At 39.4% G+C, this 72,089-nt stretch overlaps 2 protein-coding genes and 1 long non-coding RNA gene across 3 annotated transcripts in view; 2 read left to right on the forward strand and 1 right to left on the reverse strand.

The window, feature by feature from the left end:
* Positions 1 to 17,413: 17,413 nt before the first annotated feature.
* On the forward strand, positions 17,414 to 20,305 carry LOC104110068 (uncharacterized). Its single transcript, XR_001971977.3, has 4 exons — positions 17,414 to 18,808; positions 19,192 to 19,584; positions 19,671 to 19,747; positions 19,843 to 20,305. It is a non-coding gene; the product is annotated as an uncharacterized lncRNA (long non-coding RNA).
* A 17,013-nt stretch (positions 20,306 to 37,318) lies between these two features.
* LOC138892310 (uncharacterized) lies at positions 37,319 to 37,735 on the reverse strand. Its single transcript, XM_070176017.1, has one exon. It carries the CDS (start codon positions 37,733 to 37,735, stop codon positions 37,319 to 37,321), a length of 417 nt encoding a protein of 138 aa, XP_070032118.1.
* A 33,286-nt stretch (positions 37,736 to 71,021) lies between these two features.
* The window catches only part of LOC138892311 (uncharacterized), a 4,154-nt gene continuing 3,086 nt past the window's right edge, over positions 71,022 to 72,089 (forward strand). Inside the window, exons 1-2 of the mRNA XM_070176018.1 lie at positions 71,022 to 71,169; positions 71,950 to 72,089. The exon at positions 71,950 to 72,089 is cut by the window's right edge and continues 37 nt beyond it. Coding sequence (XP_070032119.1) covers positions 71,022 to 71,169; positions 71,950 to 72,089 — 288 coding nt within the window. The remainder of the gene's footprint in view (positions 71,170 to 71,949) is intronic.

The following is a 72,089-nucleotide window of genomic DNA, read 5'->3' on the forward strand; positions in this document are numbered from 1 at the left end:
AACTCGGATTGGCTATTATATATGAATTCATCATTGTTTTTATCATTTAATTAGTGTTTCGAGTTAGAAAAATTAGGGAAAGTTATGAAAACTTCACAGACTATATTTGAGGATTTGAAAGGCGATTTGAGGTCGGATTTGAGTAATTTTTGTATGGTTTGATTCGTTATTGAATGGGTGTTCAGATTTTGTAAGTTTGGTCGGGTTCCGAGACGCGGTTCCGGGGTTGACGTTTTCAGTTGACCTTTTGATTTTCTTTAAAGATTGTAACTTTATTATTCAAAATAGTTTTCTATGGTTTGTATTTATGGTATAAAGTTATTTTGGCTAGATTCGAGCCGTTCGGAGTTGGATAATCACGGAAAAGGCTTACTAGTGGATTAAGTTAGCGTGTTTTGAGGTAAGTGTCTTGCCTAACTTTGTGTGAGGAAATTACCCCTTAGGATTGGTATTATTTTGTGTTAATTATGGTATGTGAAAGCCGTGTACGCAAGGTGACGAGTGGGTACACAGACTAAATATGGTAATTGATCGGTTTAAGATATGTAGACTCTTTTCATGCCTTTAATTGTTTTGTCATCACATGTGATACCCATCATCGTTAGTCTATCTTCACATGCTTTATTTGATATTGTTAATACTTATCTCATCCCTTAGTTGTTATTTGCCTTTACATGCTTAGTTGAAGTTATTGTTCTCTCATTTCCTTGTTAACTATTTAATTATTGAGTTACATTACTTAAAGTTATTATTTCTTGGAACATATTATTGTTGAATTTTGGTGTTAAAGTAATAAAGGCCGTGATTTACATTGAGGCAAAGTTGTAAATTGTTGAAATACCATTCTTGTTGAGATATTCACCGTTGGTTGCTATTGTTGAGACTCTTGTACAAATTGTGATTGAGCCATGGGCTATTTATTGTGGAAACATTATTGTTGTTGACTTCTTTGGCAAGTTGTGGTATTGGGCACTTGAGGTATATTTTTGTGATATGTTGTGATATTGATACTCATGCGGTGGTATAAGGATAAGGGGTTGATACACATGCGGTGAGATAAGGTGGCCTTGATGCACATTTTTCTAGTAGGGGAACTACTTGAAGCCACGCGGTAGGATAAGGTGGGCTAAAACACGGGTAGCTATTTCGAAAAAAATGATTTTCCAAAACTAAATGCAAGGCTCCTGCGGTGGTATAAGGAAAGACTATGAATTTTGATTGTGAAACGAGACTACGAGACGGTACCTCGGTAGTTATTCTTGTTGCTATCTTTCATATACATCACTTGTATTTGTCTGCATTGTTTCCTTGGCATTCTTATTAAGTGTTTCTTCCGTGATGCCTTAATTGCCTTAATTTCAGTGTAGTTATTCTTGTTATATTTCTTCATTGTATCATTTTCCTTGTTTTCATTATATATATACTTGTTCAATTTCTTTATTTATTCCAGTAGGTGTCTTCACTTGACTTCATCACCACTCTATCGAGGTTAGGCTTGGTACTTACTGGGTACCATTGTGGTGTACTTCATACCAGCCTAGGCATTCGTGAGTTCAGCTTGGATCAAAGACTTCAAGGTATACCTGCCGGTGTTTGTAGGCCTCGGAGTCACCCTCTATCTAGTTTCTGTTTCATTATCCTTTTACAGATACTGTTGTATATGGATGTTTCAGTATACCCACATAGAGCTTGTGACTCAGTCTCACCAGATTTTGGGAGTTATATATTCAGTTGTATTGTGGAGTCCTTTTTATGATAGTTGTTGGTTTAATTGGGACTTTTACTATTATTTTTGTCAGTTCTTCATGTATGTCAGGCTTACCTAGTCTTAGAGACTAGATTCCATCATAACATCCCGTGGAGGGAGATTGAGGTCGTATTATTCAGAAAGCGCACTATGTTTTGACTAGCGGATGCTTGGCTGGTACTATGGTAATCGCTAGGTTGTCGACTGCTGAAGTGCTGATTTTAGCTGTGTAACGCGGAAGGCTCATGAGAGTATCTCTCGTGAGATGATTAGGTACGAGCGATGTGTCAGTTATTTGAATGGTGGAGTTGGGATCTCATATGGTGATTCTTGTGTTCTTAGAATTTGGAGATTGGGAGTTCTCAGAGGCATTTTGTTCCTTGGTTGCGGACGGTGATGATATGTTAAGAGTTTGCCGGCTAATGGTATGTGTTACGGTTAGGAAACTATGGGCGTTTGGAGGGTTATTTGCCTATTTCTAGATGATCGGAATTGATTTAGAGGCCACAGGTAGGCCCAATAAAGATGTGTGTTCTACATCGGGTCGGATTTCTTACTCGGCACAACTATTGTTGAAGGGTGTGTCATCGATTAGAGTTGATCTTATTCGTGTTCTAATATGTTCCATGTGTTAGTCTTCTATGCTACGATAGGCTGGGAGACTGTTGACTATTTACACATGATGCGGTTCCATTTGGGTCTTTTGGAAAATTCGAGCGAGATAACTCTTGGGGTGTAGAATGGTTGATTGCGCCTTGGCTATGGTATTCTTGTTTGTGGTACATTATGCCATTTGTTTCTCCATTGATATGTTCTTGTGCTTCGCGTGTTTTCTGTTGATACACATGTGATTGTTGATTGTGAGCATCATGGCTCGAGGTATTCCATGTGGACTGGTGTTTGGATTAGGTTACGCATCGTAGCAGAGTTATGTTGGGATATGATCTTTGTGCTTATTTAGTGTGTTTTGTTTCTCCTTTGTGTGATGGGTTCATAGCATTGTGCTTGTGGTGGTATCTGTTGAGCTTGCAGGACGGTCCTCTTATTTGAATCTCTTTCCATCAGAGGGTACATTCAAGGTGTTGCTTATTTGGTGCACGGATTGCACGATATGTGATTTGAGGTGGTGCTGGTGTGGTTTGTCTTTCGGGCAGCTTGTACTGAATTAGATGAGGTTATTGAACCTAGGATGAGTACTATCGGAATTGATTAAGATATGTATGGAGATGAAATGATGTCACTAGTCAGCTTAGAATTTGGCGATGGGTCTTATCGGGCGGAAGAGTTCTGCGACTTCTTGGTTTGATGAGTAGTTATGAGTATCTGTATGTTTCTTTTATCATTGGCAAGGTACGAAGGATGCAGTCAAGGTTTTACTTGATATGAGGTTTGTTACCGGTACCAGATTTTTTTATGAGTGGCTATTGTGGTCGGGAGTCATTACTATAAGTATCTAAGTAATGTGGTATATCATGTGATTGTATCTTGGGTTATAGATATCGCTTGATACAACTTGATTTGACTTATATAGCATATAGATGCAAGAATCGGGTTTTATAATGAATTCCAAATGTGCGGGATTGAGTACTAAGGTTTAAGGACTAATATGAAGTAACGGTCTTCAGTTAAGGTGGTGTTGTCAGGATTATATGGATTGGGGTGCCATGGTATCACCCATGTGTATGGGGAGTTTATACAATGATTTGATGGCTTTGGAACAACTCTTTGCACGTTCGAGGATGAATGTATGTCTAAGTGGGGAGAATGTAACGACAAGACCGATCATTTTGAGAATTTTCATTTCGTTCGGTAGTTAAAGGTCTTGAGTAGCTTCATATGATATATTATGACTTGCGTGTATGGTCAGTTATAGTTTTCGAGCGGTTCGGGATTTGATTTGGAAGGATGATTCTCATTATAGAAGCTTTAAGTTGGAAGAGTTTATCAAGTTTGACTTTTTGCGTATTTGATCTCGGATCAAAGTTTTGATGGTTCCGTTAGTTCCGGATGATGATTTTGGACTTAGGCGTATGTCCTAATTTGGATTTGGAGGTTCCTAGGTTGATTTGGTTCTATTTGGCAAAAATTAGAAAGTTGAAGGTTGATAGGTTTGACCGAAAGCTACCTTTGATGATATCAGGTTCTAATTGTAGTTACGGGAGTTGGTATAGGTCCGTTGTGTCATTTGAGACTTGAATGTGAATTTTGAGATCATTCCGAGTTGATTTTAGATAGTTCAACATGAGTTTTAGAAATTGAAAGTTCATTATGTATGAATTTGAGGTGAGATTTGTAGTTTTGATGTTGTTTGGTGTGGTTTAAGGCGCCGAGTGAGTCCGTGTTATATTGTGAAACTTGTTGGCATGTTCGGACGAGATCCCAAGGGGCTCGGGTATGTTTTGGATTTGTTTTGGACCATTTTTGGGTGTGTGGAATTTGCTGGTTTTTCTGGTGCTTCAGCTGTTCTTTGCGATTGTGAAGGTGTTGCCGCGATCACGATGTGTTGTAGGAGCTGGGTGTGGTTCTTCTTCGTGTTCACAGATGTATGATTGCGTTCGTGATGCTTGAGTGGTTTGTCTGTCGTGTTCGCGATAAGAAGTCCGTGATCGTGTAGTGTTGCTGACAGGTAGCTGGTTCGTTGGCTTACGCATTCGCGATAGGGGGCTCGTATTCATGCTTCCTTGGTTCGCTGGCTTTTTCGATCGTGGGGTGCAGAAGCGATCACGTAGTGCATTCTTGGGCAGTACTGACTTCTTCTTCGCGAGCGCGATGGCATTTCTGCATTGCAATATGTTCTTGGAAGAATTATTAAAGTACTCTATTTCAAGGGTTTTGGTTATTTATCACATTTTTGGTTATAGAGCTCAGAATTGGGCGATTTTCACGATTTGGATTGGGGTAAGTATTTTTGACTTAGATTTAGTTATTATTCATGATTCCATCTTTGTTTTAACATTTAATTGATGAATCTAAGTGTGAAAAATTGGGGATTTTAGTAAAAACTTCTCTAAATGAAATTTGATGATTTGAAGGTCGATTTGAGGTCGGAATTGGATGCAATTGGTATGGTTGGACTTGTATTTGAATGGGTGTTCGGAATTTCTGAGTTTGGTCGTGTTCCGAGGACGAGCCCGAGGTTGAATTTTTGATTCTTGTTCAAGATCGAAGCTTTATTATTCAGAATCATTTTCTATGGCTTTTATTTATGATATTAAGTTATTTTGGCTAGATTCTAGCCGTCCGAAGGTTGATTCATGCGGTAAGGGCTTATTAGTGGATTGATTTAGCTCATTTGAGATAAGTATCTTGCCTAACTTTGTGTTGGGGAATTTCCCCCTAGGGTTTGACCTTAATTGCTTATTTGTGATATGTGTGAATGGCATGTACCCGAGGTGATGAGTGTGTACATGATCGTATGTGTGATTTGATCGGATATGGCCCGAGGTTGCTCTTTTGCCTTGTTTTGATTGTGAGATATCTACACTCTATGTTTCCTATTTGGATGATTACTTGAGTTCATGTTCCCTGCTAGAGATCATGTTTTTAGGACTTTCATTTCCTAAATTGGTCAAGTTGGGTGTTTCTGAAATTGTTGCTATATTGAGATAGATGAATTCATGCTTATATGTTGAACACCCCTCCGCACTTCTATATTATTGACATGTCCTTGTGCACTTTGTTGATAAGTTGTGAGCTTATATCATAATAAATCTCTGATACTACTGTCTTGTGATATTGTGGCATGTGTGGACATGTTGTGCAGAGCATAAGAGTGACATTTCACTGTTGTTGATTGTGCGGAGCGACACGAGTGGCTATTGATACACTGTTTAGGTGGAGCGATACAAGTGGCTATTGTGTTACTGTCTAGGCGGAGTGATACGGGAGCCTATGCTGTTACTGTCTGGGCGGAGCGATGCGAGTGGCTATTGTGCTACTGTCTGTGTGGAGTGATACGAGTGTCTATTGTGTTACTGTCTGGGCGGAGAGATACGGGTGGCTATTGATATATTATCTGGGCGGAGCGATACGAGTGACTATTATTATATTGTCAATGTAGTGAGAGAAGGGTGGCTTTGTGGGGATGATATATGATGGCCTAGGGGCATGTGTTGATGAAAAAGGGGTATTCTTGCCTGTGTTTATGACTTTCTTGTGTGTGTCATGCATCTTACGTGATTTGTTGTGTTGTTCCCAATGAGCTACTATGTGTCTCTGTTATTACTTGATGCTTTGGATGTCAAGATAGATTTACCTACATAGAATTATTATCTCATATTCTGTTGAGTTATTGGTAATTTAACGGATTGAAATAAAAGGGAGTTGTTATCATGCTTTACTTTATTTGATTCTTGATGAATTTATCTTGAACGTGTTATTTCTAATTGACATGAGGTCTTTGCCGTGCAGTTGTGGTATATGTTGAGGCACGAGGTCTTTTTCATGCAAATGTGACTTATATTGTGGGACGAGATCTTTGCCATGCGAGTGTGACTTATATTGTGGCAAGAGGTCTTTGACATGTGGGGCGTGACTTATGATGGGGAACGAGGTCTTTGCCGTGCGAGAGTGATTGATAATGTGGGCACAAGGTGCCATATATGTATGATTCTATTGGATGACATGTTGTTGAAACTGAGCTTTAAATGTATTAAATGGCTAACACTTGTTCTGATAAGATCTCAGCTATTGTTTCCTGTTATTCTCCCTGTTGCTCGTCTTTGATATTATTGCATAGGTTATTTGACTAGTGAGTTTCTCGACTTGAACCTCGTCACTACTCCACCGAGGTTAGTCTTGATACTTATTGGGTACCGACCGTGGCGCACTCATACTATACTTCTGCACATTTTCGTGCATATCCAGGTGTTGGAGGTAGTAGATCTCGAAAGTGAGACTTACTTGATCGCGAGGATTCAAGGTAAAGCTGTTTGATCGTCGCAGTTCCTTGGAGTCATTTCCTTACATTTATACTATCAATTCTCTATCCGAACAGAATGTTATTTAAGATAGTACTATTATTTCTGTTAGAGTTCATGACTCTGTACTATCTAGTCTTGGGAATTTGTTGTGATTATCGCCGTGTAGGCTTGTATCACCTATATTTTCGCATTTATATTAAAATCTACTTCATAATATCATGTTTAATTGGTTTAACTATTGTAAGTGATCGGCTTACCTATCACGACCCGGAATTTCCACCATCGGGATCGTGATGGCGCCTAAAATTTCACTTGCTAGGCAAGCCAACATTAGATGTAATTATTAACCATTTTCAACAAGTTTCAAATACGATGTCAATAAAGGAAAACTGAATAGTCTGAAACAAGGAAAATAAACTAATAAGTGACGAAATCTCAATACAAATCCCAGAACTGGTGTCGCGAATACATGAGCGATACTACAAATAATGGTCTGAAATAAACACAATTGTCTGAATCAAATGAACAACTAAAAGAAGTAGAAGGGGACTTCAGAGTTACGGACACTGTGTAGCTATACCTCAAGTTTCCTATAGGTAGCTAGATCTGAGCAAGTCTACGGTACGCCGCTGGGACCAACTCCGGTATCTGCACAAGAAGTGCAGAGTGTAGTATGAGTACAATCGACCCCATATACTCTGTAACTGTCGAGCCTAACCTCTACGAAGTAGTGACGAGGCTAAGATGGGTCACTTACACTAACCTGTATACAATAATAATAATAATAATAATAATAATAATAATAATAATAATAATAATAATAATAATAATAATAATAACAAAAAAGACAGGAATAGAAGTAAAGCAGGTAACTCATATCAACGAAACTCAAATCAACCAGCAGAGAGTCCCGAATAACCAGTCATATAACTCATCTCAACAACCGAGGCCAATCCAACAGTCATAAACAAATATAACTTTTATCAACATGTTGCGGCGTGCAACCCGATCCCACAATATAAACTTTAATCAATCTGTTGCGGCGCGCAACCCGATCCCAGAATATAATCATCTGCCAACATCATAGTACATCCTTATTTCGCCTTTTCAATTCATTTCCTTTCAATTTCCGTTGTGGTGTGCAACCCGTTCCCTAAACAAGTTCAGTTAACAATAACAATTCAAAAATCAAGATTTACGAGAAATCATACATCAAAAGAACAAATGTACGAGCAATGGTGAATAACATGATAATCAAAGAGACTCGAACTACTCGGATGTCTCAACTTTACCAACTCAACGCTATCTACTTTTAACAATTCATACAAGTGAAACTACATCAATGAAGGCAACAATTAATACGAAACTATAAGGCAACAAGGCATAAGACAATTTAGATATATGAGGGAAACAAATAGAGACAAGTAGTAAATAAGTATGGAATCAGGGAGGGGATAGACAATTTACTACAAGAAATGGTAAATGGCAAGTAGCAATTATGGCATGGAACTCAAGTAAGCATGTAGCAATTAAGGGATGAAACAAGATATACTATGAAGCAATGAAGATAGGGAAAGCAAGTAATGTAACAGTTAAGGCATGAAATAAAGTAATTAATGAAATACAGGAAAGCATGGAAACAAGTAATTTGACGGTAAATATACACTCGTCACCTCGCATATACACCGCTACACATGTAATTCACATAGCACATAGTTCAAGGGTTCCTAATTCCCTCAAATAAAGGTTAGACCCAGCACTTAGCTCACTCCGCAATCAACTCAAAGTTCAACCACGGACTTGCCTTTCGAACAGGCCTCCAAACCAACCAAATCTAGCAAATTTTTAACCGAACAATTCAAAATAAGCCTTAGAAATTACCCACAAATGAAATAGGTTCAATTTAGATCATTATTGAAAAAGTCAACAAAAGTCAACTCCGGGCTCGCTTGGTCAAAATCAAAATTTGGACCAAAACCCGAATACCCATTCATCCCCCGAGCCCGGTTATGTAATTTATTTCGAAATCGAACCTCAATTCGAGGTTTAAATCCCGAATTTATAAAAATCTCTAATTCTACTCAAATCCCTAATTTCTACCATGAAAATCTTAGATTTGATGTGGAAAACTTATAAAATGTAATGGGTAATTAAAAAGAAATAGATTAAAGTTGCTTACCAAAGAATTTAGGAAGAAAATCTCTTGGGAAAATCGCCTCTAGAGTGTTTAGGTTGAGAGTTTGAAAGAAATGAGCTAATTTCCGTTTTTCCCTCTTTTACCCAACTGCAGTTATCGTAATTGCGATATATAGTTTGCAATTGCGATGATCGCAAAAGCGATCAACCCTTTGCAAATGCGAAAAAGTCACTGAGCCTGTTGTCATCGCAAATGCGATAATTTTGTCGCAAATGCTAACCCAACCTGTCCGCAAATGCAAACAATACTTCGCAAAAGTGAAGCAGTAACAAGTCAGTCATTGGTAACAATTGCGACCAAATACTTTGCAAATACGAAGCCTTTCTCGTAAATGCAAACTGTCACGACCTAATTTTCCCTCTATTGGGTATCGTGATGGCACCTAGTCTTAGAGACTAGGTAAGCCTAACATTTACTGAATAACAACAATAAGAAATAACATCTAACAACTTTTGAAATAGAAATCTCTATAATATTTACAATTCCCAAAACCGGTAGTACAAGTCATAAGATCTACAGAGTGTTTGGTAGAAAACTTCTAAATACAACTATCCAGAAATAAGAATAAATAGTGCAAAATAAAAACTTGAAGGTGACTCCGAAGCCTGCGAACGCAGGAGCAGGTTTACCTTGAGTCTATACAGCAATGACCCGTACAGCTGCTAACGAACAAATACCTGGATCTGCACAAAAATATGCAGAAGTGTAGAATGAGCACACCACAACGGTGCCCAGAAAGTATCAAGACTAACCTCGTTGGAGTAGTGACGAGGAACAGTCAAGACACCCACTGGTCTAATAAACTGAACAAGTATAAGTATATGAACAACAGAAATATGCAATATGGCTCATAATACAGAAATGACAATAATAAAGGAAACAACAAGTATCAGCGAAATACCATAAAAATAACTCAAAAAAATGAATGGAACACAACCTAAATCCAGAATCACAAATACAGCAAGGACAAGTAATAACTCAGCAACTACAACCGCTTTTACATCAGGTTTTAGTCAACAAACTCCACGAGGTACAAAACCTCGGACAGATCATAATTCACAGGTCTCAATACCTGAACCTTAACACTTGGCATCATGTGCTCTCATAACACCTCATAACCGCACTGACGACTCATGTCCTAATAGAGCTATTCCCACGTAGAAGGCAAGTAAACAAGGGTGAGCATCTATGCCCAACAATATCAAGAAAACCTCTTATCCGATAAGAGTACTTAACTACGTGTATGCTTGTGCAAGTGTCCTAACATAGTCCATACCAGCAAATAAGCATAAGGAAAAAGAACGGACAACACGTAGAATATTTTCTCACAACTTTCACAAGATAAAGCTCACACAGGTAAGTGTACCACTATACAAATATCAACAACAAGAATGCCCCCAGGCCATCACAAATCATCACAAATCAATCCCTGACACAACCCACCTTGTCTCGCCACATGTGCAATAATAAAGTAAGTGCCCACTTTGTCTCGCCACACGTGCATAACAATTTTCCCACCTTGTCTCGCCACATTTGCAATAATAAACTAAGTGCCCGCCTTGTCTCGCCACACATGCATAACAATGTTCCCACCTTGTCTCGCCATATGCGCAACTCCCCCTACACACACACACACACACACACACACACACACACACACATACACACACACACACACACATATATATATATATATATATATATATATACCGCCTTGTCTCGCCGCATGTGCGAATATCAATAGTAACAATAGCACGGCCGAAACCTCGTGCAACCCCATAACAACAACCGCACGGCAGAAACTTGGTGCATCACCACTATAAGTACAACAGCAACAAATGACAATAATACAAGGATACGACAATTAGGTTAACTCAGAAATTCCAGAACTCAAGGAAACGGAGGAACTAATTCACAAGGAGTAGCCACAATAGAGAACGTTACTCATAATAAGAACAGCTCAACAAGAAAGGAAATATTATATAACAACGGTCCATAATGTACAGTTCGACAACGAGGGAGCTAACACAAGATGAATAATTCCAAATAAGGACAAGTCAACTAAAATATAAGATATCTAACTTCTTTTAAGATTGGGCAATTAAGAGAGAGATACAACAACTCCAATTAAGGATAAGCAGTATAAGGATAATCACTTGCCTCAATTAAGGATGAACAATTACAGAAGAGATAATTATAATTTCAGATAAAGATAAGCAGTTAGAAAAAAGACAACACGGCAATAGAAGAGATACAATTTCAGTTAAGGCACACATGAATCAAATGAACAACAAAAGTGTATCATGAAGCAATTACTTCCAATTAAAGTAGGTAGAAGTGAAACTGGAAATTAAGAAACATAATCATAACGAGAACAATTGCATATTCAGTGAATACAAGGACCTAAGAATCCCTAAAGGCCAATTTTTCACAAATAAGTCTGGGCACGTACTCGTCACCTCGCGTACACGGACTACAATTAGCATAGAAGACTCAAATCCTAAGGGGTAGTTCCCCCACACGAAGTTATGCAAGATACTTACCTCAAAGAAGACAGACCGATACTCAAAAATGAACTTCTCGGGTGAAATGACCTCCAGACGGCTCAAATCTAATCAAAATAACTTCAAATCACAAATAAAATTCACAAGAGACTATTCTGGATCATAAAGCTTCAATCTTTATCAAAATCTAAAAACCGGTCCAAAAGTCAACCCCCGAACTTGCACCTCGGAACCCGATAAATTTCACAAAACCCGAATACCCATTCCGGTATGAGTCAACCATACAAAAATTATCAAATTCCGATACCATTTCGTCCCTCAAATTATGATTTTTCATTTTGAAAATTTTCTTCAAAAACCATAATTTTTCCCAACTCAAAACACAAATTAAATGATAAAAATAAAGATAAAATCATAGAATATAATAAATTCTAGGTGAAGAACACTTACCCAATCGATTTGCTTGAAAAACCCGCAAGGAATCGCTCAAAACCGAGCTCTATAAGTGAAGATATGATAAAAATGGCCTAACCCTCGATTTGAAGATCTTATATTTTGCCCAGGTGTTTATGTATCGCGAACGCGGAAGAGCAATCGCGTTTGCGAAGAAGGAAAATGAAATCTGCCCAGTAATGCTTCGCGAATGCGACTACACGTTCGCGAATGCGGAGAGGAAAAGTCTGATGGCCCAATAACTGCTCTTCACGAACGCGTGAAGTAGTACGCAAACACGAAGAGTGGAATGGCATAGCTACGCGAACGCATGGGATGACGAACGCTAAGAAGGAGGTGGCTGAACTTCACGAATGGAAGAGGGTGACTGCGAATGCGAAGAGGAAATATTTTACCCTCCAAAATAACACTACGCGAACACGATGAAGGAAACCAGATGACAGATTCAGCAGTTCAAAAACAGAAGGAAATGACCCGTAGCCCATCCGAAACACACCCGAGGCCCCCAGGACCCTGTCCAAATATACCAACAAGTTCCATAACCTAACACGGACTCGCTTGAGGTCTCAAATCATATCACAACGTCGAAACTATGAATCACACAAAGAATCAAACTTATGAACTTTCAAATCTTCCAACTTCTAAAACTCGTGCCGAAACCTATCAAACCAACCTGGAATGACGTCAAATTTTGCAGGCAAGTCCCAAATAACATAACAGAGCTGTTCCAACTCTCGGAATCGCATTCCGACCCCGATATCAAAAAGTCCACTTCCGGTCCAAATCTCCAAAAATTCAACTTTTTGCCATTTCAAGCAAAAATCAGCTAGAGACCTCAGATTCACAGTCTGGACACACTCCTAAGTCCAAAATAACCCAACGGAGCTAACGGAACCGACGGAACTCCATTCTGGAGTCGTCTTCACACAGTTCCGACTACGGTAAAAAATCCTAAGATTTAAACTTCCGTTTTAGGGACTAAGTATCCCAAATCACTCCGAATCATTCGGTAACTAAATTCAACCACGCACACAAGTCAATACACATAATACGAAGCCGCTCAGGGCCTTATGCGACCGAACGAGACTTAAATTCTCAAAACGATCGACCGGGTCGTTACACAAAGTCTTCCCAACCCACCCCATGCTCACAAATGCGACTCATTACTCGCAAAAGCGAGGCTCGCATTTGCGGGACAGACCTCGCAAATGCGAGATCTGCAGGTAATACCAGAAGTAAAGATGCATCAGCTATCTCTCTAAGCATCACCCGAGCCCCTCGGGCTCCAAACTAAACATGCACACAAGTATAATAACATCATACGAACTCGCTCGCGTGATCAAAACACCAAAATAATACCTATAACTATAAATCGGACACCAAAACAAATGAATTTTTCAAAGAAACTTAAGAACTTTCAAATTTTCAACCGGACACCCGAATCACGTCAAATCAACTCCGTTTTGCACCAAATTTTGCAGACAAGTCATAAATACTAAAAATGAACCTATACAAGGTTCCGGAACCGTAATCCGAACCCAGTTTTAATAAAGTCAACATACGGTCAAACTTATGAATTCTTTAAACTTTTAAACTTTTAGTTTTCAACAAATTACGTTAAATCAAGCTAGGGACTTCTGAATTCGATTTCGGGCATATGCCCAAGTCCCAAATCACGATACGGACCCACCGAGACAGTCAAAATACTAATCTGGGTTTGTTTGCTCAAAATGTTGACCGAAGTCAACTCAAATAAGTTTTAATGTACGATTTTATATTTTCATCAATTGTTTACATAAAAACCTTCCGGTAGAAGACACAAACTACTCACGCAAATCAAGGAAGGCTAAAATAGAGCTAATCGAGGTTTCGAAACACAAAAATATGGGCTAAAACTGAAAATGACTTATCGGGTCATCATATTTACTAGTTTTAGAGACTAGGTGCCATCACGATCCTTAGGTGCTATCATGATCCACAAAGTGTCACAACCCAAAATTTCACCTTAAGGATCGTGATGGCACCTAATTCTTAGGACTAGGTAAGCCTAACACATAATGATATCAACATAAATAACAACCAAAATAGCAATGAAAACTAAGGAGTATCATAATATAACCAACAACGAAAAATAATAGTCATAAATCCCAAAACCCGGTAACACTGAGCCATAAGCTCTACAATAATACAAAATAAATCTCAATGTGTACATGAGTGTTTGGAATATGTAAACAGTATCAAAACAACTGGAGAGGGTGACTCCGAGGCATGCGAGCGGAATAGCCGGTGTACCTTGAAGTCTCCACAACTATCTCAAAATTAGCTCACTAGCGACTGTCACGCTTAGAGGCACCTGGATCTGCACAAAAATATGTAGAAACGTAGTATGAGTACACCACAATCAGTACCCAATAAGTACCAAGAATAATCTCGGTGGAGTAGTGACGAGGTTCAAGTCAAGGCACTCGCTAGACATAAAACCTCTGTGAAATATCAATATAAAGCTAACAACAGAAAACAAAATCAATAAATGGCAACAAAGAGTAGACATGTGATAATACAATAAATTAGCCCAAACACAGTTAAAATACAAGTAAATTAATTAAGAAAAACAATGATAGTTCACATCCTCAAGCCGTTTCAACACAAGATTTACAACAAAAATTACCCCGAGGTACCACACCTCATAATCACAAATCACAAATCACATTTTAAAGCATTTTTTCCAAAATTGCTTCACGTGCATAAGCCCCCTTATCTCGCCGCATGCGCGTCAATATATACACCACCCTTATTCCACCGCATGCGTATCTCAATCACAACAAAACAATAACAATCACCCGTACCTCACGTACACATGTACCACAACATCACCACAATAATAATACCAATGCCACAACAAGATATAGTCTATTGCTCAACAACAATATGTACAAGAATCATCACAATAATATAAGGGTGTAGAGAGTGAACAACAAATAAAAGCATGTTTCATATGTCAAACAACTCTAAATCAAGGCATATAAATAGCCTAAGAGCCTAACACGGTCAATTACCACACATAAGCCCGTGTACACACTCATCACCTCATGTACACGTCTTTCATATAGTATAATTAATTTAACTAGACCAAATCCTAAGGGGTAATTTTTCCCGCACAAAATTAGGCAATATACTTACCTCAAATAAGCTAAATCAAACCTCTAATAAGCCCTTCCCACGTGAAGCAACCTCTGAATGGCTTGAATCTAGCCAAAATAACTTAATATCATAAATAAAAGCCAAAGAAAACAATTCTGAATAATAACACTTCGATATTTAACTAAAATAAAAAAGTCAACCCTGGGATCACACTCCGGAACCCGAATACAAGTCTAACCATACTAATTTCACTCAAATCCGACTCTGAATCGATGTTCAAATATCAAATATTCAGTTTAGAAAAGTTTTGCCCAAATCCCCAAATTTCTCTTGCTAAACCCCATAATTTGATGTTAAATCTAGTGGTAGATTCATGCATAACCATCTCGGATCACAACCAAACTTTGCACACAAGTCTCAAATGACAAAATGAACATATTCTAACTTCTGAAATAATATTCCGAGCCCGATATCATCAAAGTCAAGCCTCGATCAATCCTATCAACCTTCCAAATCTTCAACTTTTGAACTTTCGCCAATTCGAGCCAAAACGACCTAGGAACCTCCAAATCCAAATCCGGATATAAGCCTAAGTCCAAAATTACCATGCGAAACTATTGAGACCATCAAAACACCATTCTAGAGTCATATATATAAAAGTCAAACTTCGATCAACTCTTACAACTTAAGCCTCCAACCAAGGGACTAAGTGTCCCAAATCAATCCAAAACTCTCCCGAAACGAAACCAATCACCCCGGAAAGTTACGTAACCACAAATAAACATATTTAAAGCATCAAATAGGGAAAATGAGGCTAAAATACTTAAAACGACCGATTGAATCGTTACACAAGGTGTGATTCCCGATTGGAATTGATTAACTAAATGAGAGAATTCTGTAATTAGCATTTACAAATATTGCAAAAGATTTGAACATAAAAGAATAATTAATATAGTAAGGAAAGCATATAAATATTTACATAAAATATGTGTGATCAAATAGATATGTAAAGTATATGAAAGAATTCATGTATATAAAGTATATGAAATTTATATTAACAAGTAAGGTGTCTCAAAAGTGACAAAAATAATTTGGTTAGAGTAGTGAATTTTAAACAAATGACTTTATAGGAAAGAACCGTTTTCAAATGAATATGGAGAGACTAAAATTGTTGGCTTCAAAAGAATTAATTAAGTAAATAAAGAATGAATAATACAGAAAAGGGTTACCAAAAATGAATGAGTATACTAAAGAATTATTCCCAGGCGAATAAAGATTAACAAATTGACTAGAAATTTAACCCTAGCGAATCAATTAGGTGAAGGGTATTTATCTAACAAATGAGTGGATAGAACTATTCTAAAATTTGTATATAATATGACTAGACTTTGATAAAAAAAAAATTATTGAAGAACATGTGAAAATAGTCGTTAAGAATGAAAAAGTATGACTAAAACTTATTTTTAAATAAATAAAAAATATTTGAATAAAGTGACTAACAATTAACTCAAAATATTTTACTGAGAAATGAATCGTGTATGAGAGAACTTTGTAAAAATGAATTAATACTTACAAAGAAAAATAATTCCCAAATAATTAAAGAATGATTAAAAGATATATAAATGAAGTAACTAGATATAATCCTAATGTCGTGAGATAAGCTAAGGACAAAATAAAGTGTGATGTAGGATTTTAGAAGATGTATATATTAATAAATAAAACGTGTAAAGACTAATTTTAAAGAATTGAATAGCTATAATCTATTACTAATCGAAATCACTCAAAGACCCTATTGTAGGAAATTATGTTAACATAACAAAATCATAAGTCCATATTCACTTGAAGCGAATTGACTAACTTCATTAGCTAAACATATACCAAATTCAAGTTAATTGTTTCAACTATAGAATTATACCAAAAGTCTAAGTATTTATGAACATGTGATTAATTAAACTAAAATATTAAGAGATACATTAATTATTAACTAAATACAATAATTCTAAATATTATTAGCAAGCAAATAGACGAACAAGCATGTCACGAGTAAGCGCTAATCCCTACTCAACATCCTAAAGTAATATTTTTCACCGTACTTGTGAGTTTCATGTACATCCTAGAATGGGAAGTACGAAGTGCGAGATTTGACGGGGATACGTATTTGATTTTCCTTCAAGCGTCGTCTTTTGGAAGCAACTTCGTGTAAGAATGCCTCACAAAAGTAAAAATAAAAGAGACTAGTAAGTTAATAAAATAATGAATTAAACGAAAAATGTTATACAAAGGTAATTCTCTTTGAAAATAATTCCTTTTTGAAAATGTTTTTGGAAAAGGGTTTTTAAAAGTAGTTTTGGAAAATAATTTTGGAGGCTCAGATTATATGTTTGTTCCGTCTAGAAATAACAAGGGGAATCGCCTTGGTTGCGACTACGATGTCTATCCGTGTCACCATCCAAAGATTTGGTTCATCACATTTCTATTCTTACTTTTTCGATGAGTTTATCGTCATCGCCTCTTTCATTTTGCGCCTGGTTCGGAGGGTCAATCGGAGGGACATGACCTCAATATCTCGGGGTTATTTTCATCGGCCTTAATTTAACATCGTAAGGTTCTGTTCTGCATCAGGCCATATCTTTAGGCAAAATAATATTTTAAACTCAAAAATATGCACATTTGTGGATCATAATCAGTAATAGCAATCAGATAGTGTAACGGCGTATCATAAACCAACAAGAATCAATGGTAAACAAATTAGTGCCGCCAACTGACGATCCAACGAGCAACAAACCCAAAATAATGAATAAGCTTCAGAGAAAATGGTGGAAATTAATAGCAAAAATGAAAGCAAAATTCTTGCATCAATAGCAAATCCGCGGAGCAGCGGTCAAAGGACCAAAGACAAAGTCGCCGGAATTGATTCCGGCCAGATCTTCACATTTTTCGGCGTTAAAATAATAAAATATACCAAACGATATCAAGATAGTGCTGCTTTGACGGCAAATAGTGCCGGAACAACGACCAAACAAAAGCCTAACGAGTCGCCGGTGTTAACTTCATTTCCGGCCAGATCTTGTTAGATTCGGCCTGATTCTGATGGGTTTGACACCTACAAAGTAGAAGAGAGTTAAAAGAAAATAGAGAGTGAGGAGCGACGAGGATGGGGAGTGAAGCAACAGTGGTGGGCGGCCGTTTTCCGACCAATGACCACCGGTAGTAGCGCGGGGAGAGGAGGAGGCAGCGAGAAATGGAGTAAGGGAGAGGGGAAGAAGATAGGGGAGCAGTTATGGTGTAAAGGTGGTTGCCAGTCGGTCGGTGACCAATTCCGGTGGCGGCAGTGGAGGCAAGGAGGGTTGAGAGAGGTGGGGGTAACGACTGCCAATGGAGTAGGGGTCGGCATAATACCGGTCGAACCGTGAATTTCGATTTTTCGATTTCGGTTTAAGCGGTTATTCGGTCGGTGCACGATTTTTAAATTATTAAATTTTGATTTTTCGATACGGTTTACGGTTTTGATATTTCGATTTTCGATTAAACCGAAAAATCAAAATTTTGAGTATTAGTTGAGAAAAATAGGTTTGAACATATGAGTTCTTTTGAGAGTCCAAAACTTAAGGCTGAAGCCCAATAGTCCAATACCCATTTGAAGCACACCCAATTTATCCAAACCTAAGACTTAATCACTTAGTGACTTACTCTTACCGACTTACGTTCCCACCTTAGAATTAGAAATCAAAAATTAGATTTAGGGTTCCTCTAGTCCTCTCACCTCAGTGCGACTGCTGCAGTGTTGCCGACGCCCGATTGTGACGCCTTCTTCCTCAGCTCGTCGCTCATCCTTCTTCCTCAGGTTAGTGTGACTTCTTCTGAGTTCCTTTTCAGTTTTCTTCCTCAACTCATTCGATTTTGGTGTAGATCTTGTACCTTTTGGTGTACCTTTTAGAGTTTGCTCATCAATTATTTGATATAAAATTTGGTTATGCCCTTCACTGGAAACATGTTCACTAGAAATTTGATGTAAAATTTTGGTGTACCTTTTAGAGTTCGCTCATCAATTTCGTGTTTTGTGCTCACTGGAAACATATTTTGGTTGGGTTTTGATTGAACTCTGGTTGGGCTTGAAACTTGGTTTGTAGTTAGGCTTTATCTGATTTATAAATTTTTACCTTATTAAAAAAAATATTTGTTATAGGTGTTCCGACCTTAATTCCGTTTTCATTCGATTTTTTATAGATGGCAGAATTTAAAAGTAGAGTAAGTGAGGTGGGTTCATCTAAAAGCGAACCTACTTCTTTACCTACAAATTCTGTTGAAACTAGTCAAGGCCTAAAAATAAGAAAATCCGTACAATATAGATCAACTGCTTGGGATCATTTTGAAAAGTTTAAAGATGATAATGGAGGTGATAGAGCAAAGTGTAAACATTGTGGTTGTGATTATAAGCTGATTCACGTGTTGCATCGGAATGTGCATTTAGCACCAGTGGCAGCATTCTTGATTCATTTAGGAGTTCATTGACTCCTCGGTTGGTGCAAAGTCATATTTGTGTTCAAGATTGGTTTAGATGTGAGGGTACTCCTATTAATGTTGAAGAAGGTTTGGAGTTTCTTGAGCAAATTGAACTTGGTAAGATTTTGCGTTTTATGAGTGTTTTAGTGAAAATTAGTTTACTTTGTAAGTTTAAATGACACACTTTATCAAATTATATTTAGATATGGCAACGAGCGAAAGAGAAACTTGCATTGTTGAAAGAGATACTAGCATTGTTGATGCATAGTTTGAACAAGTGGTAACTTTAAAGATTTGCTTGTTTTATGATATCCTTTTGTTATTTATAATTAAAAATATTTTATTAACTTGTGATCTTTTTTTTTTTTTTTGTAGGTTCAACTATGCCTCGTGGTCCTAAAGCTAGATCGCGTATTTGGGAATATTTTGAGCTAGTTGAAGTAAATAAAGAAGCCCGCAAAGCAAAGTGCCTTTATTGTGGTCGAGTTTATAATTGCCATCCAAAGTATTATGACACTTTTGGCTTAGTGAAGCACATTAAGAAGTGTCTCATGCCTCATCCAGTGATTCATATTTAAGACTTTAAGTATCCTTTTCTAGACTTACTTTGTGGCTTGTGGGTTGTGACTAGTTTGCCACTGTTTTGTTGTTTGGTGATGGTATTTCTAGACTTGTTTTAGACTTTGGTAGCTGCGAGATTTACCACAGTGTTTGCTGAACTGTGCGATATTTTACTACTTGGATGTTTGACGTTGTTAATTATTATATTGTGAAATCCTGTTGTGTTCTGTTTGGACTTGAAAGGTTAGCTTGTTTGTGAAATCCAGTGATTCGTATATTGCTAGCTTGTTTGGACTTGAAAGATTAATTGTTATATTGTAAAATCCTGCTATTGTTCATGTTTGGATGCTGCCAGAAGTTACAATGTTACATCCATAAAAGATAAAACGTTATGCCCACTGCCCAGTGGCTCAAGATGCAAAAATCACTGGACTGGAAGTTTATGACCACTGGAAGTAAATCCAAGATATAAAAATCTTGAACCGTTAATAACCGAAAAACTAAACCGAAAATAACCGAACCGAACTTTAAAAAAATCGCACTGAACAGTAAATACTTTGGTTTGATTTGGTTATTAATATTACAAAATCAAAAATCGATAAACCGAACCGAACTTTCATAATAACCGACCGAACTGACCGACGCCCACCCCTACTAGGGAGAGAAGAGGGAAGGAAATATAAAAAATGACTTAGGGTATTTTAATTTCATCCCTTCAAAAATTTGATGTCCCCCTATTAAAAGTAATTATTTTTTTAGAAAATATGGCTGGTAGTGCTTATTAAAAAATGCCAACGAATAAAATAATACTATAATAATTATTATTTTATTTTTTAAAGGATAATAAATTGATAGAAAATCCTAACATTTGAAAATAGGATAATTATCAATAAATTATTTTAAACTTAAAAACAAATGCACAAAAATGATAGTATTTTATTAATTGCAATAAAATGATAAAAATTCTTATATTTTGTAAAAACAGGAATAATTATCAATAAATTGTATTAAATTTAAAAATGTGCGAATAGACTACATTTTACCATTAATGACCAGGAAGTCTGCAGAAGTTAATCTTTAAAATATATAGGGCTAAACTTGAGTGTCAACAACTGCCTCTTTTTGACTGGAGACGATGTAAGAGTCTTCGGTTAAAGATATTAACACAACTCAATTTTGTTTTGACTTTAATTGAGTAGGACGGAGGACATGTAGTAGGGGAATAGTGGAGATTTTGAAGGTTATGGCCGAACTCTGATTCCGAGTTGCCTACATATCTCGGGCTTAACGAGAATCAGGTCGCGTGTAGTTCTGGAATGCAATTGACTGCTACTTCTAGGTTGTAGCCTCATAGAGCGGGAGATAAGGAACATAGATATTCAAGGACGAAAATGATTCGTGTGATCTCGACATTGCTTCCAAGATTGCCCTAGTGTCGAACTGTGGTGACACTAAGATGTGGATATTGGATGATGAATAGATTCGTTTGAATGGACTTTGATGTAGATATGGCTGAACTCTGTATCGAGTTTCCTACATATCTCGAGTGTAACGAGAATTAAGCCGAATATAGTTCCGAGAAAGTGATGGAGAATATTATGGAATGATTGGATTTTTGATTTTTTGATTTTAAAAATTATCCCAGCACTATGATGACACCATGGGTTTTGTTTTGATCAAGGATACATATTGGCTAACACCCCATGACAAATGGGATATAAACAGCATGATTCTTGGGAGCATACCGCCGACTGCTGTTGAGGAGTTCGACGTTCGCCCTCAAAACCTGCCCCTATTTATTTGCTAGAAGAAAATTTCACGTTGTGCCACGTATTTTCTATTGGTAGAGTTGACGTGGTTTGGGCTATGATCCTATTTGACTTGAAGGAAATGGATAGTAATGGTTTGAATAACGCTTGTGGATTTGATGCAAGAATGATATGATTTTTGAATGAAATGGGGTCTCAAGTTGGGGTGCAGGGACCCTGGTACGAACTATGATTTGAAAGACATCTAGACTGGATACCGGTCCGGAGTGATCAAAGTATTTAATTTGAAAGAAATTCGGGTTGAGCACCGGTCCGAAATAATTAGAGCATTTGATTTGAATGAAGTCCGGGCTAGGTACATGCATAAAGTTGTCGGAAAACTTTGATTTTGAAGGAAATCCGTGCTGGGTACAAGTCTGAAGTGATCGAAGCACTTTGATTTTAAAACTTAGACGGGCTATGTACCGTTCCGAAGTGGTTGGAGCTGTAAAATTTAAAATACCCGCATTAGAAGGTGAGTGGTTGTAAAATTTGTCTTTGACTTTGAAATTTCCATTAGAAGACTGGCGTCTGTAAAATTTGAGTTTGACTTTGAAATGCCCATTAGATGGTGGGCGCCTGTATAATTTGATTTTGAAATGACCATTAAAAGGCGGGCACCTGCAAAATTTGAGTTTGACTTTGAAATGCCCATTAGAAGGCTGGCGCCTGTAAAAGCGAATAAGCTATCTTTCCTATGCAAGAAATTTGTTGAAAAGGGGGTTCTAGTTGACACTTTTTTATTATTTTCTGCATTTTTTTTATATTGTTTTTGTGATTTTGTAGAATAGAGAAGACTATGATTTATTTACACTTTATTGGTATCAACAATTATTATTGTGCATAAGAATTTCCACCATATGCTGTCCAGCAAACAAAAATTGGCATATAGGTAATTCTTATAGCTTCGATTGGTACCTCCGGTATACCTAACTTTGACAAAATCTGTTTGTCTTGCTTCAATAAGAGGTTTTGAATTTTGCCTATCCTCATATTTCAAGTGCCCTTACCACAAAGAAATTTCTAATTTTCATACATTTTTGAAGTATTTTGAATTTTTTAGGATATTTGAAAAATAAACTCACATTCAGAAAGATGCTCAATGCATGCGATTGAGATACCATATGCTTGACCTTTATGTGAGTAGCCACTAATATGAGAACACTTGGAAATAGGATCATGTAAGGATTGTTATCGACTTATAATGTTGTCAAGACCCAAATTTTACCTAGTTGTGATGACACCTAACCCGACTCACTAGGTAAGCCAAACAATAGTTACACAATTCTAATGAAGATCATAAGTAATCAATAACTGAAATAGCTGAGTTTTCATACAATATCCCAATGATTGGTAGTAGAAGTCATGAGCCACTTAAGATTAGATATACAAAGTTGGTACGAAAATAAATACAATATCTGTTTAAAATATACATAAACAGAGTACAAATTCACAACTACCAAGGACAAGTGGTAGCTATATCCAGAAAATAGGTACATCATTAATGCCAACTTCCGTCATCCACAATAGCTCAGCTTCAAGATCTACACGCAGAGTGCAGAAGTGTAATATGAGTACAATCGACCCTATTTACTCAACAAGTATCATAACTAACCTTGGCGAGGTAATAGAGGCAAGCATTATTAATGATTCTCGCTAATAACCTGTTCAATTCTTGAATTTAGCAAATACACAACAATGGTGCCACGACCCATGTAGGGATTGTTATTGACTTATAATGTTGTCGCGACCCAAATTTTACCTAGTCGTGATGGCACCTAACCCGACTCGCTAGGTAAGCCAAACAATAGTTACACAATTCTAATGAAGATCATAAGTAATCAATAAAATAAACAATAGTTATTAGTAAGAACACTTGGAAATACGATCATGTAGGGATTGTTATCGACTTATAATGTTGTCACGACCCAAATTCCACCTAGTCGTGATGGCACCTAACCCGACTCGCTAGGTAAGCCAAATAATAGTTACACAATTCTAATAAAGATCATAAGTATTCAATAAATAAAATAGCTGAGTTTTCATACAATATCCCAAGGATTGGTAGTACAAGTCATGATCCACTAAGATAAGATACACAAATTTGGTACGAAAATAAATACAATATCTGTTTAAAATATACATAAACAGAGTACGAATTAACATATACCAAGGACAAGTGGTAGCTATATCCAGAAAATAGGTACATCTTTAATGCCAACTTCCATCATCCACAATAGCTCAGCTCCAAGATCTACACGCAAAGTGCAGAAGTGTAATATGAGTACAATCGACCCCATTTACTCAACAAGTATCATAACTAACTTTGGCAAGGTAATAGAGGCAAGCATTATTAATGATTCTCGCTAATAACCTGTTCAATTCCTGAATTTAGCAAATACACAACAATGGTGCCATCTAATCATATAACACAGATAAAACCATACCGGTGCACAAGAGATAATCCTTCATCAGTTTTATATAGAGAAGATATGCATGAAACATCAATTAATCCTTCAACAATTGCATATGGAGAAGATATGCATGATTAAACAAATCAAGTCACATGGAGTCACATATAGAGAAGATATGTACCGTGTCTCATCTCATCAAGTAATGTAGAATATAGAGAAAATATGCATAAAGACATGCATACATTCCGGATCTAGCAAATAGAGAAGTGATGCAGTAAAATCATGTATACATCCAGGGAATTTGCAAAAAGAGAAGAGATGCAAAGTCCAACTAATGATCAACTTTACCAAAATCCACATCAACCAAAAACCCATCAGTTTCTCACAACCGGCGTGTACACCACCAAGAGAGAAACATGAGAGGGTAGCCCCAGGGATATGAATCCTTATCCACATGCTGCACGGATACCTCACGTGCCAACAATATCAACCGCATGGAAAACTCACGTGCCAATAGTAACAATCGCACGGACAACTCGCGTGCCAATAGTAACTCGGATCCGCACGGACCATTCATGTGCTATCACACAGAAAGAATATATATAGGAATACATGTACATGAACAATGGATAACAAATTACATACCCATGGACTGATATAAGTGACATGCTAAGGTGTATGCCTATGCGGAATGTACTACCATAACTCAAATTGGGAAATTTCATCACAAAATAGCAGTTATCATGTTCAATCAGGGGACCGACCTATATGTAACCTCTAACATGATTCAAATAGTTCACTGTCACGACCCAAAATTTTAACCCGTCGTGATGGTGCCTAATACATTTGCTAGGCAAACCAGACATAACAATAAAAAACCAAAATAGCAAAATTTACAGAAATAATATAAGTATGAAACCTCAATATGATAAAATAAGGCTAATACATGATAAATCCCCAGAACTGGTAAATATGGAGTCATGAGCTCTAATATAGAAATACAAGTCTGAAATGACCAAGTACAACACTATCACACCCCGAACTCGGGGAGCGTGACCGGCGCTCAACCGAGTAAACCCGGTCAAGCAAGCCTGTCAGATACTTTCTAACCAAATTTACTTATGAATAAAGAGAATACATATTTTCATTAATTAGACAAGGAGATTATGTATACAATACCAATCCATTACTATTAGCTACTTCATTTATAAGTCCTTAAAATATTATATTACACACCTATAGTTTAGAACATTAGTCCAAAATCACCATCCAGACCTAACAGAATCATCAAAACTCCATTCCGAGGTCTAATACAAAAACAAAGTCAAACTTAGTCATAATGCATCATATGAAGCTACTCATGACTTCAAATAGTTGAAAGGAGCGTAAATGTTCAAAACGACAAGTCGGGTCGTTACATTCTCCCCAACTTAAGATCATTCATCCTCGAATGAGGGGTAGAATCCATCATTAGCATCCAATGTTGCCCAAATGCTAATTCACACTCACCAGCAGTTTCAAAATTTGGCTAACTCTCTAAATTTTCAAAACTTTTGGGAGAGTTTCCTCTATAACTTGGCCTATCCACATGTCATAGAATCCTAGAAATCGATCTTAACAACAAATAGATAACACCACATTATACCACAGACATGAAAACAACACCAACCGTGACATCCTAGGCATTATATTATCAATTGGGGCATTTGCATAAACTGTACAAGTCTGGACGTCACCAATAGAAAGTAAACTCCTAATATTCTTTAACACAATAATTCAGTGATGATATTGACTTTCTTTATAAATTAGTGAACGTGTTCTGGCCCCTTTCAACTCTGTCACACCAACTTTGGACCATCGATGGGCAAATTTCATCTCCCGCCACACGACACACCACACAGTGGAACAACAACCCAATACACGATAACCACGACCTTCATTTGCCCTATACTCAAAACACATTCCTGTAGCCACTCCTTGACCTAGTCATGATTTGACATACTAGAGTACATCATTGTGGGAACCTCACAACTTTTCTTGCTCTTACTGAATCTCTACTTTTAAGAGACAATACGAAACATGATCTTCAAATTTCTAGCACCGACCTTCAGCCTCATGCAACATTCGTGAAATATTCTGAACACGTTTGTCCACACCTGGTTATTGAAAGCTTATGCACATACGCCTAGTGACTAAAGGCATACACCTTCACCCATATCTTTCTCTTATATGAACAACCCCTTAGACATCCTTCCTAATCACTTAAGTCGCGTTATAAGCTTGGGATAACACCTCTAATCCCCCTACTAAAACCTATTGCCATCACACCCCATCATTCCCGTATGAGTTAAACTTACCGTGGTTGAAGGTCCAAACATGTAAGGAAGTACCATCGTATGGTCAAGCATACATGGCACGCAACTCTATGGTCATACTCATTTACACATATCATAAAACAAGGGGAAATGGGGTTGAGGGACTTACTTGCTGTTCCTTGGTTGTTGGGGCAGTGCCTTAGCTGATGACCCTTGACTCCACACTCGAAACATTCATCAGTGCCACGTCGGCACACCCCCAAATGATGCCTCCTACACTTGGGACATGGGGACCTCTACTGTAGCTGATCGTTCACGCTTGACTGGACCTACTGATTAGATCCATTGTTGCCTTGGTCTGGCATACTATGGCCCCATCGCTGCTGATCAGGCCCTGATGGTAGTGCTCTAGCTGAAGACTGAACAATTGACTGCGTGGGTCCGGATAACAATCTCCTATGTAATGCCTTTCCACCATAACCCCGACTGTAGGATCTACTAAAATTGCCCGCGGATCGGGTCTTTTGTTTGTTATCTTGCTCTGTCTTTCTTTTTAACTTTTGATCCTCCGGGCCGCCTTAGTTTTGGCAGGCAAGATATGATCAATGAAAGCATCAGTAAACTCACTCCACCTCGCCGGAGGACTTCCCTCCTCTCGGGACTCCTCCCATAGCTCAAACCAAGAATATGCCAGCTCTTTCAGGCGGTAGGAGGCCAACTCCACTCCCTCCGTCTCAGTGGCATGCATAACTCGGAGAGTTTTATGCATCTCATCAATGAATTCCTAGGGGTCCTCCTCGGGGTTAGTACCCGTGAACACCAGAGGATCTAACTGAGGAAACCTGTTCACTCTGGAACTAGCAGAATCCCCTTGCAGACTAGAAGAAGTAGGTGCAACATTCGATCTCTTGGCCTGGGAAGCCACTATCTGAGCCAACATTTGTATGGCTCCCTTAAGGTCCCTATAAGAAACACTGGGACCGGGAGTTGAGGCTGGAGGTTGAACTGGGATATCAGTCGGAGGAATCGTTGCACCCTCAGTAGGTACAGGAACATGTGCGGTCTGATTAGGTATAGTAGAATCAGGCAGTGTAGTAAACGGGGGAATGTTCTCACCCCTCGGGTGCTCACCCACATCATACAATATAGAATCAACTACCACTCCTGGGGTGACATTGGCTCTTTGGCAAGTTTTTCCTTTCTTCCTAGGCGCCATGTACTAAAAGTTAGAGCAAAGCATGAGTTAAAGGAGGAACAGTCTTACAATCAGCTTTATCGGACGATCGAGAACATCAAAGAAGGGTATTATTCCTAAATGCCCAAGTATTCTCCTAATTATAGATGTGGTCGACAACACACCGATAAGAAGGACTCTACTAGATATAGCTCCGAGACATTCTAGGACATTTTAAAACCTTAGGCCTTACGCTCAACCGAGTGAACCCGATGAAGCAAGTCTGTCAGATACTTTCTACCCAAACTCACTTATGAATAAAGAGAATACATATTTTCGTTAATTAGACAATAAGGAGATCATGTATACAATACCAATTCATTACTATTAGCTACTTCATTTATAAGTCCTCAAAATATTATATTACACATCCATAGTTTAGAAGTGGAACATGTGATACAATTACAACCTCATTTGTTTGACCTTCCCAATACTAACGTACAACCCACACCATGTCTATGGAGCCTCTAACGGTTACCAAAAGAGTACTAGGATAGTGCTGGCAACAAGGCCCCGGCTACACCTCAAAACACAATACATGAGAAACAAAAGGTACATGACCCCGATATGAAGTGGGGCTCACCAAGTCAGCTGAGAGGAGGATGTACTGCTATCACTGATCAATGCCACCTGCAATGGAATCACCTACATCTATTAAAAGATACAACGCCCCCGGCAAAAAGGACGTGAATACATGTGGAATAGTACTCGTATGTAAGGCAGACAAAACAACATATGAAAAATATGGAAACTCAAATAAGAGGCAAATAAAGTACATCAAGAAATTACGAAACCTCCCTTTGAAATCAAATTTCATGTCTTATTATATCTGTGTCATTCTAAACTTCTTTTAGGATCAACTGAGCCATATGAACTCTACGTGGAATACATAATATAACGTAAATGAAACAACATGTACAAATAAGGCCAATGAAAGTGGCACCTATTGTATGCATTAATAATGCGTCTCACTAGATCGTCCACAGTGTTCACATATCATATTATACACCTATGTGTCTCATAGACTGTCCATAGTGTTTATTCATACCGTACACCTATACATTTCATACACAATACACCTATGCATTTCATAGACCGTCCATAGGATTCCATACACAATATACCTATGCATTTCATAGACCGTCCATAGGATTCCATACACAATGTACCTATGCGTCTCATAGACCGTCCATTGGATTCCATACACAATGTACCTATGCGTTTTATAGACCGTCCATAGGATTCCATACACAATATGCCTATGCATTTCATAGACCGTCCATAGGATTCCATACACAATGTACCTATGCGTTTCATAGACCGTCCATAGGATTCCATACAAAATATACCTATGTATTTCATAGACCGTCCATAGGATTCCATAACACATCTTTATGCACATAACCATATATAAACTCAAGTGACATGACTAACGCTACTTTTCAGGTCATAAGTTATCAGATCATTGGAACACTTCATGTTCATGCTCATTATGGATAAACATAGCTCATTACATTAACACATGCATGGCAAATCACCAAGTAGGTTTCAATGGTACATAGACCCAATTTCTCTTCTTAAGGTTCATTATCATTTAGCATAGGACGTCTCTTTTCCAACTCATTATATACCTCTTTATCATCTTAAGGTCACTAGCTAAGTTCATGATTCTCGGTGAGTTAACATAGAAGTCATTTACATTCATTATTTCCGAACCATACACCCATAGTTGAAACCGCTGGAACATACAATGCCTCATGATTCTCATTTTGGCAAACGACCACAGTTCATGTTCATACTTTCACTTACTTGTACTAGCCACAGGTGATCATAGGACATTAATGACATTATTATATAAAGAGGTTAAAACTCATCTCATAATGTTCACACATTATTTTATTTCATTGGCACTATTGGCCACAAATGTAATTCTCATTCTTGGCATGATGGCCACATTTCTACATATCACATTCGCTTCTTTCACTTTCAAACATCATCATGGATCATCAACAGTAAAGCATTTCTATTCAAGACTTTAAGTCCACATGTGAGCAAATACGAATGTTAAGCACATTGAGATTACTTACACAATTTGGCATAATAGCTTTCATTTGGGCCACGACTTGAAGTAATAATAATTAGATACGCAACCCATGCTTCGAGCACATTTTCAAATAGCACCTAACATATTAGGAACATTTGGAATACATATTGAGTATATATCTTTTGGACACAAAGCTTATTCGGAATAGTCAATTTATAATGAATAACTAGGAACTTACAAGAACATCATGGGATTCAATTCTAGGAGAGAAGTTTAGCCAACATACCTCAAATTCGTCCCTTAATGATACTACAACGATCCACTACACTAAGCAACTTTAATCTACAATAACAACATCCAATGGGACCAATATTAGTAACAAATTCCATAATTTAGGCCATTTAGACATTTTATCAAACACCTAGTAGGCATGAATCTCTACACCTCTTAACCATAGAATTAGTTCATCCAACTACTACCATTTACAAACAATTTATCCCACCATCATTATTAAACAATTCATAACTTCCAACATCACATATATGACCATCCATCCACACCCAACCAACAAAATTTCATCAAATAATCACCTTTCAATCTATAAAATTGTTATGTATTTAAATTGGGAACTTATGGCTTCCAATCACTATACCATAAGTTCCAATACTTAATTTATACTCATTTTCCCATAATATATCCATACATATAAGTCTAAGGGTGTAGGATTACCTTTTGGAAGAAATCTTGCAAAACCCTCCTTTGAGTTCTTGAAGAAATTTCTTGAAGATCTATGTATTTTATGAAGGATTGACTTAGTTTTAGGGTGGAATTGATGGAACGAAATACGAAATTAGTAGGGATTACTCACCTTGAAGATAGGGGGAGTTGGAGGTCTTGAGAGAGTGGAGGAAAATCCCAAAATTCGGCCAAGAGAAATGGGGAAAAATGAACCCCGAAATGAGTATATAATGTTTCGGGCGCAACAAGTGGCATGGGGCGCTGCCTGTGGCACTGGTTCCAGAACCTCAAGATACTCAGCGCTAGGGATAGCTCCCTACGCTACCCTGGGCGATGGCGATGGAAAATCATTTATACTTCACCCGGAAATGGTCATAATTCTCTCATACGATGTCCGAATTCGATAATTCTTTTTGCTATGGCTCCGTAATTTCCATACAGATATAATGCTTTAATCAAAACTGAATTTGGAGCGTATTTGCTTAATGTGATACCACTTATACTTGAAGAAACAGTGTCGATACATCCTAGAAATATCCAATTAAATTTCGGGCATACGCCCGAGTCCAAAATCACCATCCGGATCTAACGGAATCATCAAAACTCCATTCCGATATCGAATACAAAAACAAACTTAAACGTGGTCATAATACATCATATGAAGTTACTCAAGACTTCAAATAGTTGAAAGGAGCGTAAATGTTCAAAACGACAAGTCGGGTCTTTATAAATACTGTCTTAAATAAAGACAACAGTACAAAAGAAAAGAGATGCCAAGACTGCGGTCAAGAATATAGTTCTACCTCGTCTCTCAGTAATCAATTCTACTACGAGCCCTTGTTATGGATGACTGGGTCTGACACCTGGATTTGTACAAGTAAGTGCAGTGTGTAACATGAGTACAACCGACCCAATGTACTCAGCAAGTATCAAAACTAACCTCGGCGAGGTAAAGGAAGAAAGAATTATGAATAATACTTGCTATAACTTGTATAGTTTCATAAATCCAACAAGTATAGAACAATAATGTGATCAAGTATAAAGCACAGAACGAACTATCTGTGTGTGTGTGGACAATTACTCAAGTACTCTTCTTTGTCAATGTTACAACATGTAAAGATGATCTGCAATTAAATCAGGTAGTTAACCATGAAAATTTCTAGTAAAGATAAAATGCAAAATCCAAAGCAAACACTGGCCAGATTTTTCCTCAGTAATTCCGTATCCGTACCAAACCACTGATCAGTTTCCTCAAATCAGCATGTACGCCATCAAGAGAGAAACATGAGAGGTGACCCTAGGGAGATGGATCCATATACACATGCCGCACGGACAACTCACGTGTTGCATGGACAACTCGCGTGCTAATTATATCAACAGCACGGATAACTCACGTGCTGCACAGACAACACACGTGCTAATAATATCAATATTTGGATCTGCACGGACAACTCACGTTCAAATAATATCAACTGCACAGACAACTCACGTGCCACAGTCACAATCCGCCCGGCATGGTCACAGGATACCAGTCCAGATCATAACACACAGAAAGCAGTATACTAGAATACATGTACATGATCAATGATTATCAAGTCTCATACTCCTGGATTGATATATATAATATGCTATATTGTAGTCATGTGCAATGTGTGCTATCACAGCTAGAACAGATAATTTCATCACAAAATAGCAATTTATCAGGTTCAATCGGGAGAATAACCTCAAACAAATCTCAAATGTGGTACAAATAGCTCACAGAGGGGTACAAATTGGAGAAACAACACAACGTGAATCTTAGCAATCAATTCAAGGCATGTCATAGCCTAAGCATTACCCCAAGCATGAAAATAGTACCTCGGTGCATGCATATGGGCTCAACCCCACACATATGCGCCAATCATAGCACATAGCTATCACAAATAATTCAGGCAACAAGTGCCTCAACCAAGTTTAGGTAAGATGCTTACATCAAGCAAGCCAAATCAGTTCTCTAACAAGCTTTTCTCACGCATATCAATCTCTGGACGACTTGAATCTAGCCAAAATAACTTACTACCTTCAATAATAGCAAAAAGAAACAATTCCAAAAGCTAAAGCTAAAGTCTTGATTCAATTATGCAAAGTTAACCCAAAATGTCAACCCAGAGGCCGCACTCCAGAATCCAACAAAATTTATAAATTTCGAACACCCATTTGATTACGAGTCCAACCATACTAATTTCGTCCAATTCCTTTAACAAATCGACCCTCAAATCACCAAATCTCACTCTCCAATCCCATGGTCTAAAATTCCCAAATTTCACTTCAAATCCACAAAAACTAGGTATAATAATCAATGGGTAATCAATATTTATCAACAAAAGTGATCTTCACTTACCTCTTCAATTGTATCAAAAACCCTCTCAAAACTCGCCTTTAGCCGAGTTCCAAATCTCCCAAAATGAGAAAAAACTCAAACCCTTCGAATATAAGAACATGCTAGTGAATTCGAACCTGCGGTCACTTAACCGCATCTGCGGAAAGTTGTCCGCATTTTCTACTCCCTCCCAAAATCTGGCCTTCCGCTTTTGCGGACAAAAACTCACACCTACGGTGTCGCATCTGCGGAAATTCCTTTGCAGATGCGGAAATCACTAAACTCCCTGCTCGTCTGCTTTTACGGGCTCCTAGCCGCTTCTGCAGCTCTGCGAACTCCTTGTGCACCTGCGCCCAGGTGTCCACATTTGTGGACTCCCTCAACAGCTTCTGTAAGGCCCCGTAAAGTTTTACCTAAAACCCGAGGTTTCATGGTGCCGGGGTAGACTTATGTGTTTATAATTGTACCGCGGTATAGACTTTTTGTGTTGAACAGTGCATTGGGAGTTGAAGAAATTTTTTGGAAGTGCAGGGTGTTTCTGCGGTCCATTCTGCAATTGCAAAACTAATCTGCGGACCGCAGATCTGCCACAGAATGAAGTAGAAACTGAAGCTGATTTTAGGACCATTATGCGGTCCATTAGGCGGCAACATAATCATTTTTCCGGTCACACAATTCATCGCAGATCCAATATAAAAATTTCCGAATGAGAGTTCTGTCTGCGGACCGCTGTCCTGTCACAGAGTGAAGAAGAAATGCCCAGTTCTGGAGGGCCATTATGCGGTCCATTTCGCAGACCGCTGAAGCATTATGCAGTCGCATATGCGGCTACAGATCTACATCGGGGCTCTATTTTTTCTAATTTTGTAACCCGACCCTATTTTGATATATAGTGGTTGACGACCTTTTGTAAGGTAAAAAAATGATATTTTGAGAGTGGGGAAGTGCTCTAGAGTGAAAGGGGGTTCTTAAACTCATTGTTTCTCAATTCGTGGTCAAGGCTTGTAGAATTTGCAAGGAAAACCTCACTAGGTTTCTATCCTAAAGGTAAGATTCTGCTCCCTAGGCCTTAATTTTGTGATTTAACTAAAAATAGATAATAAGGCAAGAAATTCTTGGGTATGAGAGTGTATCCATGCATGCTTGTACAATAATGAGTGTGGGAAGGTAGTTGAGCCCAAATGGGTAAACCTTGGGTTGTAGGGTGAGGGAAATCCACCATAGGAGAAGCTAGAAAACATAATGCCCACCTAGTATTTGATAAAATGCTCAAATAAGCGGGAACCGTAAACTCCTTCCTAATTTGTGTTCAATTTTGCTATATTTCTAAATAGATCGAAGTGGCTAAGTTACTACACGTGCCGGTGTAGGAGTGATTAAGAAGTAAATCCCCGTGTTAATGTGATGAGGTTGTTTTCCCTTATATGGGATGATATTGTTGTGTTCATATGTTTCCCCTTAAATGGGATGAGATTATTGCTAGAGAGATGTGATGTGATGTCAATCCACACGACATTGCAGTGAGACGACTTAGTCGATCGGGCTGAGATCGGATGCCATGCTGCGCACATGGTGGTATTGTGAGTGGATGTCTCGAGGTGAGATGGCTTAGCCGATCGGGCTGAGATCGGACTCCGTGCTAAAATACGCTGGTGTATCGGTGATAAAGATCTCCCAACTTAAAAAGATTGAAACTTACTTCAAATTTACTTTTCCCCTAATTCGACACCTTGAAATTGTTTGAGTCTCTTAATGATTTCATATTTCCTTCTCTGTTTACTTTTATTCGTTCTATTGAGACGGTGTTTAGTTTTACATACTAGTACTATTTCATATGTACTAACGTCCCTTTTGCCGGGGGCGCTGCATCTTTAGTGGATGTAGGTGGTTCCATAGCAGGTGGTATTGACCAGTGATAGCAGTACACCCTCTCCTCAACTGACTTGGTGAGCCCCACTTCATTTCGGGGTCATGTATCTCTTGTCCTTGTACATAGTATTTTGAGGTATGGCCGGGGCCTTATTGCCGGCACTGTTTTAACACTCTTTTGTTTCTGTTAGAGGCTCCGCAAACATAGTGTGAGTTGTATCCTGTTTTGAGAAGGCTAAACTTAAAATGTTGTAATCGTAACATCTGTTCCACTTTAACTATGATTGTATAGTGTACCATTTTGGAGACTTGTTAATGATGTAACCTATGGAAATGAACCGGTGTTGTACACATGATCTTTCACCATCTAATTAATGAAATGTATTCTTCTCTTTATTCATGGATGAGTTGGGTAGACGGCATTGTGCATTCTTGCTCGACCGGGGTAACCCTGTTGAGTGCCGGTCACGGTGCCCAAAGTCAGGGCGTGACAGCTTCCCTTTCCGCTAGGACCATGAAGCCTCTTCCGCGGGCTCGCACATGCAACCAATACATCGCAGGTGCAAATGCACCAGACATCAGAAACTTCAGCCAAACTCCTGAGTACAAAGATGACCCAAACTCCATCCGAACAACACCCGAGGCCCCCTGGACCCCAATCCAAACATACCAACAAGTCCTAAAACATAATACGGAGTTACTCAAATCCTCAAATCATAACAAACAACATCAAAATCATAAATCGCACCCCAATTCAAGATTAATGAAACTAAGGAACTTTCAACTTCTAAAACTAATGCCGAATCATATCAAATCTACTCCGAATGACCTCAAATTTTGCACACTAGTCCCAAATGACACAACAGACCTATTCCAACTCCTAGAACCGAAATTCCAACCTGATATCAACAAAGTCAAACTCTCGGTCAAAACTGTCAACCTTCCAAACCTTCAGCTTTCCAAATTTCGCTAAAAAGTCTCAAACTAACCTACAACCTCCAAATCAACATCCGGACATGCGCCTAAGTCCAAAATTACCATAAAAAATTATCGGAACCATCAAAATCCCATTCCAGAGTTGTTTACATAAAAGTCAAACTCCGGTCAACTCTTCTAACTTAAACTTCCAACCTTGGGACTAACTATCCCAATTCGCTCTGAAACATCCCCAAAACCAAACCAACCACCCCGACAAGTCACAAAACCACAAATAGACATAGAAGAGGCAATAAATAGGGGAACGAGGCTACAATACAAAAAATGACCAACCAGGTCGTTACATTTTCCCCTGTAAAACAAATATTCATCCTCGAACGGGTCTAGAATCATACATGGAGTCTCAAATTTGTGTGGATAACTGCTCCTCAGCCACCGCTCGTCCTCCCCAGTAGCCTCCTCGATCACCTGACCTCTCCAAAGAGCTTTCATTTATGCTATATTCTTTGACCTCAACTTTCGAACATGCCGATCCAAAATGGCCACCGGCTCCACATTATAAGTCAAATCCCCATCCAGCTGTACTGTGCTGAAGTCCAAAATATGTGACGGGTCACCATAGTACTTCCGAAGCATAGAAACATGAAACACTGTATGAACATCTGATAGACTAGGTGACAATGCAAGTTTGTAAGCCACCTCTCCCACTCTCTCAAACACCTCAAAAGGACCAATATACCGAGGGCTCAACTTGCCCTTCTTTCCGAACCTCATTACACCCTTCATGGGTGAAACTCTGAGCAAAACCTTCTCACCCACCATATATGCAATATCACGAACCTTCCTATCAACATAACTCTTTTTCTTGGACTGAGCTATACGAAGCCGCTCTTGTATCACCTACACTTTCTCCATGGCATCATGGACTAAATAAGTGCCCAATAACCTAGCCTCCCAGGCTCAAACCAACCAACCAGATAACGACATATCCTCCCATATAAGGCCTCATAAGGTGCCATCTGGATACTTAACTGAAAGCTGTTGTTGTGGGTGAACTCTGCAAACAGAAGAAACTGATCCCATGAACCTCCGAAATCCATAACACAGGTACATAACATGTCCTCCAAGATCTGAATGGTGTGCTCGGACTACCCGTATGTCTTAGGGTGGAATGCTGTACTCAACACAACCCATGTACCCAACTCTTGTTGCACTGCTCTCCCAAATTGCGATGTGAACTGCGTGCCTCAGTCAGAAATGATGGAAATGGGCACGCCATGTAAGTGAATAATCTCTCGGATGTAAATCTGAGCCAACCACTCTGAAGAATAAGAAGTCACCATATGAATGAAGTGTGCGGACCTAGTCAATGGTCCACAATAACCCAGACTGCATCATATTTTTTCAAGGTCCATGGCAAGCCTATCACAAAATCCATAGTGATACACTCCCACTTCCACTCCAGGATATCCAATCTCTGAATCAACTTTCCTGGTTTCTGATGCTCATACTTCACATATTGACAATTCAAACACTGAGAGACATAAGCAACAATGTCTTTCTTCATTCTCCTCTACCAATAGTGTTGTTTCAAGTCATGGTACATCTTCCTGACACCTGGGTGAATGAAATAACGCAAGCTATGAGCCTGCTCAAGTATCAAGTCTCTCAACCCAACATATGGAACACAAATTCGGCCTCGAAGCCACATAACACCATCATCACCAATCACAACCTCCTTAGCACCACCCCGCTGCACCATATCCTTCAACACTAACAAATGAGGATCATCAAACTGGAGAGCCTTGATACGCTCCAACAACAATGGCTGAGCTACAACAAAAGCAAGAAACCGACTAGCTAAAACATACAATGTCACAAACTGATTGTCCAAAGTCTGAACATCCATGGCTAGTGGCCTCTTTGCTACCGGTAAATATGCCAAACTGCCTATACTCTCAGCCTTCCTACTCCATGCATTAGCCACCATATTGGCCTTTCCCAGATGATATAATATGGTGATATCATAGTCTTTCAGCAACTCTAACCATCACTGCTGCTACAAATAAAGATCCTTCTGCTTGAACCGGTGCTGGAGACTCCAATGGTTGGTATAGACCTTACAGTGTACACCTTACAGATAGTGCCCCCAAATCTTCAATGCGTGAACAATAGCTGCCAACTCTAAGTCATACACAGGGTAATATTTCTCATGAAACTTCAACTGCAGAGACGTGTAGGCAATCACCCTACCATCCTACATCAACACCGCACCAAGTCCAATATATGACATATCACAATACATAGTGTAATCCCGGACCTGCAAGCAACACCAACACTAATACTAGGGCTGTAGCCAATGCAGTCTTGAGCTTCTGAAATCTTGTCTCATACTCATCGTACCATATGAAAGGAGCACCTTTCTGGTTCAATCTAGTCAAAGGTGCAACAATGGACGAGAAACCCTCTACAAAACAGCGATAATAACCTGCCAACCCAAGAAAGCTCTGAATCATAGTTGTTGAAGACGATCTGAAACTACTCTGAACTGCCTCAATCTTCTCTAGATCTACCTTTATCCCCTCAGTCGACACCATGTGGCCTAAGAACGCCACCGAATCAAGCCAAAACTCACACTTGGAGAATTTTGCATATAACTTCTTCTCCCTCAAGGTCTGGAGTATGATCTTCAGATACTGCTCACGATCCTCCTAGCTACGTGAGTACAGTAATATATCATCAATGAATACTATGATGAATGAATAAAGATATGGCTGGAATACACTGTTCATCAAGTGCATAAAGGCTGCTGGGACATTGGTCAGCCTAAAAGACATCACGGAAATTCGTAGTGACCATAGCGTGTCCTGAATGCCTTTTTCAGAATATTAGAATCTAGAATCTTCAATTGATGATACCCCGACCTCAATCAATCTTCGAGAACACTCTAGCACCCTAAAGCTGGTCAAATAAGTCATCAATGCGCGGTAGTGGATACTTGTTCTTAATTGTAACTTTGTGACTTGTAGTCGATACACATCCTCATAGTACCATCCTTCTTCTTCATAAATAGAACTGGCACACCCCAAGGCATCACACTAGGCCTGATGAAATCTTTATCAAGCAACTCTTGGAGCTGTTCCTTTACCTCTTTCAATTCCGCTGGTGACATGCTATAAGGTGGAATAAAAATGGGTTGAGTGCCCAGCACTAGATGAATAGCAAAATCAATGTCCATGTCAGGTGGCATGCCTGACAGGTCTGCATAAAATATATCTGGGAAGTCTCTCACTACCAGAACCGACTCAACGGTAGGAGCATCAACACTAACATCCCTCATGAAGGAAAAATATGCCAAACTTACCTTCTCAACCATCCGTTGAGCCTTCAAATATGAAATCATATTACTGGGAACATAATCGCGCAAACCTCTCCACTCAACCTTAGGCAACCCGACATTGCCAATGTCATGGTCTTAGCGTGACAATCTAAAATAGCGTGATACGGTGATAACCAATCCATGCCTAAAATCACGTCAAAATAAAAAATGCTAAGCAGTAGAAGATCAACTCTCGTCTCTAATCCCCCAATAGTCACCACACACGACCGAGACACACGGTCCACAATAATAGAATCACCCGCTTATGTAGATACATGAACAAGCATAACTAAAGAATCACAGGGCATGTCAAAATATCGAGCAAAGTATGATGACACATATGAATAAGTGGAACCAGGATCAAATAATACCGAAGCTTCCTTGTTGCACACTAGAACAATACCTGTGATCACGACATCAAAATCAACTGCCTCTAGCATGGCTAGAAATACGTAGCAATGGGCCTGTCCACCACCTAAACGGCCTCCCCCTCTAGGGTAACCTAGTGCTTACTGTGCCCCACCCCTAGCTGGCTATGCAGGTGGTGTAGCTGCTGGTGCTGACATCATAGGCTGAGAGCTATACTATGGAACCCTACTCAATACTCCGAGTCAATCTCTCTTGAAATGACTTAAGTCCCCGCACTCAAAACCACCTCTCCTCTGGCGGAGTTGCTGAACTTGATAATCTAGATAGCTGCCCATGGAACCTTATGTAGAGGAAGCATGGTAAGAACTCTGTGCCGACAATGCACTGAATGATGACTGAGTTGGGCATGCACTGTATGTTACAACCCAAATTCGCATATCATAGATCACGCCGTAAGGTAGTCGACGTAAATCCAAGAAGAGATTATCTTTGAGATGATAATAAGTTAATCCTATTGGTCTTAAATGATACAAGGGTGTATAAGAGTGGTTAACAAGTATTTGAAGTTAAGCTAATCAAGGATGTTGTAACCCGTATTTTCGGATAACACTAGAGGTGATTAACTATCCCAAGAGGTCTTGTTTTAATGTATTTGAATCATATAATATCCGCATCATAAGTCTTGAAGTCAAGCGAGTTATGAAACAAAAGTTGATAAAAGTTGTCGCAACTTAGGTTTATAATTTTACTTAAACTTTAGGTCAAATGTTACTGCATTTTTCTCCCAATGTGCTTGGAATTATGGGGTGATCTACCTATCAAATTGAAGATCTATGAGTCTATTTTCCAACGCATTAAACCGTTAGAAATACGATCTCGGAATAGAGAGATATTTGCATTTTTACGAGAGTGCGCCAAGCTGCTCTCTATGGGGCCCACAAAGGCGGTTTAAGACATTTGGACATATATAAGATAACTCAACCCCGTTTTAAGTCATTATTTTTCAGTATATTCAGACCTTATAACCCTAAAAACATTCTCTCAAGGTTCTCTCATGATCCAAGACCCAAACAAAGGGCAAACAACACAAATCAAATGTCGGGAATCCCGTGGCGCTAGTAAGTTTCTTGTTCTTCTTGTTGTTGCTGATTTTTGTGTTGTTCCAGCTCGTGTGGGAGGTTGTTTTAAGTGTTTTATGTCCTGTAAATACACCTTCAAGTTTTTAATATCAACCCTAGGTGATTTCAAGTCTTCTAAAGTAATTCTAGTGCTGAAAAACCCGAATTAATTGCTAGTTTTGCTTCCTTGTTCTTGTGGCAGAATTGAAGGGATATTTCGTGGAAAATTAAGGTCAAATTGGAGTTGTTCTTTCTGTTTAAAGGTAAGGAACCTCTTACTCTATATATATTTAAGATTATCCAAGTTGCAGCTAAGTCGTTGAAGCTAGAACTTGTGAAATATATATCGAAAAGCTTGGTAGTAATGTTGTTGGTTGGTGGACTATTTTGGAGGCTCAATATGATTATTAATGATGTTGTTTGGGCTGTTTGGTGATTGTATTGACTTGTGGGAAGTCATATAAATAGGGGAGGTGCTGTCCGTTTCATCGTAAAATAGGTTGTGGTCGATACATAATAGTTACGACGCTTAAACGATAATGATAGTGTCATTTGTCTTATTGTAGACTAAGGAGTCGTGATATTTGCATAGCTTGAGGTTGGGCAGTATATACAAGGTATGTGAGTCTATCCCCTTCATTCTTTTGCACGACTCCGATTGTACATAATGTAATGACGAGCTCCCAAAGATACTCTACTCTTAGAAGCTAGCAGTACTTACATTGCTGCCCTTCTTATGAAACGATTGATATTGATGTTACTTCTCTTATTCTTATATTATCAATGTTGTTGGTAGTTCCTGATTCTTATAAGATTCTTGATGAAGAGTTAATCCTAATAACGTGTACGAAGGATACCAACCTTATGTCACTCTGAAAGGTTCAAAATGTGATCCCAATGAGTCCAGCATGCATCATATATATGTATCTATTTTACTCTACCGAGCCGCGCTATAGTCGGCCGGGTACGGCACCTATTGTGCAACCACTGATCAGTTGGGTTTTACCGAGCTCCACGTGGCCGGGTACGATTCTACCGAGCCCTATGATGGCCGGGTACATTTTACCGAGCCTATTATGGCCGGGTACGATATGATGATGATGATGCCCACAAAGGCATATGTTTTAAACGTTTATGTATATATATATGTATGTATCATGTATTTCATGTCAGTAGCCCTCAGAGGTACCCAGATGTCACAGGTTGTATATTCTCTATCCGTGTTTACATTACTGTTCTTACTTATGCTTTCTTGCCTCACATACTCAGTACTTTATTCGTACTGACGTCCTTTTTATTTGTGGACGCTGCATGTCGTGCTGCAGGTCCTGATAGACAGGTAGACGTAGCTCCCCCACCACAGTAGGCTGTCCAGTTCAGCGGTTATTGGCGAGATCCCTTCTCCGGACTTGCCATGGTCTTGGTATGCATTTTTGTTATAGACCTTATGGGTATGTCGGGGCCCTGTTCCGGCAATGTTGTAGCACTTATGTTCTTTTAGAGGCTCATAGACAGGTGTCGACTTATGTATGGTTTAGAATGCCTTTTTGGCTGATTTTTGTTGTATAGTCTTTCATGGCATCATGATAGCTCGTACCTTATATATAGTTTCTTGACAGTCTTGTCGTCCCATGTTATGTATGTTCATGACATTATCTTTCATTGTTGGATGTTCATGATCCATGTCTACTATTTATATTGATCTTGTCGGCCCTTAAAGATAATAAGGAAGGTTAGATAAAATGTACGTTGGTGCTCGGCAAGTATGGCCCGGGTGCTAGTCATGACCCTCCAGTTGGGTCGTGACAAACTTGGTATCAGAGCAAGTCTGTCCTAGGGGTTGTCTATGAGCCGTGTCTAGTAGAGTTTTGATTATGGATGTGTAGCGCGCCACATTTATAATCAGGAGGCTACGTGACATCTAGGGTTGTTACCTTCTTCCTGAATCTAGATCGTGCGTAGAGTTGAGTAGTAAGTGTTCATATCTAATATTCACCTTGTTTTCTTTTAGCGATGCCTTTGACTAGGAAGCAAGTGATTAGTAAACGGCTTGATACAGCTGTGGGAGAGGGTAACATTCAGGTGCCTCCAGCCAGAGCAGGCCAAAGTGAGGCTCAGAGTGAGATGCCATCTCATACCTCTCTGTCTCCTCCCGAGGATATTAGGAGGCACCCAGTACATCCAGTTCCTCCGTCTGGCACTACAGACCATGATATGCGCAGTGCGGTGCAATTGTTGACTAGCTTGGTAGCTGCTCAGGCTCAGAGGCAGAATACCGGTGCTGCTGATAAACCGGTTAGTGCGAGAGTTCGTGATTTTATTAATCTAGACCCTCCAGTGTTTACCGGATCAGACCCCAAGGAGGACCCACAAATATTTATTGATCAGATTCATCGTACATTGCGGGTTATGCATGCTAGTGATACGGAGGCAGTAGAGTTGGCTTCTTATCGGTTATGGGATTTAGCGATTTTATGGTATGATAGTTGGGAGAGATCTAGGGGTCCGAACGCTCCTCCAGCCGTGTGGAAGGAATTTTCTGAGGCCTTTCTTCATCACTACTTACCAGCTGAGATACGATGAGCTAGAGCTGATAAGTTCTTGAACCTTCGACAGGGTAATATGAGTGCATGAGAGTATAGTATATAGTTTGATTCTTTATCAAGGTATACTCCCCATATGGTGGCCGAGATGAGTGATAGGGTGACCACATCTGATAAATGAGTGCACAACAGCCTCCTTGGTAGAGGGCATGGATATTTCCCGTATTCAGGCTTATGCCCAGACCCTTCAGGATCATAAGTTATATGCTAAGCTCTCTAAATGTGAATTCTTGCTGAACTCAGTAGCATTCCTTGGCCATGTGATATCTGATGAGGGTATTAGTGTCAACACTCAGAAGATCGATGCAGTGAAGAATTGGCCGAGACCTACAACACCGTCAGAAGTTTCGCAGCTTCCTGGGGCTAACAGGATATTATAGGCGGTTTGTAGAAGGGTTTTCCTCTATATCAGCACCATTGACTAAGTTAACATAGAAAACTACCAAGTTCCAGTGGTCTGATGCTTGTGAACATAGTTTTCAGGAGCTAAAGAATCGATTGACATCCGCGCCAATGCTCACTCTCCCAGAAGGAACAGAAGGTTATGTGGTATATTGTGATGCCTCAGGTATAGGTTTGGGGTGCGTATTGATGCAACGTGGGAAGGTGATTGCTTATGCATCAAGACAATTAAAGAAGCATGAAAAGAATTACCCGACTCATGATTTGGAATTGGCTGCAGTAATATATGCTTTGAAGATATGATGACACTACTTATACGGCGTCCATGTTGACATCTACACAGATCACAAGAGTTTACAATACATCTTCAAGCAGAAGGAGTTGAATTTGAGGCAGCGTAGGTGGCTTGAATTACTGAAAAACTACGACGTCGAGATATTGTACCATCCCGGTAAAGCCAATGTTATGGCAGACGCTCTCAGCCGTAAGTCAATGGGAAGCTTAATACATATTGAGGCAGGTAGACAAGGGTTGACCAAAGAGCTTCACCAGCTGGCCAATATGAGAATCAGATTGTTGGACTCTGATGACAGAGGTGTTACTGTACAGAATACAGCAGAATCATCTTTGGTAGCCGAGGTAAAAGCACGGCAATATGAAGATCCTACCTTAGTAAGATTGAGAGAGGGAATTCAGCAGTGTAAGATTACAGCTTTCAAGATCGGAGGAGATGGGACACTGAGATACCAGGGCCGATTATGTGTACCTAGTGTGGCAGGGTTGCGAGAGAAGATTATGATTGAGATTCACCAGTCCCGATATTCTATCCATCCTGGCTCGACAAAGATGTATCATGACGTTAAGGAGCAATATTGGTGGGATAACATGAAGAAGTCTATTGCAGAATTTGTAGCCCAGTGTCCTAATTGTCAACAAGTAAAGATCGAGCATCAGAAACCTAGTGGATTGATTCAGAATATAGAGATTCCGACCTGGAAATGGGAGGTGATTAATATGGACTTCATTATTGGATTACCTCGCTCTTATCATAAGTTTGACTCCATCTGGGTGATAGTTGATTGACTTACAAAATCTGCCCATTTTCTACCAGTTAAGACAACTTACACGGCTGAAGATTATGCGAAGTTGTATATCAAGGAGATTGTTAGGCTTCATGGTGTGCCGGTATCTATTATATCAGACCGAGGAGCTCAATTTACGTCTAACTTTTGGAGGTCTTTTCAAAAAGGTTTAGGCATACAAGTAAATCTCAGCACTGCATTCCATCCGCAGACTGACGGACAGGCTGAACGTACCATCCAGACGCTTGAAGATATGCTATGAGCATGTGTTCTAGATTTCAAGGGGAATTGGGATGACCATCTGGCACTTATAGAATTTGCCTACAATAATAGCTACCATTTCAGTATTAAAATGGCCCCGTATGAGGCACTGTATGGGAGGAGATGTAGATCACCAGTTGGATGGTTCGAAGTCGGTGAGACAGAATTATATGGGCCAGATTTGATTCACCAAGCCATTGAGAAGGTGAAAGTGATACAAGAGCGACTGAGGATGGCACAAAGTAGGCAAAAGTCTTATTCCGACGTCCGACGTCGTGATCTGGAATTTGAGGTTGGTGATTGGGTTTTCCTGAAGATCTCGCCGATGAAGGGTGTTATGCGTTTTGGGAAGAAGGGTAAGTTGAGTCCACGGTATATTGGGCCGTACAAAATTCTTCGACGAATTGGACAGGTTGCTTACGAGTTAGAATTGCCATCTGAATTGGAATTTGTCTACCCGGTATTCCATGTATCTATGTTGAGGAAATGTATTGGAGACCCTTCTCGGGTCGTCCCTATCAAAGATGTACAAGTTACAAAGGATATATCATATGATGAAGTGCCAGTGGCTATATTAGATCGACAAGTCCGCAAGCTGAGAACAAAGGATGTAGCTTCCGTGAAAGTATTATGGAGGAACAAGAATATAGAAGAAATGACATGGGAAGCAGAAGAGGAGATGAAGTCTAAATACCCTTACCTATTCCAGAGTGAAGATAACGAGGATGTCGGGGGAAAGAAGGACGCATTATAAGGTGAAACGGCTCTATGAGGTAAGCAATAGCTTGTGAATACTCTTTTTTTTAATACAAAATGGTGATATGCAGATAATGTACATATCCATAATGCTTTGTATAGTCTTGTAAGGCCATAGGTTGGGTTTAACTGCTTGCAAGTTTGGCTAGTGTCCATTTTATGGGGGAAACTCAGCCAGAAATCTCCGTCGGAATCCACGATGAGTTAGACACCCCATAAACCCTTACATTCGAGGACGAATGTTCCTAAGGGGAGAGGATGTTACAACCCAAATTCGCATATCATAGATCACGCCGTAAGGTAGTCGACGTAAATCCAAGAAGAGATTATCTTTGAGATGATAATAAGTTAATCCTATTGGTCTTAAACGATACAAGGGTGTATAAGAGTGGTTAACAAGTATTTGAAGTTAAGCTAATCAAGGATGTTGTAACCCGTATTTTCGGATAACACTAGAGGTGATTAACTGTCCCAAGAGGTCTTGTTTTAATGTATTTGAATCATATAATATCCGCATCATAAGTCTTGAAGTCAAGCGAGTTATGAAATAAAAGTCGATAAAAGTTGTCGCAACTTAGGTTTATAATTTTACTTAAACTTTAGGTCAAATGTTACTGCATTTTTCTCCAAATGTACTTGGAATTATGGGGTGATCTACCTATCAAATTGAAGATCTATGAGTCTATTTTCCAACGCATTAAACCGTTCGTTGATACGATCTCGGAATAGAGAGATATTTGCATTTTTGCGAGAGTGCGCCAAGCTGCTCTCTATGGGGCCCACAAAGGCGGTTTAAGACATTTGGACATATATAAGATAACTCAACCCCGTTTTAAGTCATTATTTTTCAGTATATTCAGACCTTATAACCCTAAAAACATTCTCTCAAGGTTCTCTCATGATCCAAGACCCAAACAAAGGGCAAACAACACAAATCAAATGTCGGGAATCCCGTGGCGCTAGTAAGTTTCTTGTTCTTCTTGTTGTTGCTGATTTTTGTGTTGTTCCAGCTCGTGTGGGAGGTTGTTTTAAGTGTTTTATGTCCTGTAAATACACCTTCAAGTTTTTAATATCAACCCTAGGTGATTTCAAGTCTTCTAAAGTAATTCTAGTGCCGAAAAACCCGAATTAATTGCTAGTTTCGCTTCCTTGTTCTTGTGGCAGAATTGAAGGGATATTTCGTGGAAAATTAAGGTCAAATTGGAGTTGTTCTTTCTGTTTAAAGGTGAGGAACCTCTTACTCTATATATATTTAAGATTATCCAAGTTGCAGCTAAGTCGTTGAAGCTAGAACTTGTGAAATATATATCGAAAAGCTTGGTAGTAATGTTGTTGGTTGGTGGACTGTTTTGGAGGCTCAATATGATTATTAATGATGTTGTTTGGGCTGTTTGGTGATTGTATTGACTTGTGGGAAGTCATATAAATAGGGGAGGTGCTGTCCGTTTCATCGTAAAATAGGTTGTGGTCGATACATAATAGTTACGACGCTTAAACGATAATGATAGTGTCATTTGTCTTATTGTAGACTAAGGAGTCGTGATATTTGCATAGCTTGAGGTTGGGCAGTATATACAAGGTATGTGAGTCTATCCCCTTCATTCTTTTGCACGACTCCGATTGTACATAATGTAATGACGAGCTCCCAAAGATACTCTACTCTTAGAAGCTAGCAGTACTTACATTGCTGCCCTTCTTATGAAACGATTGATATTGATGTTACTTCTCTTATTCTTATATTATCAATATTGTTGGTAGTTCCTGATTCTTATAAGATTCTTGATGAAGAGTTAATCCTAATAACGTGTACGAAGGATACCAACCTTATGTCACTCCGAAAGGTTCAAAATGTGATCCCAATGAGTCCAGCATGCATGCATCATATATATGTATCTATTTTACTCTACCGAGCCGCGCTATAGTCGGCCGGGTACGGCACCTATTGTGCAACCACTGATCAGTTGGGTTTTACCGAGCTCCACGTGGCCGGGTACGATTCTACCGAGCCCTATGATGGCCGGGTACGTTTTACCGAGCCTATTATGGCCGGGTACGATATGATGATGATGATGCCCACAAAGGCATATGTTTTAAACGTTTATGTATATATATATATATGTTTTAAACGTTTATGTATATATATATGTATGTATCATGTATTTCATGTCAGTAGCCCTCAGAGGTACCCAGATGTCACAGGTTGTATATTCTCTATCCGTGTTTACATTACTGTTCTTACTTATGCTTTCTTGCCTCACATACTCAGTACTTTATTCGTACTGACGTCCTTTTTATTTGTGGACGCTGCATGTCGTGCTGCAGGTCCTGATAGACAGGTAGACGTAGCTCCCCCACCACAGTAGGCTGTCCAGTTCAGTGGTTATTGGCGAGATCCCTTCTCTGGACTTGCCATGGTCTTGGTATGCATTTTTGTTATAGACCTTATGGGTATGTCGGGGCCCTGTTCCGGCAATGTTGTAGCACTTATGTTCTTTTAGAGGCTCATAGACAGGTGTCGACTTATGTATGGTTTAGAATGCCTTTTTGGCTGATTTTTGTTGTATAGTCTTTCATGGCATCATGATAGCTCGTACCTTATATATAGTTTCTTGACAGTCTTGTCGTCCCATGTTATGTATGTTCATGACATTATCTTTCATTGTTGGATGTTCATGATCCATGTCTACTATTTATATTGATCTTGTCGGCCCTTAAAGATAATAAGGAAGGTTAGATAAAATGTACGTTGGTGCTCAGCAAGTATGGCCCGGGTGCTAGTCATGACCCTCCAGTTGGGTCGTGACACTGTAGGAACTGTGGCTAACTGAAGAACTACAAGGAACATGGAGAGCTACTTGAATAGGTCTAGAAGGACGACCTCTGCTATGATGGGACTCGCCTCCAAATGAGGCACTATTAAAACCACCTGAACTATGAGGCCTCTTGGCCACCCGCTCCTCACGCTCCTACGTACAAACCAGCTCTAAGCGTCTAGCAATCTCGACCACCTGGTCAAACCTAGTATCCATCACAACCTCTCGAGCCATACTGAAATGTAAGCCATAGTTGAGGCCATAAATGAACCTCCTAATCTTCTCCCTCTCAGTGGGAACCAACCATACTGTATGACGATCCAAATCTGTGAACCTCATCTCAGATTGAGTCATTGTCATACCCTCATGGCATAGCTGCTCAAACAGCCTACACAACTCCCTTCTGCGAGTCTGTGGGACAAACTTCTCTAAGAAGAGAACTCAAAACTCATACCATGTAAGGGGTGCTGCATCAGCTGGACTGCTCAAGTAATAAGTCTGCCACCATCTATAAGCTACCCTTGTCAGCTAAAAAGTAGTAAATGCAACCGCATTGGTATCCAAAATACCCGATGTGTGAAGAATCCGCTAACACCTATATAGAAAATCATCAACATACTCTGACTCTGCTCCACTGAATTCTGGAGACTTAAGCCTCCCAAACCTCTCTAACCTCAACTGCTCCACATCTCTCATAAGTGGACCAACCTCGGCCTGAGCAGTGGCAACTGGCTGAACTGGCAATATACCAAGTATCTGATGACCCTGAGCTAGCTGCTTTGGAGTACGGTTGGCAGGAGTCTGGGCAGCTCCCCTAGCCTGTGATGTTACTGGTTCAGCTGGAATCAAAATCGCCTGAGCCGGGCTTGTACACACAGTCATAATATGGGCTAAGACATCCTGAAGGCCAGGAATAACGATGGGCACTGCTGGTGTCTGAGCTGGTCCCACCAGCTCAACAACACCTGGTACTTGCTCCTCAGCTGGAGAAACTAGTGGCTCCGCAGGTGCTACTCTGGCTAAAGTACAAGCCACACCTCGGCCTCTATCACGACCCCGACCTCTCGCGGCCCTAACTGATGGCACTGTGGATGTTCGCCTGATCCGATCGCACGTTGATAATTGGCTTAATATATGCATATTTTGATGTATATTGCCTCACATTATACTCATGTCATGTAATTCCGGATGTATAATATAATGATTTTTGCTAATTTGTGGTATTTCTGAGTGTAGGAATCATTCAGATGCGATTTGGGACGAAAGTGCGCGAATTGGAGCGAAAAAGGGAAGAAAAGGCGAAATGGACCAGTTGACTGCCACAGGCAGCGTGGGGCGCTACTTGTGGCACACAAAACAGAATGTTGAAAATTAAAGTTGAGCACCAGGGCCAGCACCCCACGCTACTCTGGACGCTCAAAACGTGAACATGTCCCATTCCTTTTCTAGTATTCATTGATTTTATGTTTGAAAACATTATTTTTGATGATTGTATGAACATGAGTGGCTAAAAACCCTGTTGTTCTGGGATCATGGGTGCTGCATGAATGTTGACATTTGAAATTTAAATTGACAAGTTTGATTTTATCATATTGGGTTGTTTATTTAATTCTGTTGTTAATTATTTTTCTGAGTAGCTAATAGTGAAGTACTATCTATGAATATAGAGTTGAACTCGAAAGTGGAAATTCTAGATTGCATATAGAATTAAATAACGCAAGTTCTTGAACCTGGTCATCGGGGAACGAATTCGCAATTAGGATAGAAATATACCTAATTGGCTTGCTTGGTTGAAATACAGGAAGTGTAAATGCATTCTTGTTAGTCTTAATTCCATAGACATATAGGTATTAAGTTAGCTTGAATAGGCAAGTAAGAACTCGACAGATTCTTATGACTAATATCAAACCTGTCAATCAACAATCTAGATTAATCATTTAGTCATTTTAACCTAAGAACATAACAAGATTGTTAGCTAGCCTATGACCCCGCAATATCCTTGCCTACTAATTCTTATTCGAAAGTGCTTAAGTATTGTGGTTGATTTTGATTTATTTCATTGCTTGATAGTTTCTTAGATAGTAAATTAGTCACTTACTCATTTTGTGAGAAATCTCTTCAATAGATAAGTTATTTGAGTTTAAATCAGTAAAAAGTTAATCATAAGTCTCTGTGGGAATGATACTCGACTCACTACTCTATTACTTGACGATCACGTATACTTGCGTGAGTGTGTTTGGTCGCAACAAGTTTTTAGGCGCCATTGCCGGGGACTTAGAATTAGCTACTTGTCTGAGTTAAGCTTTTGTTAGTTATTTGTTCAAGTTTTAATTTTCAGTTTGCCTTGTTTGTGTTAACGCAAGATCTTCTCTTGAATGTGGAGGAGTAGAAGCGCAAACAACCTCCTTCCTCTTGATCCTGAAATGGAACGAACACTTCACAGAGTGAGGAGGGAAGTCGAAGCTAGAACTAGAATAGAAAGAGAGTTGGACATCGTAGTTCAACCACAACCAATAAAGATGGCGGTAATGAAGAGCGTTCGGTGATAGAATTTACAAGGCCCAATCTTGCTAATATGACTTAGGCTATTGTGAAGCTTGATAATACGGGTCACTTTAAACTCTAACAGTACATGGTACAACTGCTTCAGTCCGTAGGGAAATATTTGGGTCTATCTCATGAAGACCCGCAGAGGCACATTCAGAACTTCCTGGAAATTACGGACACTTACAATTATCCGAGCGTTTCCAAGGACTACGCCAGGCTGACACTGTTCTCCTTTTCACTATTGTGGGAAGCTAAGGAATGGTTGCAAAAGGAGCCCGCAAATTCAATCCACACTTGGGATGATCTAGAAAGGAAATTCTTAATCAAGTTTTTCCCCACTAAGAAGAGAAAGTTGCTGAGGAGCCAGATTCTTGGGTTCCAACAACGAGATGGTGAGACTCTTCGTCAAGCTTGGGAAAGATACAAGAAGATACACAGAGACTGCTCACATCATTCTCAGACTGAAGAGGTGTTGGGTCATACTTTCGTGGATGGGCTAGACGAGATATCAAAGATGAATCTTGAGTCAGCTTGTGGGGGTAGTTGCATGGCGAGGCCGTATAGTGAAATTCAGCTCTTGCTAAAAAACTTCACTGCTAATGATCATAATTGACAAGGAGATGGGGAATCACGAAGAGGAATTTAACAGAAAGCAGCCGGTGTAATTGAGCTTGATGACCTCCCTAAATAGGCCAAATGGACCTCCTCCAAAGCCGTCGATTGAAGAAGCTCCAAAATTGGAACTTAAACCCTTGCCCCCTCACCTTCAATATGCTTATTTGGGTGGTTCTGACACTTTACCTTTTATTGTTTCTTCAGACCTGTCTAAATTGCTGGAAGAAAAGCTGTTGAGAGTGCTACGTGAGCACAAGCGAGTAATTGGGTGGACGACGTCTGACATTAGAGGCATTAGTCCAGCTTTCTGAATGCATAAAATCCTCATGGAGGAAGGGCATAGGCCAAGTGTAGAGAAATAATGCCGCCTAAATCCAATCATGAAAGAGGTGATAAGAAAAGAAGTGATTAAGTGGCTTGACACAAGTATTGTCTTTCCAATCTCTTATAGCAAATGGGTAAGCCCCGTCTAATGTGTGCCCAAGAAGGGGGGATAGCGGTAGTGGTTAATGAAAATAATGACCTGATTCCCACAAGAACTGTGACTGGGAGGATAATTTGGATAGACTATAGAAAATTAAACAATGCCACCCGAAAGGACCACTTTCCCCTCCCCTTTATTGATCAAATGCTTGATAGATTAGCCGGACAGGAATTCTACTGTTTCCTAGATGGCTATTTAGGGTATAATAAGATTGCTATAGCCCTAGAGGACCAAGATAAAACTACATTTACATGTCCATATGGCACGTATGCATTTAAGAGAATACCCTTTGGTCTCGGTAATGCACCTGCTACTTTTCAAAGGAATATGATAGCTATTTTTACTAACATGGTCTAAAGATTTGTAGAAGTGTTCATGGATGAATTTTCTATGTTTGGGTGTTCTTTTGATAATTGTTTAATGAACCTTGATAAAGTGCTTGCTAGGTGTGAAGAGACAAACTTGGTACTAAACTGGGAAAAGTGCCATTTCATGGTACGAGAAGGTATAGTCTTGGGGCATAAGGTGTCCAAAAATGGTTTACAGGTTGACAAAGCAAAGGTGGACGAAATTGAAAAATTGCCCCCACCGACGTCCGTCAAGGGCATTTGTAGTTTCTTGGGCCATGCAGGTTTTTATCGTTTCATTCAAGATTTTTCAAATATTTCTTCTCCTCTGTGCAGGAGTCTTGAGAAAGATATCCCCTTCAAGTTTGATGATGCCTGTATGAAAGCAATTGAGAAGCTGAAGGGAAGATTGGTGACTGCGCCAATTATCATTGCCCCAGATTGGGCGCAGCCATTTAATTTGAGGTGCGATGCGAGTGACATAGCAATCAAAGCTGTTCTGGGGCAGGGGAGGGAGAAAATCATTCACTCTATTTATTATGCGAGCAAAACTCTAAATCCAGCCTAGATGAACTACACTGTTACTGAAAAAGAGTTGCTTGCAGTGGTGTGGGTGTTTGACAAGTTCAGATCCTATGTATTGGGAACCAAAGTCATCGTCTACACAGATCATTAAGCTATAAGGTACTTATTTGATAAGAGAGACGCCAAGCCGAGACTAATTCAATAGGTTCTCCTCTTGCTAGAATTTGACTTGGAGATCCGAGATAAAAAAGGAACAAAGAATCAAGTGGCTGATCACTTATCCATATTAGAAAATCGAAACCATGTGGTTGAGGGAGGTTCGATTAAGGAGACATTTTCGGATGAGCAGTTATTGGCAATCACCTCAAGTGAAGCCCCGTGGTATGCAGACTACGTGAATTTTATTGCAGGTGCGGTGACACCACCAGAATCAACACCCGATAATAGAAGAAGGTTTCTACATGATGTGAGGCTCTACATGTGGGATGCGCCATTCATATATAAGCAGTACGCAGATCAGTTGGTATGAAGGTGTGTCCCTCAGGAGGAGATGAATGCAATATTGCATGACTGTCATGCTTCTCCATATGGGGGTCATCATAGTGGGGATAGAACCACCCAAAAAGTGATACAATCGGGTTTTTATTGGCCAAAAATGTTTAAGGATGCACACGCCTTTGTTAAAAAGTGTGATAGGTGCCAAAGAACCGGAATGATCACGAAGAAGCACAAGATACCTTTGCAAAATATTCTAGCAGTAGAACTCTCTGATGTTTGGGGGATTGATTTAATGGGACCGTTTCCATACTCTAATGGTCACAGGTACATCTTGGTGGCGGTCGACTATATGTCTAAGTGGGTGGAGGCCATTGCTCTTCCTACTAATGACGCAAAGGTAGTGGTAAACTTTGTAAATAAGCACATATTCACATGCTTTGGGACTCCAAGAGTGTTGATAAGTGACGGAGGAACTCACTTCTGTAACAAATTGTTGAATAATGTTCTAGCAAAGTATGGAGTTAAGCACAAGGTTGCCACCGCCTATCACCCCCAAACGAGTGGTCAAGTGGAACTGTCAAACAGAGAGGTGAAGCAGATTCTGGAGAAAACAGTAAGTGGAAATAGGAAGGACTGGGCCGGAAAGCTGGATGATGCATTATGGGCATATCGAACTACATACAAGACCCCCATAGGTACTTCCTCATATAAGTTAGTTTATAGGAAGGTGTGCCACTTGACCGTCGAGCTTTAACACAAAGCCTATTGGGCGATTAAAAAGTTAAATATGGATATGGACTTAGCTGACGAGAAGAGGTTGTTACAACTCAACGAGCTTGATGAGTTTTGATTGCACGCGTACGAAAATGCCAAATTGTATGAAGAGAAGACCAAGAGGTGGCATGAAAGCACATCTATCATCGCGAGTTTAAGCCAGGTCAAGAAGTTCTCTTGTTTAATTCACGGTTGATGCTTTTCCCCGGAAAGCTTAAGTCTCGATGGACAAATCCTTTCATTGTGGTAAGTGTGAGGCCTCATGGAGCGGTGGAATTGTGTGATACGAGCTCAAGTGGTAGCTTCTTGGTAAATGGGCAGAGAGTAAAACATTATTGGGGTGGTGACATTGCATGTCACAAGACCTCGGTGGACTTGGCCGATGCTTGAAAATGTGTTGAGTCGTACCGCAATGTTAAATAAGGCGCTTGTTGGGAGGCAACCCAATTTTTAATACTTTCATAGCTTAGCTTTTTATTTTCTTTTAGTCAAAGTAGACTAGTTTTTTTGTTGTTTTATTTGTAGTTATAGAAATCATAGGCCGGAATGGTGTGGGGTGTGTATAATGTATGTATTGAATGCTCGAGTTAAGGGTTGTTTATATTAAAAAAAAATTACGAACGAGAGCCCAGGACAGTGCCCCACGCTGCCTGGGGCGCACTTTACAGAAACATCACAAACTCCAACGCCGAGCCCAGCGTGGGGCGCTGGGCTGGGGGGTCAGGTAAGGTAATTTTTTTTAAATATTTTCCTTTGATTTGTTTCTAATTTGTTTAGATAACCTGACCCAATTACCCATATACACATACAAAATCACCCATACCTAATTACCCAAACCCCCAACCAAATTAAATTAACTCTAACCCAAACTCTTCTCTCTCTCACAGTAACGCCCAACCCCCTGCTGCTCTTCTCTCTTCTGCCCTCTTTGTCTCTCACGTTCTCAAAGTTCTAAAAACATTGTTGTTCACTTTATTCCCAAGACTAAAAGGTATGTTCCTCATCCCCTTCATCTCTTTTATATTGTGAATTTTTATGGGTTGTTATGACCTCCATTCTCAAAACACCCCCAATCCTCTAGGTCTCTTTGACATGTTTTATTGTTATGGTGAGTGGTCCTATTGTGCACGAAATTAGTTTCCAATATTGGTTGTGAAGTAAAATTTGAAGTAGTAAACTACAATCCCCTCTACTTTATTTAAATTTGGGAGGGCCATTTTGCTCCACCATTGTTGAAATAAGAGAAGCAAAAAAAATGCTCACAAGGTGTATACTAAAATGCCTAAAAGAGTGAATTGAACACCGGTGAATTCTGAGTAGCCGAGTGTAGTTGTATATGATATTGGGCGAGGTGTGGGGTGTTTAGGGGTAGTGTATCTTGTTGTAAACTATTGTAAGTAGTTGTTAGTGTACTATATTAGTGTAGTAATATGAATTTTAGCATTGCTTGCTTGAACTACGGTTAAGTTATGGCCATGTTCGACTACTTGAATTGTGGCATGGGGAAGTCTTGAGTACATATTGCCTTGTGATGAAACATTGGTGCACTTTGAACCGCTCTAGTGAGTAGATTATACACAGCCTTTGGTTTTAAGTCTGGGGTCATCTTGGCTTCTCACAATGACCTTGGGCGAATTTCTTGACCCATTCTCACATTTGTGTTTGTTGTGTGTAGGTTGCTATGGCTCGTGACAGTGCCGCAAAAGGAAAAGGGGTGGGAAAGTCCTCCACTACTTCCCCCATCCCTAAAAACGCAAGCAAGGTAAGGGATCTTCTAGGCAGGCTAAAGGGAAACAAGTTGCCAAAGGATCATAAAAGGAATCTTTGCAACCGAGGCCTCATTTGAAATTAGTCAGCGATGTTGCTATCACATGGCATAGGGACCTCATGCCATACGGGCGGTACGTCTCTGAAATGGGGATCAATGTAAAAGCTCTAGAAATAAATTTCCCGGATGTGCTTGCCCGGTTGGTAGATATGAAGATGGAGAAACTCAAAGAATGCCCAGGTCTTGCGAATTTGAGCATGGTGCGCGAGCTATACGCCAATTGGAACGTGAACATGTTCCAATCATGTGTCCGAGGGAAGGATTTACCACTAGATAGGAGATCCTTGTGTGAATTTTTGGGAGTTGATAACCCGAATCCATGGAGGCTCCAAAAGTTCGTCAAAATCACATGCTACCGGACAATACGTCACGCTCTTTGTGGTGTTTATTTTAATGCCAAGTGGACACAGACTAAGGGAAATTCCCACCTTGAGATGCTCCGTTTTGACTTCAACAAGACAGCTAAGGTGTGGCAAAACTTCGTGCAGACTATATTGATGCCCGTCGAGCATAACAGTGAATGTACTCGAGCTCAAGTGTGTGTGATTTTCTTTTTAATGACTAGGTGACCCATAAATGTGGGTGAGATCATGCTAGGGGAGATGGCCCGCACCCGCTTTGGGAAAAGGATCAAAAGGTTCTTCTTTGGCAACCTCCTGACGCAGTACATGCTATCCTGTAGGGTACCAGAGTATCATGGCTATGATGAGGCAGTGGAGGCACCAAAGGCATTGCTAGACATAACATCCTTGATGGAGTCCACATCAAAGCTAAGCCAGGTTGCGATGAATAAGAGGGATGAAAACTTCAACATGTATCTTTATAGTTTCCTCAATGTGATAATGCGCAGGCTAGGGGTCTCTGATGAGGAGCGCATGCAGTTGTGCAATGATCTCTCCAGTTCTTCCAAGGAGATGTTGGGCATTGCACTGGGCAGTCCTATTTACCCATTTGAAGACGAGAACACATACAAATGATCTGATGATGAGGACGAGATGGGTGATGAAGTCATGGGGCCCATGGCTTTGGTGATCCTAGGAGCGGATGATGATGATGAGCCTATAGCTGCGGCTGGTGGGCATCCTGAGGAGGCGGACTCCGACTAGCAGGGAGTTCTTTCTTTCTACCTTACTTTGTTTTGAAATTGTTATGCATCAGAACTATGCATTGTTTAAGTGTGGGGTGGGGGAATACTTCCTAACTTGTAATTGTATAAAATTTTTATTGTTATTGTGTTGTTGTTTGTTTAGCTTAGTTTAGAACTCACATAGTCTAATTAGCTAGTAAAATGCAAAGACAAAAAAATCAGAAACAAATACGGACTTTTCCCGACGATGGATATGTTGGACAATTTTCTTGAGGGATTAAAGTCCTAATAAAACTACCAAAGATATTTTCTTTCGTTATTTTTAGGATAGTTAGGTAGTATACCTTGGTTTTTCTTGGGACGCCGGTTCTTTTCCAAGGGTGTAGCTCGAACCGGGTGTGTTTTTTTAGTAGTAGGATAGGGAGAAAACTGAGGTGCTCTGAGGTACCTGTTGACATGTTTGGTGTTGGCACATTAAGCTATGGCATGCGCTCTGTCTTCCTGAATATTTGATCTGAATTGTAATGCCTAAGTAAAGTAAGTAGCCTACTCTTTGACGCATTGTTCTCTGTTGGCTGACTTGTATGCCACCGAGTATATTATTGCTTAAACATTTTCAACTCGCTGTGCTTGCTTGACTTGAGAGTCAAACAGAACCATCTTGATTGAGTCAAGTGCAATGTGTGTGTAAGGATTGGTAATATTCTATGCTATCTTGTGTAGTCTAGAACTTACCCCGTGTATTAATCGAAGCGAAAATGTTTAGTTATGCTAGTCTGGGAGATGACGCAGACGTTTCTTGCTTGACCATAAAGGTGCTTGTCACTCACAAATAAAATATTTTCAGTTGCTAGCCCCTTTGAGCCTATAGACCTTTTCTTTGGTACCCACACTACAAGCTGTATTTCTATTTTGTTCTTAATTTGAGCTTGATGAACCTTTACCTCGTAAGGCACTTAGTCGCTAAAAGAAATAAGTTGAGAGATTAGGGAGAGGCTTTCGAGTGGCGCCATGGAAGGGCCCTTAAAGTGCACTAAAATTGTGAAAAAAAGGCCACTAGCCGATGAACCTTAATGTATGGAGTGTGTGGAGAAAAGAAAAAAAAAGTGGAGAGATAAAATAAAATTGCAAGAAAACAAAATAGTAGTTCAAATAAAGTAGAAAAACACACACCTCCTAATCTTTCGAATTTGTGCTAGTGGGAATATAGATGTGCTTAATTGAAAAGAGGGCTATGATATATATGGTGTATGACAAGTGAATTGGTTGAAAAAAAGATGTGCTGGATGTTTGAGTGTAGTGTATTAAAGTGCTTAGGAGGGTTAATCACTATTCCTAAATGTATCCTACCCGTCCCTTAGCCTACATTATAACCTTAAAGTCCTAATTGATCCTTGATTTGGCTAGCTTAGATTAGTAGATATGTACACTACGGGCAAACTTATGGTACGACCACGGGATGCACATGGATTCTTTGTGCGAGTGAATGAATTTTGTTCAATTGTGTGTTGTTCTCAATTTATGTTCAATGGCATATTTGAACGTATGAGCTACTTTTATATTCACTCTTTTGCTTGTGGTGAGGGCACTTGGTCTCATGACGGATTGGGTGAGTGCGTGAGTTGAGGATGCTTAGTGGTAACGAGTCGTATCTTGAGGTAGGGTGGTTGTGGAGAGGTTGCTTGAGTTGGTTGAATAGCATTTTGTATACTTGGACTATATTAAAAAAACGGGAAAAATGTGAAATTCGTGTGTTCATGCTTAATTGTCGGTATCGACCATAATCAAAAGGTAGAGTGTGTGATTGAATTAATTGTGAATTGCTCTTTCATAGTGATAGGTACGTTTTGGGGTGTTAATTAGTTCCATTGCTCGAGGACGAGCAAGAGTATAAGTGTGGGGTGTTGATATTCGGCTTAATGTATGCATATTTTGATGTGTATTGCCTCGCATTATGCTCATGTCTCGTAATTCCGGATGTATAATATAATGATTTGCACTAATTTGTGGTATTTCTATGTGTAGGAATTATTCGGATGCGATGTAGGACGAATGTGCGCGAATTGGAACGAAAATGGGAAGAAAAGGCAAAATGGCCAAGTTGAGCGCCACAGGCAGCGTGGGGCGCTACCTGTGGCGCACAAAACAGAATGTTGAAAAGTTGAGTGCCATGGCCAGCGCCCCACGCTACCCTGGACACTCAAAATGTGAACATGTCCTATTTCGACCGGGACTCAGTTATTTCGACCCCAAGATACTCCAACTCATATAAAAGCCAACCTCAACCTATTTTGAGGGGAGGACGTGACTTTGAGAGAGAAACAAAAGTACAAAACACTCGGGAGCACGGATTTGATTAATTATTCCATTCTTCTTCTAGTATTCATTGATTTTATATTTGAAAACATTATTTTTGATGATTGTATGAACATGGGTGGCTAAGAACCCTATTGTTCTGGGGTCATGGGTGCTACATGAATGTTGACGTTTGAAATTTAAATTGACGAGTTTGATTTTATCATATTGGGTTGTTTATTTAATTCTGTTTTTAATTATTTTACTGAGTAGCTAACAGTGAAATACTATCTACGAATCTAGAGTTGAACTCGAAAGTGGAAATTCTAGATTGCATATAAAATTAAATAGAGCAAGTTCTTGAACCCGGGTATCGGAGAACGGATTCGCAATTAGGATAGAAATATACCTAATTGCCTTACTCGGTTGAAATACAAGAAGTGTAAATGCATTCTTGTTAGTCTTAATTCCATAGACATATAGGCATTAAGTTAGCTTGAATAGGTGAGTAAGAACTCGATATATTCTTATGAGTAATATCAACCCTGTCAATCAACAATCCAAATAAATCAATTAGTCATTTTAACTCAAGAACGCAACAAGATTGTTAGCTAGCCTATGGCCCCGAAATATCCTCTCCTACTGATTTTTATTCAAAATTGCTTAAGTATTATGGTTGATTTCTATTTGTTTCATTGCTTGATAGTTTCTTAGATAGTAAATTAGTCACTTACACATTTTGTGAGAAATCTGTTGAATCGATAAGTTATTTGAGTTTCAATCAGTCAAAAGGTAATCATAAGTCTCCGTGGGAACGATACTTTACTCACTACCCTATTACTTGACGACTGTGTATACTTGCGTGAGTGTGTTTGGTTGCAACAAGTTTTTCTCTCTTCTGCCCTCTTTGTCTCTCATGTTCTCAAAGTTCTCAAAACTTTATTGTTCACTTTCTTTTCAAGACTAAAAGGTTTGTTCCTCATCCCCTTGTTCTCTTGTATATTGTGAATTTTTATGGGTTGTCATGACCTCCATTCTCAAAAGACCCCCAATCCTAAAGGTCCCTTTGACATGTTTTATTGTTATGGTGGGTGGTCCTATTGTGCACAAAATTAGTTGCCAATATTGGTTGTGAAGTTGCATTTGAAGTAGTAAACTACAATTCCCTCTACTTCATTTAAATTTTGGAGGGCCACCTGTCACGCCCCGAACGTGGGGGGCGAGACCGGCACCCGGTGCCTCACCTAACCTTGCATACCAACTTGCGACTAAGGGACTTTGAACATATAATGTCATACTTTGGCCATGGGGCCATATTGCAAGACATTTTGCGAAGAAAAATATAAAACTGAACGGAAACTAATGCTGACTAAACATCAATATAACGCTAGGCCAACAAGGCAGTCATAACTACTACAGCTGACAAACCAACAAAATATACATAAAAGGCCTACAAGCCCAACATACTGCACTAACTGACAGGATATGTCTACAAGCCTCTACTGATGGATGTACTGTGATCGAAACAGGGCCCCGACCTACCCATAACATATATACAGATATATATAATATGTACACAAAACTCAGGACCCGGCAACTCCGAAGGATGTGGAGCTTACCAATTAGGATGAACCCGGGCAACACCTACTGAGGAGGTCTACCCGTCTGTCCATCTGAACCTGCACGAATGAAATGCAGCGCCCCCAAAAAAGGGACGTCAGTACGAAATAATGTACCGAGTATGCAAGGTAATAAAATAACTAAAAGCGGAAACTGAACTGATAATATGATAACTGAAAGTAACTGGGAGTCAAAGATGATCTGGAGATATACTTACCTGTTGATACTGACTCAACTCTCTCAATATAGTAAGTAAAATAAATATCCAACCCTATAAGGCTCGGAATGTGTAACTGCTCCACCGTAGTAGGCTCGGTCATAGGCACTCGGCCATACTAATCTCTGTATCTCGGCCATTCTGGGCTCGCTTATAGGCGCTCAGCCATAGTAGGCTCGATATATAACTTACTATCTGATCAGAGGTTGCCCAATAGGGGCCTGCCCACCGATTATAGCTCGATGGTGGTGAAAATACTATAATACTGTATATATATATAGACCCTCTTCTCTCTTCACTGAATAAAGACAAAACTAAATTGAATATGAAGTCCCGATAAGGGAGAATATTGTAACTTATGAGACTAGGATAGTGTATATAAATTTGGGAGTATGAGCTTCTCTTTATGCCTCGTTATCAAACATATGTAATTACGGGATCATGCTAAAATGAAGGAAGGGCTTAGCCTTAACATACCTTATCACAATCTTTCCAATCCCCAAGTTGAACTCACGTCTTCGCACCTTAATATACAACAACGATAATAATACTATCATTAAGTTATCAAAGGTACAACTATCGCACAACGAACGACAAAATTATTTTGTTTAAAACGGGCAGCATCTCCCCTATAATCCTTACTTCCTCCAAATTCAAGATAACACCAACAACACAAGAACACAACAATAACAACATATATACATTATTTTCCAGCCTTATATACACCATCAAATACTACAAAACAGCCCAACACACCCCAATCTCTTCATACACAAAACGACCACCATAGTAGTGTCAAACGACCCGAAAATTAGGGTTTGTTGGATATTTTTGGGAGAATATTTGCAGAGCTTATGTCTGGTTATTATGCTATATTTTCAGTCTAATATATGAAGAAAATACGCCTTTAAAAGGCCTCTTTGGACTACCCGAAATGGCCCATTTTTGGGCTCTTATTTAAGCAAGTAGTTGACACACCTACTTGTCACCTAGCAGCTTGTGCAGTCTCGCAGAAATGCCCATATCTCTCTACTCCGATATCGTATTGACAAACGGTTTAAAGCGTTAGAAAGTAGACTCATAGAGATTCAATTTTATGGGTAGAAACACCCCGTAAATCTAAGTATATTGGGAGAAAATCACAGTTACATTTGACCAAAAGTTTCAGTAAAACTTATGAACGTAACTTGTGATGACTTTCATCGACTTTTGTTCCACAACTCGTTTGACTTCAAAATATAACACACGGCTGTCACATGACTATTATAAATCATAACATAATCTCCTTATCATGTTAAGAACCCTAGTCTCACCACAAAGGTACATGTTATAACATTCCCAACTTGTCGACTTTCGACGAAACATTATTTTCTTCAATTCCTTTAGCTTCTGAACCTTCCAACCCTCTTTGTACTTGTTGTTCATGATCTTCAATATTTGTAACCTCCGAGATAACATGATTAACTTACTTTATACACTTTCAAATATTATCTCATTTTTGGTCCTACATTAGTTTGCTTACGACACACTTTTACGTACGAAAATATAGGGTGTAACACCACCTTGCTCCACCATTGTTGAAATAAGAGAAGCAAAACAAATGCCCCCAAGGTGTTAGCTAAAATGTCTAAAAGAGTGAATTAAACACCGGTGAATTCTGAGTAGCCGAGTGTAGTTGTATATGATGTTAGGCGAGGTGTGGGGTGTTTGGGGGTAGTGTATCTTGTTGTAAACTATTGTAAGTAGTAGTTAGTGTACTATATTAGTGTAGTAATGTGAATTTTAGCATTGCTTGCTTGCACTACGGTTAAGTTATGGCCATGTTCTACTACTTGAATTGTGGCATGGGGAAGTCTTGAATCCCTATCGCCTTGTGATGAAACATTGGTGCACTTTGAACTGCTCTTGTGAGTAGATTATACATAGCCTTCAGCTTTAAGTGGTGGGTCATCCTGGATTCTCACAATGACCTTGGGAAAATTTCTTGAGCCATTCTCATATTTGTGTTTGTCGTGTGTAGGTTGCTATGTCTCGTGATAGTGCCGCAAAAGGCAAAGGGGTGGGAAAGTCCTCCACTATTCCCCCCCTCCCAAAAAATGCAAGCAAGGTGAGGGATATTCTAGGTAGGCTAAAGGGAAACAAGTTGCCGAACGATCATAGAAGGAACCTTTGCAACCGAGGCCTCGTTTGAAATTAGTCAGTGATGCTGCTATCGCATGGCATAGGGACTTCATGCCATATGGGCGGTATGTCTCCGAAATGGGGATCAATGTGATATCTCTAGAAAGAAATTTCTCGGATGTGCTTGCCCGGTTGGTAGAGATGAAGATGGAGAAACTCATAGAATGCCCGGGTCCTGCGAATTTGAGCATGGTGCACGAGCTATACGCCAATTGGAATGTGAACTTGTTCCAATCATGTGTCCGAGGGAAGGATATACCACTGGATAGGAGATACTTGTGTGAAATTTTGGGAGTCGATAACCCTAATCCACGGAGGCTCCAAAAGTTCTTCAAAAGCCCACTCTACCGGACAATACGTCATGCTCTTTGTGGTGTTGATTCTAATGCCAAGTGGAAATGGAATAAGGTAAATGCCCACCTTGAGATGCTCTGTTTTGACTTCAACAAGACGGCTAAGGTATAGTAAAACTTCGTGCAGGATAGATTGATGCCCGTCGAGCATAACAGTGAATGCACTCAAGCTCGAGTATGTGTCATTTTCTTTCTAATGACTGGGCGACCCATAAATGTGGGTGAGATCATGCTAGGGGAGAAGGACCGCAACCACTTTAGGCAAAGGATCAAAAGGTTCTTCTTTGGCAACCACTTGACGCAGTACATGCTATCCCGTGGTGTACCGGAGTACCCTGGCTATGATGAGGTAGTGGAGGCACTAAAGGCATTGCTAGACATTACATCCTTACTGGAGTCCACATCAAAGCTAATCTAGGCTGCGAGGAATGCGATGGATGAAAACATCAACAAGTATATTTATAGTTCTCTCAATGTGATAATGCGCATGCTAGGGGTCTCAGATGAGGAGCGCATGAAGTTGCGCAATGATCTCTCCAGTTCTTCCAAGGAGATGTTGGGCATTGCAACGGACAGTCCTATTTGCCCATCTGAGGACGAAAACAGATACAAAGGATCCGATAATGAGGATGTGATGGCTGATGAAGTCACGGGGCCCATGGATTTGGTGCCCCTAGGAGCGGATGATGATGATGAGCCCATAGCCGCGACTGGTGGGCATCCTGAGGAGGCAGACTCCGACTAGCAGAGAGTTCTTTCTTTCCACCTTACATTATTTTGAATTTGTTATGCATCGGGGACTATGCATTGTTTAAGTGTGGGGTGGGGGACTACTTCATGACTTGTAATTGTATACAATTTTTATTGTTATTGTGTTCTTGTTTGTTTAGCTTAGTTTAGAACTCACATAGTCTAATCAGCTAGTAAAATAAAAAACAAATCAGAACAAATGCGGACTTTTCCGGATGATGGATCTATTGGACAATGTGTTTGAGGGATTAAAGTCCGATTAAAAATACCAAAAAGATTTTCTTTCGTTAATTTTAGGATAGTTAGGTACTATCCCTTGGTTTTTCTTTGGACGCCGATTCTTTTCCAAGGGTGTAGCTCGAACCGGGTGTGTTTGTTTTAGTATTTTATTTTATTTAGGAGTAGGATAGGGAGAAAACTAAGGTGCTCTAAGGTACATGTTGATATGTTTAGTGTTGGCACATTAATTTATGGCATGCGCTCTATCTTCCTGAATATTTGATATGTATTGTAATGCCCAAGTAAAGTAAGTAGCCTACTCTTTGACGCCTTGTTCTTAGTTGGTTGACTTATATGCCACCGAGTGCATTATTGCTTACAAATTCTCAACTCGCTGTGCTTGCTTGACTTGAGAGTCAAACAGAACCGTCTTAATTGAGTCAAGTGTAATGTGTGTGTAAGGATTGGTGATATTATGTGCTATCTTGTATAGTCTAGAACTTACCCCGTGTGTTAATCGAAGCAAAATCATTTAGTTATGATAGTCTAGGAGATGACGTAGGCATTTCTTGTTTGACCATAGAGGTGCTTGTCACTCACAAATAAAATGTTTTCCGTTGCTCGCCCCTTTGAGCCTATAGACCTTTTCTTTGGCACCCACACTACAAGCCATATCCCTATTTTGTTCTTAATTTGAGCTTGTTGAACCTTTACCTCCTAAGGCACTTAGTCTCTAAAAGAAGTAAGTTGAGAGATTAGGGAATGGCTTTCGAGTGGAACCATGGAAGGGCCCTTAAAGTGCACTAAAATTGCAAAAGAAAAAGGTCACTAGCCGATGAACCATAATGGATGGAGAAAAGAAAAAAAAAGGGGAGAAAGAAAAAAACATTCCAAGAAAAAAAAACATAGTAGTTCAAATAAAGTGCAAAAACACACCCCTCCTAATCTTTTGAATTCGTGCTAGTGGGAATATAAAGGTGCTTAATTAAAAAGAGGGCTGTGTTATATATGGTGTATGACAAGTGAATTGGTTGAAAAAAAGATGCGCTTGATGTTTGAGTGTAGTGTATTAAAGGGCTTAGGAGGGTTAGTCACTATTCCTAAATGTATCCTACCCGTCCCTTAGCCTACATTACAACCTTAAAGTCCTAATTGATCCTAGATTTGGCTAGCTTAGATTAGTAGAGATGTACACTATGGGCAACCTTATGGTATGACTACGGGATGCACATGAATTCTTTGTGAGAGTGAGTGAATTTTGTTCAATTGTGTGATGTCCTCAATTTATGTTCAATGGCATATTTGAACGTATGAGCTACTTTTATATTCACTCTTTTGCTTGTGGTGAGGGCACTTGGTCTCATGATGGATTGGTGATGTTGTACACTTCTTTTGTTGGGTGAGTGCGTGAGTTGACGATTCTTAGTGGTAACAAGTCGTCTCTTGAGGTAGGGTGGTTGTGGAGAGGTTGCTTGAGTTGGTTGAATAGTATTGTGTATACTTGGACTAGTTTAAAAAAAACGGGAATAATGTTAAATTCGTGTGTTCATGCTTAATTGCCGGTATCGACCATAGCCAAAAGGTAGAGTTTGTGATTGAAGTAATTGTGAATTACTCTTTCATAGCGATAGGTACGTCTTGGTGTGTTAATATAGTTTCATTGCTTGAGGACGAGCAAGAGTCTAAGCGTAAGGTGTTGATATTCGATTTAATGTATGAATATTTTAATGTATAATACCTCGCATTATGCTCATGTCTCGTAATTCCGGATGTATAATATAATGATTTGCGCTAATTTATGGTATTTCTATGTGTAGGAATCATTCGGATGCGATTTGGGACGCAAATGTGCGAATTGAAGTGAAAATGGGAAGAAAAGGCGAAATGGGCTAGTTGAGCGCCATTGGCAGCATGGGGCGCTACATGTGGCATACAAAACAAAATGTTGAAAAGTTGAGCGCCAGGGCCAACGCCCCACGCAACCCTGGACGCTCAAAACGTGAATATGTCCTATTTCGATCGGGACTTCGTTATTTCGACACCATGACACCTCCAACTCATATAAAAGCCAACCTAAACCTATTTTGAGGGGAGGACGTGACTTTGAGAGAGAAACAACAGTACAAAACACTCGGGAGCACGGATTTGATCAATTATTCCATTCTTCTTCTAGTATTCATTGATTTTTTGTTTGAAAACATTATTTTTGATGATTGTATGAACATGAGTGACTAAGAACCCTATTGTTCTAGGGTCATGGGTGCTACATGAATGTTGACGTTTGAAAATTAAATTGATGAGTTTGATTTTATCATTTTGGGTTGTTTATTTAATTCTATTTTTAATTATTTGGCTGACTAGCTAAAAGTGAAATACTATCTACGAATCTAGAGTTGAACTCAAAAGTGTAAATTCTAGATTGCATATAGATTTAAATAGAGCAAGTTCTTGAACCCGGGCATCGGGGAACGAATTCGCAATTAGGATAGAAATATACCTAATTACCTTGCTTTGTTGAAATACAGGAAGTGTAAATGTATTCTTGTTAGTCTTAATTCTATAGACATATAGGCATTAAGTTAGCTTCAACAGATGAGAAAGAACTCGACAGATTCTTATGAGTAAGATCAACCATGTCAATCAACAATCCAAATAAATCAATTAGTCATTTTAACCCAAGAACGCAACAAGATTGTTAGCTAGCCTATGACCCCAAAATATCCTCTCCTATTGATTTTTATTCGAAATTGCTTAAGTATTGTGGTTGATTTCGATTTATTTTTATTGTTGATAGTTTCTTAGATAGTAAATTAGTCACTTACACATTTTGTGATAAATCTCTTAAATCGATAAGTTATTTGAGTTTGAATCAGTCAAAAGGTAATCATAAGTCTCCGTGGGAATGATACTCTACTCATTACTCTATTACTTGACGACTGTGTATACTTGCGTGAGTGTGTTTGGTCGCAACAAGGTTTTGGCATATTTCTATGTGTAGGAATCATTCGGATGCGATTTGGGATGAAAGTGCGCGAATATGAGCGAAAATGGGAAGAAAAGGTGAAATGGCCCAGTTGAGTGCCACAGGCAGCGTGGGGCGCTGTTACCTGTGGCGCACAAAATAGAATGTTGAAAAGTTGAGCGCCGGGGCTAGCGTCCCACGTTGCCCTAGACGCTCAAAACATGAACATGTCCTATTTCGACTGGGACTCGGTTATTTTGACCCCAAGACGCCCCCAACTCATATAAAAGCTAACCTAAACCTATTTTGAGGGGAGGCCGTGACTTTGAGAGACAAACAAAAGTACGAAACACTCGGGAGCACGTATTTGATCAATTCTTCCATTCTTCTTCTAGTATTCATTTATTTTATGTTTGAAAACATTATTTTTGATGATTGTATGAACATGATTGGCTAAGAACCCTATTGTTCTGGGGTCATGGGTGCTACATGAATGTTGACGTTTGAAAATTAAATTGACGAGTTTGATTTTATCATATTGGGTTGTTTATTTAATTTTATTTTTAATTATTTTGCTGAGTAGCTAACAATGAAATACTATCTACGAATCTAGAGTTGAACTCGAAAGTGGAAATTCTAGATTGCATATAGAATTAAATAGATCAAGTTCTTGAACCCGGGTGTCGGAGAACGGATTTGTAATTAGGATAGAAATATACCTAATTGCCTTGCTTAGTTGAAATACAACAAGTGTAAATGCATTATTGTTAGTCTTAATTCCATAGACATATATGCATTAAGTTAGCTTCAACAGGCGAGAAAGAACTCGACAGATTCTTATGAGTAATATCAACCATGTCAATCAACAATCCAAATAAATCAATTAGCCATTTTATCCCAAGAACGCAACAAGATTGTTAGCTAGCCTATGACCCCGGAATATCCTCTCCTACTGATTTTTATTTGAAATTGTTTAAGTATTGTGGTTAATTTCAATTTATTTCATTGCTTGATAGTTTCTTAGGTAGTAAATTAGTCACTTACACATTTTGTGAGAAATCTGTTGAATCGGTAAGTTATTTGAGTTTGAATCAGTCAAAAGGTAATCATAAGTCTCCGTGGGAATGATACTCTACTCATTACTCTATTACTTGACGACCGCGTATACTTGCGTAAGTGTGTTTGGTCGCAACAAGTTTTTGACATATTTCTATGTGTAGGAATCATTCGGATGCGATTTGGGACGAAAGTGCGCGAATTAGAGCGAAAATGGGAAGAAAATGTGAAATGGCCCAACTGAGTGCCACAAGTAGCGTGGGGCGCTGTTACCTGTGGCACACAAAATAGAATGTTGAAAAGTTGAGCGCCAGGGCCAGCGTCCCACGCTGCCCTGGACGCTCAAAACATGAACATGTCCTATTTCGACTGGGACTCGGTTATTTCGACCCCAAGACGCCCCCAACTCATAAAAAAGCCAACCTAAACCTATTTTGAGGGGAGGCCGTGACTTTGAGAGAGAAACAAAAGTATGAAACACTCGAGAGCATGTATTTGATCAATTCTTCCATTCTTCTTCTAGTATTCATTAATTTTATATTTGAAAACATTATTTTTGATGATTGTATGAGCATGGGTGGCTAAGAACCCTATTGTTCTGGGGTCATGGGTGCTCCATGAATGTTGACGTTTGAAAATTAAATTGACGAGTTTGTTTTTATCATATTGGGTAATTTATTTAATTCTGTTTATAATTATTTTGCTGAGTAGCTAATAGTAAAATACTATCTACGAATCTAAAGTTGAAGTCTAAAGTGGGAATTCTAGATTGCATATAGAATTAAATAGAGCAAGTTCTTGAACCCGGGTATCGGGGAACAGATTCACAATTAGGATAGAAATATACCTAATTGCCTTGCTTGGTTGAAATACAGCAAGTGTAAATGCATTCATGTTAGTCTTAATTCCATAGACATATAGGCATTAAGTTATCTTGAATAGGCGAGTAATAACTCGACAAATTATTATGAGTAATATCAACCCTGTCAATCAACAATCCAGATAAATCAATTAGTCATTTTAACCCAAAAACGTAACAAGATTGTTAGCTAGCCTATGATCCCAGAATGTCCTCTCCTACTGATTTATATTCGAAATTGCTTAAGTATTGTAGTTGATTTTGATTTATTTTATTGCTTGATAGTTTCTTAGATAATAAATTAGTCACTTACATATTTTGTGAGAAATCTCTTGAATCGATAAGTTATTTGAGTTTGAATCAGTCAAAAGTTAATCATAAGTCTCCGTGGGAATGATACTCTACTCACTACTCTATTACTTGATGACCGCGTATACTTGCGTGAGTGTGTTTGGTTGCAACAAGTTTTTGGCGCCTTTGTCGGGGACCTAGAAATTAGCAACTTGTTTGGTTGTGCTTTTATTAGTTATTGCTTCATGTTTTAATTTTCAGTTTGCCTTGTTTTTGTTAACGCAAGCTCTTCTCTTGAATGCGGAGGAGTAGAAGCGCAAATAACCTCTTTCCTCTTGATCCTGAAATTGAAGGTACACTTCACAGAGTGAGGAGGGAAGTCGAAGCTAGAACTAGAATAAAAAGAGAGTTGGACATCGTAGTTCTACCACAGCCAATAGAGATGGAAGGTAATGAAGAGCGTTCGGTGATAGAAGCCGCAAGGCCCAATCTTGCTAATATGACTCAGGCTATTGTGAAGCCTGATATCAAGGGTCACTTTAAACTCAAACAGTACATGGTTCAGCTGATTCAGTCCACAGGGCAATATATGGGTCTATCTCATGAAGACTCGCAGAGGCACATTCAGAACTTCCTGGAAATTACGGACACTTACAATTATCCGAACGTTTCCAAGGACTACGTCAGGCTGACACTGTTCCCCTTTTTACTGCTGGGGGAAGCTAAGGAATGGTTGCAAAAGGAGCTCGCGAATTCAATCCACACCTGGGATTATCTAGCAAGGAAATTCTTAATCAAGTTTTTCCACACTAAGAAGATAAAGTCGCTGAGGAGCCAGATTCTTGGGTTCCAACAACTGGATGGCGAGACTCTTCGTCAAGCTTGAGAAAGATACAAGAAGCTACTCAGAGACTGCCCGCATCATTGTTAGACTGATGAGGTGTTGGGTCATACTTTCATTGATGGGCTAGATGAGACATCAAAGATGAATCTTTTCTCAGCTTGTGGGTGTAGTTGCATGGCGAGGCCATATAGTGAAATCCATCTGCTGCTAAACAACTTCACTGCTAATGATCATAATTGGAAAGGAGATGGGGAATCACGAAGAGCAATTAAACAGAAAGCAGCCTTGTGTAATTGAGCTTGATGACTTCTCAGTCATGAGAGCAGATATAGTAAAATTGGCAAATTAGATGAATAGAATGACAATGCACCAAACACAAAAGATGCAACATTTACAACAGATGTCTACTTGTTGTGAATTATGTGGTGACAATCACATGAGTGACATGTGCCCCACGAATCCTGAATCTATCTTTTATGTGGGGCAACAAAGCAGAGGTCTGATAAATCAGCATGCAGAATATGGGAACACTTACAATCCAAATTGGAAGAGTCATCTTAACTTCTCCTGGGGCGGAAATCACCAGACTTAGAATCATTATAGGTCCAAAGAAAATTTTAATCAATCTAAGAAGCCACCCCAGCAAGTAGAGGAGAGCACAAATGACTTGTTGAAGAAGTTGCTGCTTGACAATCAACAACTCAGGACCGATTTCAGAAATCTTGAAAGAAAAATGGTGCAGTTAGAATAAAATCAAAATACTAGACCTTCAGGCGCTCTTTCCAGTGATACTGAGAAGAATCCTCAAGTTAATGCAATTACACTCAGAAATGGGAGAAAATTAGAAGAAGTGCCAAAGAAGAGAAAGGACAAGCCTACACCTGGGGGGGGGGGGTGATTCCTAAGGCAACACATGAGTCAAAGTAAGATGATGCAAGTTTAGAGCCAGTGAATGATTTAAGGCTGCCACCACCCTTCCCCCAAAGATTGCAAAAAAAGAATGATGATCGCATGTTCAACAAATTTCTCTCCATGTTGAGCCAGGTTCAATTGAATATTCCATTGGTAGATGTACTTCGTGAAATTCCAAAGTATGCTAAGTACATCAAAGATATAGTGGCTCACAAGAGGAGATTGACTGAATTCGAGACAGTCGCACTTACTGAGGAGTGCACTTCAAGGGTCCAAAACAAGCTTCCTCAAAAGCTT

The sequence above is a fragment of the Nicotiana tomentosiformis genome, chromosome 5 (genome assembly GCF_000390325.3).
Source record: "Nicotiana tomentosiformis chromosome 5, ASM39032v3, whole genome shotgun sequence".
Classification (NCBI taxonomy): domain Eukaryota; kingdom Viridiplantae; phylum Streptophyta; class Magnoliopsida; order Solanales; family Solanaceae; genus Nicotiana; species Nicotiana tomentosiformis.

Excerpts from the sequence above, each read along its gene's own strand:
- LOC138892310 (XM_070176017.1), bottom strand. The coding sequence starts at position 37,735 with ATGGTGGCTAATGCATGGAGTAGGAAGGCTGAGAGTATAGGCAGTTTG.